The sequence below is a fragment of the Panicum hallii genome, chromosome 3 (genome assembly GCF_002211085.1).
Source record: "Panicum hallii strain FIL2 chromosome 3, PHallii_v3.1, whole genome shotgun sequence".
Classification (NCBI taxonomy): Eukaryota; Viridiplantae; Streptophyta; class Magnoliopsida; order Poales; family Poaceae; genus Panicum; species Panicum hallii.
In genome coordinates, this window is record NC_038044.1 from 20095657 (window position 1) to 20167001 (window position 71345).

General features: G+C 45.9%; 3 protein-coding genes and 1 long non-coding RNA gene across 6 annotated transcripts in view; 2 read left to right on the top strand and 2 right to left on the bottom strand.

The window, feature by feature from the left end:
- LOC112886264 (probable membrane-associated kinase regulator 1) overlaps positions 1-1877 on the top strand; it is a 2113-nt gene extending 236 nt beyond the window's left edge. The window contains exon 1 of the mRNA XM_025952103.1: positions 1-1877. This exon is cut by the window's left edge and continues 236 nt beyond it. Coding sequence (XP_025807888.1) covers positions 1-1101 — 1101 coding nt within the window. The 3' untranslated portion in view covers positions 1102-1877.
- A 5747-nt stretch (positions 1878-7624) lies between these two features.
- Positions 7625-15811, top strand: LOC112887532. The gene is made up of 2 exons (XR_003227577.1): positions 7625-7836; positions 15381-15811. It is a non-coding gene; the product is annotated as an uncharacterized LOC112887532 (long non-coding RNA).
- Positions 10090-17131, bottom strand: LOC112887531 (RNA polymerase II C-terminal domain phosphatase-like 4). 2 transcript variants are annotated; one of them, XM_025953719.1, is made up of 9 exons: positions 16706-17131; positions 14010-14083; positions 13452-13579; positions 13058-13238; positions 11991-12280; positions 11399-11587; positions 11224-11262; positions 10461-10970; positions 10090-10388 (listed from the first exon to the last, which is right to left on the bottom strand). In XM_025953719.1, exons 1-9 carry the CDS (start codon positions 16915-16917, stop codon positions 10278-10280), a joined length of 1734 nt encoding a protein of 577 aa, XP_025809504.1. In that variant the 5' UTR covers positions 16918-17131; the 3' UTR covers positions 10090-10277. The 2 variants fall into 2 exon arrangements, with proteins under 2 accessions (XP_025809504.1, XP_025809505.1); XM_025953720.1 differs by having other exon boundaries at positions 14010-14130; positions 16706-16834.
- An 18562-nt stretch (positions 17132-35693) lies between these two features.
- LOC112884815 (probable transmembrane GTPase FZO-like, chloroplastic) lies at positions 35694-44787 on the bottom strand. Of its 2 annotated transcripts, XM_025950401.1 has the most exons (11): positions 44174-44787; positions 43004-43563; positions 42813-42881; positions 41744-41941; positions 40966-41097; positions 40467-40553; positions 39908-40351; positions 38922-39089; positions 37332-37562; positions 36278-36393; positions 35694-36164 (listed from the first exon to the last, which is right to left on the bottom strand). In XM_025950401.1, the coding sequence occupies exons 1-11, from the start codon at positions 44631-44633 to the stop codon at positions 35882-35884; spliced, it is 2748 nt and encodes a 915-aa protein (XP_025806186.1). In that variant the 5' UTR covers positions 44634-44787; the 3' UTR covers positions 35694-35881. The 2 variants fall into 2 exon arrangements, with proteins under 2 accessions (XP_025806186.1, XP_025806185.1); XM_025950400.1 differs by lacking the exons at positions 35694-36164; positions 36278-36393 and adding an exon at positions 36416-36857 and having other exon boundaries at positions 44174-44762.
- Between the last annotated feature and the right edge of the window lie 26558 nt (positions 44788-71345).

The following is a 71345-nucleotide window of genomic DNA, read 5'->3' on the forward strand; positions in this document are numbered from 1 at the left end:
GCGAAGTCGTCGTTCCCGTCGCCGGCGTCGTCCTCGGCGTCCTCGTCGGAGTTCGAGTTCACGGTCACGCTTTCGCCGGCGTCCAAGCAGCGCTCGGCGGCGCAGCTGTGCCCGGCCGACGAGCTCTTCTACAAGGGCCAGCTCCTGCCGCTGCAGCTGTCGCCGCGCATCTCCATGGTGCGCACGCTGCTGCTGTCCTCGGCGTCCACGTCCTCCGCCTCCGCCTCCGACTCCACCTCCACGTCCAACTCCTCCCGCGACTCCAACGGCAGCACCTCGTCCTCGTTCTCCGCCGACTGCGCCGCGCTCCTGCTCCCGGACTCCGCGGCCTCCTCGTCGCGCCCCAGCTCCGCCACCGAGGACGACCGCCACCTGCACCCGCTGCCGGCGGCCGCCTCGTTCGCCGGGCTGCCACCGGCCAAGCGCACCGGGAAGCAGTACCTCTCGTCCTTCGCCACCCGCTTCTCCTCCGTCTTCCACCGTGGCGGCGCGCCGGCCGCCAAGAAGCAGCCATCCAAGTCGCTCGCCAAGGAGGTGATCAAGAAGTACGCCAAGAAGGTGAAGCCGCTGTACGAGAAGCTCTCCCAGATCCCCAAGAACCAGAGCAACGTCAACGGCGGCGGCGTCGCCGCCAACAACCAACCGCAGCAGGGGTCCAAGAAGCCGTTCACCTTCTCCATCCGCAAGAAGCGGGCCGACGACGACCACGCCGTCCCTGCTGCGGCAGCGGTGGACGCTGACGTCGTCGTCGGCGGCAAGTACGCGCACTCCAACTCCTTCTCCGGGAACCTCCGGTTCCCGCGCCAGAAGCGGTGCGCGGCGAGCTGCCCGTCGTCGATGCGGTCGTCGCCGAGCCACTCAGGTTTGCTCACCTTCGGCGGGGCCGGTGGCGTAGGCTTCCCCGACGTGCCGGCCGCCGCGGCCGCGGCCGTGGCGAGCGGCATTGGCGTCGGGCCGGTGTCGCTGTCCACGGCGTCGTCGATGGAGGAGCTCCAGAGCGCCATCGAGGGCGCCATCGCGCACTGCAAGAACACGATGGGTGGCGCCGTTCCGGCGTGCCCGCGCAAGGCAGCGGTCGCCGGCGAGATCTGCGCGTTCTGAGCGCGAGCGCGCTAGGATTCGGGCAGGGAGCTAAGTAACGCCGTTTAATCGTTAGCAGTACTTATCTGTTAATCTTAATTTCATTCGTCTCCTTTTGGTAAGACTCTATGATAATGGTGGTAAATAAGGGTAGTTCGAAGGGTTAAATGATAATCGGAGCCTTTGAATCTCTCCTTTCTCTTGGTTTGGAATTTGCATTGGTGCCCTCCAGATTTTTGCTCTAGTTGCATCTACCCCACCCAACTAAAGAAAATGGTTAATTTCTATGGTCAACTTTATAATAGTTCTATATAAAGTCACAAAAGAACCCTCAAACTTGATGCTTTCAATGGAAACATTCAGTTGATGTGCATGCAAACTTCTTTTATGAAATGAGTGCATTTGAAAGATTATGGATGGTGTTGTGGCCTGCATTTTCTAGTTAGAACCCTCAAAAGCAGTTGGTGTGAGTATATTTCACTCCAATTTTTTTTTAAAAAAACAAATGGAGTACAGAGTTCCCAACGTGATGATGGAGGGTGTTGATGCAAATTTCAGTTCCATAGAGAAGGGTTGCCAAAGCTCCTTAGTTCATTAGGTTGAGGTTTTGGACTCTGATGTGGCTGTACGTCTGAGCTAGTGGTGTCAATTTTTGTTTGCGATTTTGTCCCGAGACAAGTGTTTAATATTAAGCTGATCCTAATATAGTTTGGCATTTAATCCGTACTTGCATGATTGCTTCAAAAAGTTCTTGTTGTCTGCTCCCCGCCGCTCAATGTACTATTTGTGTTGTTTGATTGTCATTTGTCAAGCGGCATCTTTTATTCCTATACTGCCAGTGATGAAAGAGCATTGGTTCGCTTGCATATGGCTCTGGTTTCGGTAACTTTTGCTGATGCAGAAAATTAGATAAACACATGTTTGAAAAATAGAAATTTAAATAATTCAATCAGGTTTGTTGGTTTCTTGGAGCTCGTCGTAACTTCATTTTCTGCAAGAGCTGGCAAAGCTACTAAAAATTCTGCACATCCTTCTCCATTATCTTCACTTTATTTTCTTTCGTCTAAAACTATGAAGTTTAGGGCATGTCTGGTTTAGAACATGGATTTTTATCGAAATGTAGTTACATTTCCAAATAAGAATTCGAATCAGGAAAAGGAAGAAAAATTGTCACATCCTGATTCCTGAATGTGGCCTTGTGTGTGATCCGTCCTCGAAAGTGGTGGTTCAACCCCACCGCATGCAAACACGCACAAGGGGTTAAAAGTGGTTGCAACGGCTTGGCCTTGGATAGATCTGGCTCACACAAGCATAGATGCTGTACTACGTCCCACTGACATGCCCATTTGCCCATTGAAAAGTGAACATTTTGGCTGAAACTTTTTAGGGATCTAGCCATGTCGCATCAAACAAAGAAAAATTTATCATTTAGAAGTATTAAATAAAATCTAATTATAAAATTAATTGCAGAACTTCTAAGCTAATTCACGAGATGAATGTAATAAGATATATTAATTCATATTTAGCGGATAATTACTGTAGCAAACTATTAATTAATTAGATTTATTAAATTCGTATCGTGAATCAGCAGACATATGTAAAAATTTTATTTAATACTTCTAAATAGCCAGATTTTCTAACCCGCCGATTGACCGACTGTTTTGAACAGGGGCAATTAAAATGGCGTCGAGCAGGTGGAATCCCTAGCTCATTCAGCATTCACAAACGCAGCCATAAGTTCCCCACCTACGTCGCCACCCCTCCCATCATGATTGCATACGCTTCCCGTACACGGAGAGGCCGAGATGTATGCGGTCGATCGGCACCGCGCGACATCGAGGCAACTGCTGCCGTGCTTGCATGGATCGTGTTCAGTGTTCGTGGACGATGGTTTGCTTCTTGCTTGCACGCACAGGTCATGTGCGAAGTGCAGGGCGATGTGCAATCCAATCGGCCAGTCCCGATCCCAACCCCCCGCGCTGTGGCCGTGACGAGACGCACGCGGCAGCTGTAGGTTAGGTTAGCTGGAGGCGCCGCCGGTCACCGGCGCCCGTTGAGGGTGGTCATGTGGGGTGTGGTTAGGGCGTCTGTTACCGGGGGGATTAAACTACGCGAACACCGGTAGACACGGCGCCCGGCCACGTGGCCGCGCGGCGGGGCGGAGAGATTCCTTCCCGCAGACGGAGACGACGGGGGCGCGCGCGCGCGGCTGCCGAGGCGGAGCCGCCACATGCTGCCGCGCCGGCTGCTGCTGCTGGTGGTGGCCGTTTCCATGCAGGAGCTCGTGGAGGACAGGAGGAGGGAGTAAGAAAAGGCCCAACAGTTAATGGGCTGTTCGGGTGGGTGCTGTGCTGACGCTGCAATAGTTCATGGAGGCGCGGCCGGGTGAGAACGACCGGTCGACATTGAATCCCCTCCCTCGATGGGGAATTGGAGACGGCGGAGTGGAAGCAACCTCCGGGGGTCTGAACTGAAAGCTTGCCTGCCATCCTTGCTTCCTCCTCCCTGGCAAATTGAAGTCGCCGGCGTCGGGAGGGATCTCGTCCTCAGCAGCAGCTGCATGTGTGGCAGGATCTTCTTCAGACATGGTTTATGCCGGGGCAGTGACCAGTGAGCACTGGGCAGAGGCTAGTTGATCGATTCACTTGGCACTGGTACTGGCAGCGTGCATGCATGCAGGAACGTGCTGCCGCAGCAAGTGATGGGCTGCTGGGCTGGGTGGCAAAATGGGCGCAGGCGACCAGCGAATCAGTTGGCGGTGCGTGCCAGCTTCGTAAAGCGCAGCTGCTTTGCTTGCTACGCTGGCCATGGCCGTTCTTGCATTGAAACCAGTTTCCTTTCGCGAAAGGTGTGGCAGCAGCCCCGTTTTGCACTCGATCATCCATGCATCACAACAAAAGTTGCGAGGGGAAAAAAGGGCGAGCTTTATTCTTGTCTCTTTTCCAGGAGAAAGCGAAGCTCGTGGATAACATGGATGCTAATTTGATCTCGCATTTGACTAATAACCTACGGATCGAGTAAAGTCGCTGCCCATGGAAGCGATCAATTTGCCACTGACCCAGGCGCAAAAGCTCAGTGCTTTTTACTACGAAGTTTGCAAGCGTGACCGAGATCGAGATTAAAAAAGCGAGGTGATGCTGATGTGCGATCTCTGCCCCTTGTCTCTTTGTTGCCAGAAAGACGTACGCGGCCCGATGAACGTTCACGAAGCACTGAGCCGGCCAAACAGCTCCAAAAGCCGGCGATCGGCAGTGTGCCCCCTTGTAGACTTTGAAATGAAGGAGCGTTCCTTTTGTTTTTCTCTTGTTTACGTACCCTCGGCGCGCGTCGTTACCGAGGAATGCTGCCTGGCTCGCTAAACAAGTCGGTTCTAGGCTTTGACGGTGGCGAGCTGGCGAGGCTCTGGTCTGCGAGAGGGAGTTGCCGTGGCTTGGAAGCCGATGGAGAGGAGGATAACCCCGTCCTCGTAGTGCATTCTCGTGTTTTGGAACTTGTACGTACTACGACGGGATGGGGCGGGCGCTCGATGCGCTCTGTTTGTTGGATGGGCATGGGCACGTAGGTATTTCCAGCGCACCGTGTATGGGAGTTTGGGTACGCATATTCTGCTCTGATGACTGGTACTGAGTAGTATACACTAGTATTGTCATGGTTTTTTTTTTCAGGTATACAAGTGCTTGCACCCTCCTCGATCGTCTCGCTCTCAATCGGTCGAGGCATTAACAATGAGTGTAGTACTAGCTAGTGGCTAGCGCCGTAGCGGCGTCTCTTGCCATCCTTCCCTTCTCGGCCGTGCCCATCATGGGCTCTACAATACATGCGGCCGGAACAATAAAGAACAAACGCCACCGCTCTGTTCTCTCTGTTGATGAGATCTCGGACCGGACGACGCCCATGCCTGCCTGACTGCATGCCTCCCGGAGCTAGCGCTAGCAGCAGGTAGCGAGAAGGGAGCGGTGCCTAGATCGTGGCGTGGGCCCTGGCTGGCGCCGCTCGTGAGGAACTGGAACCCAGCAACTGGGCAGGCAAGCAACAAGGCCACAGCCCACAGGGCAGGACCGTGATCAAGCAGGTCCATCGCCGGCGGGCCTCCCTCGTGCGCCACACTATAGTACAGAAACCTCGATAGTCGGTTAAGAAAACCACGATAGTTCCGGTTTTTCAAGAACCGCCAATTCAGAATAAAAAATAGGACCTTTAGTTCTAACTATAGCAAACGGGATCAAAAAGCCCTTTAGCGGCTGTAAACGTAAAAAAGTCGTAAACGTAAAATTTTTAAAGGAATCTTGCTTATTTGAAGTACTAAATGAAGTCTATTTATAAAACTTTTTGTATGGATCGGCTGTAAATCGCGAGACGAATCTAATGAGCCTACTTAATCCATGATTTGCAACAGTGATGCTACAGTAACCATCCGCTAATTATTGCTTAATCATGGATTAATTAGCATCATTAGATTCGTCTCGCGATTTACAACCCATCCATGCAAAAAGTTTTATAAATAGATTTCATTTAGTACTTCAAATTGGTAAGATTACTTTGAATTTTTTTTTTACATTTACAGCCTGTGGAACTAAACAGGGCTTTACTTCCGGTGAGTGGCTACAACTGGATCAAACATTGAAAAAAATAAAAAAAAAAGCTCTATGCCCGCTCTAGCTCCGCTTGCGGCCGGCCCCCACGCGCCGCGGCCCCGAGCTGCCCCGCGCCGCTGCTACCCGGGGGCTCGACCGCCGCCGTGCGCTGCGGACACCGCTCGCCGGGCCCTGCGCTGTCGCCGCGCGCTGCGGGCGCAACTCACCAGGGCCCCGCCGCCGCCGCACGCCGCTCGTCGCGGCCCCGCGCCATCGCCGTTCGCCTCGGGTCCAGCCTGCCGCCGCGCGTTGCTTGCCGCGGCCCCACGCCGCCGCCGCTAGCCTCGGGTCCGGCCCGCCGCCGCACGTCGCTTGCCACGGGTCTGGCCCGCCCGCCGTGCCTTGCTCGCCCCGGGTCCGGCCCACCGCCGCACACCGATCGCCGCGGCCCCGCGCCGCCCCTATCCGGGCCCCTCCATGCATGCTCCGCCGCTCCTGGTGGCTTTACCAGCCGAAGAGGAGAGGGAAGAGGAGAAGGGAGAGAGGAGAAGACGGGAGAGATCAAGAGATGAGGAGAGATAGATGGGAGGTGTGCACTGAAAAAGAAAAAAATACTGCTCAGCATTTAGTTTCAGTGGCCTTCATTCGGAACTAATATGCTCATTTTAATTTTGGTTGGAGCCACCAACTAAAACTAATTGGTGGATCTAACTGGAACAAAAAGGTCCCTCCCTACTCCTCCATAGCTTCTAGCAGTTGGATCTGAAACTAATATCTTTATTCATCTCGGTCCAACCTAGATAAGGAGGACGAAAAATGGTTTCTACGATAGTGTCTTCTACTAGCACAGCACCAAGCGGGCGGGGTGTGGCCGAGCTTGTGGAGAGCGTCGGCGGGGAAGGAAGCTAACGCGCCTGGCGTGGGGAACCGCGCACCGAACCGGGGCCGGGAGGCGGTGGTGGTGGACTGGTGGTGCGTGGCACGATTGGCTCGCGGCGGGCACCGGCGCACGGCACCCGCAGCTGGCGCGCCGGAACGACGACGGGTTCGCGCGCCAGGGCCGCCATGCCCGGCTGCTCGATCGCCTGAGGAGTCAGTCGTCAATCGCATCGGATCGCCAACCACGGCGCCGTACGTCTCGGTCTCAGCTCCATGGGTTGATCCAGGTACGATGACGTGTACGTGCATGATGGCACATTGGCACCTATACTATTAGCGACGCGTTCAGTCTTTTCTGCGCAGGAGCATGTTCTACCGGGGGATTGAAGCTGAAGCCCCTTTTGTTCCCCGCCCGTTTTTGGTTAGCGCGTGCAGAAGACGTGATTAGCCCATGATATCGTCGCAGGAGACGGCACGATGCCGTGAGTCCCGGCCAAAAAGGGCAGCAACGTATACAAAGAAAGCTCCCAGGATTCTCTCCACAAATCTCCTGACTGCTCCTACGCACCGATGTCTAATTGGTCTATCCTTGTAGCCGAGCCGAGTAGGATTTTTCCAAGACAACAGAAAACGAAAACATAGGTTCCAAGCAATAATTAAGGTCATTTGCTTGTAGCGCGCAACGTGACGCTCTCTCCCCCGATCGACCTCCATCTGTCGCCGCGCGGCATGGTCCAAGCATCCGAGGCGACGCCGACCACCATCCTCTACGTCGTACGAACCGACCGGCATCTCTCCTCGCCCGGATCACCCGTCGAGTCTCCACACCATCCCAGCCCAGCTCGAGAGGGAACAAAAAGGAGGACCCGGGTAACGTGGACGCAAGACGCATCAACCAAAATCCGCCTCGGATCCTTCCCCCCGCGGCGCCACCCGATCGAGCCGACTAGGTTCGCCGCGCCGCGAGGCCAAGCCGAGATGCTGGGCAGAGGCGGCAGCCGCGCATGTGCCGGCCGGGGCGGGCGGGCACATGACGTATGCGCGTGTGCGGGCGCGGCGAGCTCACGAGCGCGCACGCGGCGGGAGGGGAGGGGCATGGGGTGGCGTCCGGAGCCCGGAGGCCGCGGCGAGGCTGGGGTCGGACCGACGGGACGCGGCGGCGGTGCCGGATGCCGATCCATGTGCGATCATTTTGACCTCTCCTGTCCAAGAAGACCATTGTGGAGGGGACTCGCTCGGATTGGGTTGGACACGCACCGAGGGCAACTATCCATCAGGCACCAGGGGTTGTGTCGCCGTCTTGGTATGGGTTCTCAATTCTCATCACGTACTCGGGTACACAGAAAATCTGTTGATAATGAGCTACCGACCATGCTTTTTACTCTCTCTATTTTACCTACAAGTCACCGTTCAAGTGCTCGGACTCATCCAGCCCCTGCTTAGGACGACAATTGTGTGTGTGGAAGTTTATAAATCTGGCATTGCTCTTTAATGCGAGCAGAATTACTTGAACTGGAGCAATGTTACAAGGGCAATTTTGCTCCTGGACACTCTACAATGTTGTTTTTTGCCACAGGACATTACTCAATCTTGCCTTTGCTGCTGGACACCTTTTAAGTGTGCATATTTGCCAATGGACACCGCAGTGACTATAATATTCATTTCGAGAAAAATAGAGAGAGAGAAATTCGTAAATACCCAAATTACCCCACCGGCGCTTTCCACCCGCCACCGGCCACCCCCGCCCCCGCGAAGCAAGGCACCGCAACACCCCCCCCCCCCCGCCCCCCGGCGAGGCAAGCAGGGCGGCCGGCCCCCCGGCGTCGGCAGGGGTGCCCCCCCCCCCCCCCCCGCGCCAGGCAAGCAGGGGCTCCCCCCCCCCCCCCCCGCGACGACGCCCCCTCCCTCCGCGCGAGGCAAGCAGGGTGCCCCCCCCCCCCGGCGACGAGGCCGGCCCTCCCGGGCGACGCAAGGCAGGGGCGCCCCCCTCCCCCCCCCCCCCCCGCGACGACGCCCCCCCCCCCCCCCCCCCGCGCGAGGCAAGCAGGGTGCCCCCCCCCCCCCCGGCGACGAGGCCGGCCCTCCCGGGCGACGCAAGGCAGGGGCGCCCCCCTCCCCCCCTCCCCCCCCCCCCCCCCGCGAAGCAAGCAGGGGCTCCCCCCCCTCGCCGGCGAGGCAAGCAGGGGTCCCCCCGGGCGACGCAAGGCAGGGGCGCCCCCCCCCCCACGCCCGCCGGCGAGGCAAGCAGGCCCCCCCACCCCCGATGCAAGGCAGGGGCGCCGCCGGCCCCCCCCCCTCCCCGGGCGAAGCAAGGCAGGCGCGGAGCCGCCCCCCCTCCCCCCCTCGCCGGCGAGGCAAGCAGGGGCGCCCCCTCCCGCGCTCGGCGACGTGGCCGTGCAGCGCCGTGATGCCGCACGCTTGAAAGAGTGTCTAGCAGCAAAATTAGTTAGGCCCTACCGTTGCAAGGCTATTTTGGTCAGATTACCTATTTTCTCTGTCCTTCCAACCAGAAAATTAATATTATAATCGCTGTGGTGTCCATTGGCAAAGAGGCACACTTAAAAGGTGTCCAGCAGCAAAGACAAGATTGAGTAATGTTCCATGGCAAAAAACGATATTGTAAAGTGTCCGGTAGCAAAATTGCCCATGTTACAAGTACTACCTTTAGGCTTTAATGATGGGACGTCAGGTCTAGAAAAGTGTTCAGGATAATGCGTGTTTGACGACGTCACCATCACACAAGAATCACGGTAAAACGCAAGGGAGAATCTGAGGACAAGACGAAGTGCCTGAATTTAGTCTCATCATCGCTATCAGCCTATAATGAAACGACCTGCGAGTCTATTCGGATAGTAGCATTTCACATCATGTGTTGTGTATGACCACATCATAGCAACCTTCTCATCAACCTTTTCCGGTGCAGAATAATGGCAAAAGAGGTGTTTTAGTCCCTCAACTTTAACTTTAAGTAGAGGGTCAAGTTCATCTCTCAACTTTGAGATTAACCAATATAGTTCCTCAATTTTTATTTTGGTCAAACTCATCATTATGCTAATATTATACTCCATAATAATATGAGATTTATGCAAAAAATTCTCTTTATCCTTAGTTCATTCTCTTCTAAATTTATTTAAGAGCTGAACATTACAAGTGTTTAATTTAGAACACAGAATTTTATTTACCCATACATCGTATTATATTGCGGAAGCATGGAGAGTAAATTAAATCTACTTATTGCATAACTACATACCACCACGTAAAAATATTGCAAAAAGTTGAGCGAAATAGTGACACAAAACAATGAAAATTGAGGGGGAAATAAAAGGGTAAAAAGGACCTTTTGCATTTATCTCATATTATTATAGAATGTAATATCAGTACAATGATGAGTTTGACCTCAAAACAAAAGTTGAGGGAGTATATTGGTCAATTTGAAAGTTGCGGGGCAAATTTGACACTCAGGATAAAATTGAAGAACCAAAATACCTATTTTGCCCAGAATAATCATTCATTCATCTGGACCATTTGCAGCCTTAAAGTCAACGAGACCGTTTGCGATTACTAAAAGATAATGTAGTTCAATTGGGAGCCCAATACCTGCAGAAGCGTGTAAAGCTACAACCGTTTCCATACACAGTCGCATACCTCGACCTAGAATTGTGCCATAATAACCACACAAATTTGCTTAAACTTCTGTAGTGTCATCGTACAACAAGTCATATGGCCGGAGGCCCAATCAGCATCTCAGGTCAGCAGCGAAATTTCACGTGGACCAGATTTAAATTTAACATCCTGGACCTGCACGAGCGGGTAAAAAAAGCAATCCCCGCGGTCCGTCCCCACAAACCTGCACGCCTACACTGTATGTCAGACACCTTTCGAGTCCTACGGAGCTTACGAGCCAGCAGGGCCTGTAGCAGCAGTTACCACGGCGTTTTCTTTGGCGTCATCCTTCTTCTGGCCGTCTACATCATTTCCATCATGATCGTTGCTCGTTTCTTTCTGGCCAGCTACGTCATTTTCTTCTTTCCTATCGTTGCTCGTTTCCTTCTCGCCAGCTACAGCATTTTCTTCTTTATCTTTGCTCGTTTCCTTCTGGCCACACACAGCATTCACTTTATCTCTGCTCTTTTCCTTCGGGGGAATGACATGAAAATCTTCCTCCGGTTGTCGGTGCCATCGGAAATTGGCGGCTTCAATCCAGCGCGGGTGGACCAAAAACTTCTTGTTGCCTACAGCCCAGCGGGCCTTCTCTGTTCCCAGATCCACAGCCACCACGTGGGTCACTGTGGAATCCACGTCTGTAGAGCAAACGGCGCCCAGATGCTCGGCCATCTTCCACATCATCTGCTCCTGTGGGCGAGCGTTGTTCGGGAACACCCGACTGAAGACTAGTTTGCAGCCTTTCAGTACTTCTTTCCGTACCGTCTTGATCACCTGCATTCAGAACACAAACACAAGAAGCAACCAATTACAAATCAAATCTGTAAGACATGGTATGGTACACAATTTGTTAAAGAAGTTGTAGTTCTGTCATTTTAAAACTGATAACCACAACTGTATTTGTTAGTAAAAATAAGTTTAAATTATTTGCATTACCAATAACCCCTATCCATCAAAATTATTTTGGCAGATGAAAGTGATTATGTCCACAATCCACAAAATGGTGACTGTATGTTTAGTGGCCTACCTGTCTTACATCCTGTGAAGAAAGATCAGTTTCAGCAGCCTACAGGAGAGAAGTACAAGGACAAATGGTTAGGCATAAAACATACTTTTGTGCTAACAGATTCAGGTCTACAGTCAGGAAGAGACTAAAGAAAGAGGAATAAAATGTCATAAAACTATGTACTTAAGCCACAAACCGTGTCAAAGAAAATCGCATGTATGCGCTTCAAGACATCTAAAACTGTAGCCAAAGCACCATCACTCTCCCTTTCATCTTGCATAGACTCTGACAAAGATCTAACACCAAAACCAAACTGGCGGCAGCTTGAAGCAAAGTAATGATATCTCTCCATCAGAATTAGATTTTCTTTATGCTTCTGCCAGACCTGGGAAAAAAATCATTTTGAAGCTGGCTAAACATAAATGATAAATTACAGCACAAGCAAGATATTATCACTCCAACCAAGGAATAAAAGGCTCCTACCAGCTTCTAGACATTGAAAGGCGAAATCATTATGGTTTGACAAATGTGCACAGATGTTAATACTGTTAGGTTTATATGTTGGAAGAAAACAGGAAACACTGCAGTAGCTACCCAGGAAAACTAAACAGCAACCAGAGTATTTACAACGAGACATTAAGATGTAGCCTGACCAATGAGCTCATGAAAAATAAAATGAATTTATTTGAATTTTTATACATGAATTAAAGTTGTTCCAAATTAAGTTGTCCTGTTGTATAGAAAATGCACATAGTTGCTGAAAATAGCCATTTAACAATAGCACTTACATATTCAGTGTCATCAAGAATCACCGCAACACTTTCAGCCCCAAGAATCACATCAAGACCTTTCTGGTGTCGCTGAGTGCAATCCGAGTTCGAAATCACTTTTGAAGGAAAATAGACATTAGTAGGGTCAAGAAGCTTTGCTATTTCAATTGCATAAGCTTTGTCACCCATGGTGTATATATACATTTCAAACATAATGCTTGCTTCTTTCAAAAATTTATGGACAAATGGTCTCAACTTTGTCAGCATCTGCATTGAATCTATCGTGAAGATGCTTCTGTCCGGATCATCTGCATTTAGTACATGTACATGAGGGGTTCACTTGCTATGTTATGTATTCATGGATAAGCAACAACAGTTTCAGAAAAGGATCAAAGGCAATGAAACAAAGACTGGGATGATAGTGATCATTAACCATTAAAAAATCTAGCTTGCATTACAACTTAGTAATCATATAAAATCTGTTGATCATTATTATAGTCTGCTAAATGGGATCAAAGTTAGAAATAACTTACCAAATAATGCTAACTCACCAAGCCATAAAAATGTGCCTAATAACAAATAATTTAGGTACCAGAGGGGCGTAGAGTCCTTAATAACATCAATCTAACTAAAACCACATTGTGCAGGAGACAACAAAAGCATACAGACTGCCATGAGTAGTGGCATTTAAGATTTAACTTCTATTTTCTACAATGATGTGCTATGCCTATGCAAACGCACTGGCTCTGCATGAATACATAACATACATTCCAGTCCAAATTCAGACATGCATGCTATATTTTCCTTTTTATTGAACCCACATTGACCAGTATTTTCAAACACAATTATGTAAATAATAGAGATTGCAAATTTATAATTTCGTAGAAGTGTAAGAGAATATATTTACTCATGTCATTCCCCTATGGATTCTAATACTTTCAAGTAAATTAGTGTAAAATGAAGTTGACTAAATATATCATAACAGCGTACTAGCATATCTATAATTGGCATCAGAGGTGGTACCTTATGGTAACAAAATATACACTTACAAAAGAAACTACCTGTTCTTGAAACTAGTCTATTACCTTTTAGGGCAGCTGTCCGAATACCCAACTCATTTTCAGCAGAAGAAATATCTTGGAGTTTGGTCGAGTTGATCAGTGTATGATCCAGGTCTAAAATAAGCACTAACTTTCTTTCACGCAGCAGATTCTTCAAATCAGCGCCACGTAATCTGTCGATTTCTGAAGTACCTAGCCTCAAGCCCTGCATTTTTAGAATTCTCCTAAACTTGTAAGACTGTTTGGAGACAGGGCACTATGCAAGTACAACTGGAAATAAAAAATAAATGGGAATACAGTGCTAACAATAGTCCAAGAATGTGCATTATAAGCCAGGCGCAATAACGAAACACCACACTCCTGAAATCTATGTTAAAATACTCCTAAAATTATTTGTTGCATCTAGTTTGGACAGTACCTTGTGGATGTAACCAAAAGCAACTCCTGAAACATCTTCCTCATCTTGTGGCTTGCCACATCTAAAGCAAAGTCCACCAAAATATCCAGGATGTGGACATAACTCAACTTGAACATTTTTAGATGGACCTGATAAAATATATATTCAATAATTCAACATGCCATCTACGAAACATGGACAATTGGACATTCATAATTCAATAAATGATGAACTAAGCCTAAGGCAATTGTAACAGAAGAAAGAAAGAAAGATACTGAAAATTTGGGGATATCATGAAAACTATAATAGTCCCCGCGGTGGATAATTTGGTGTAAGAAAATCAGAAATATAAATGACCGATTGTGAGTTGTACTCTACAACTCTGAACAAAAATGTGAAATGGCAGCCATTTGTTCCATTAGTGCATTCAATGCAAAAGGATAGCCAGCCAATATGCAACACAATGCAGCCTAAAGTGAAAAGTATATCCTGAAACACCACATTTAAAGTACGTAAATATGTCCTCTTTAGCTGCTAAACTTTCAAACAGAATTGCAAAAGTGAAACTAACAAGCATACCTGTGGCAAATTTGTCAGGCGAAATTGACATTCCATGATCTTGGCGTTGTTCCTCCACTCTACGCCTTTTGGCACTGCATTTTGCATGCAGTTGACAGCAATCAGATACACATTACAAAATCTACAAAACAAGTCACGATTAGTTCTTACTTAACACAACTTCATCCCATGAACTTCTTCTCTTCCTTTTCCCCAAATACTAGGATGCTCTCCCCATCACCCATCACTATCCTCAATGATAACTTTACTACCCAGCATGGAAGGCCATCACACTTCATACAAGTTGTATTGCAGTTAAACATCTGACGCGGAATTTTTACAGATGCATGGTTTTTTACACCATAAATACTTCCATGATACTGTAACTGCTCATTTACGGTTCTGTTTCACATCACATTTGTCTCTAACATCAGAAATTTGAATTTCATGTGTTTCTTATTCTTGTTTTCTGTGGGTTTCATCTCTAGCCTACCCCAACTTGCTTGGGACAAAAGGCTAAGTTGTTGTTGTTGTTGTTGTTGTTGTTTCACATCACATTTGTCTCTAACATCAGAAATTTGAATTTCATGTGAACTAGTGATCTAACAAGTAACAACCATTTGGATGGATATTGAACATCGGAAAATAAAGCGCAAACCAGCAAAGGGCAGACTTCTAGAAAACTGACTAGAATTCAATGATTCTACCTGGGCCTATTTGGATTAGAAGGGATGGACAAGGACTTAGACTATTAAACTAAATCCTAATTCATAAGTAGGTGTCTTCCTACTCCAGCACATGCCAAATTTACAACTATCAGGCCCTAAACCAGAAACAAGGGAAGGGAGAGCAAAACCCAAGAAAATCATGCAGAGCTGACACTTGAAATTTAAGGAAAAGATGGACCAGACAGTGGCTAAGAACACCGGAAGGTATGTTTGCAAATGGAATTCAAATCGGCTAGGATTCACATTTCATACTGGGATTGTATTTCCTCCCCCCCCCCCCCCCCCCACCCCCTGAGGAGAAATTTTACTTTACGGTGCTTGGGAATTTTTAAGAACCGTTGAAGGGTCCAAGATCCAAGGGTTAAAAAGTGAGAGGAACCTGTTACGAAGAACCTAAGGTGTGGACCGGAACCTATAATTTTGTGGGCCAGGGACCACTTCAAAAAATAATGCTAAGGGTATTTTTGGTAGATTGATTTTGTGTTTCAGCCAAATCTATATCCCGAAATGTAGTTGTCGGTCATCTCGGCTCCCTCCGCTTCATCTCATCCTCTTGGAATGTCGTCCATCGTCAATCTCATCTTCTTCTTGAATGTCGTCGATCAGATCCCCTGAGCTATCTATATACTGATAACAGAAGCTAAAATTGACTTGATCTATGTAGGTTTGATGGATTAGGATTCAGGGACGCGGGTCGATGCTGCATTGGGGCACGCGGAGGGGGTATTCCATGGCTAGCGAAGGGTTGCAGCGTGCCGGCGAGCTCCTTGGCAGAGAAGGGCGACTGCGAACAGGCAATCCCCTAGGAGGAGGACGCCTGGGGGGCGAGCCCCTGCTACACGATGCTTGGTGCCTGAGGGGCGGTGGTAGGTTGCTAACGGATGGCAGGGAACTCCATTTTGCCGGATGGAAGGAATATGGCAGGTTTGTCTCATTCGTTCGTCCGCCGGACTGCAATGGTGGCAGCGCCCCTGATACGACGAGAGATACGGTAGCAGGATGTGTTTGTTACAGCGCTGGGAGGAATAGGTATTAGACTTGTGAACAATTACTAAACTGCCCACGTCTATTAATCGTCCTATTTTACAGTGCTAATTCTAAATCAATGGTCCACATTAGTTTAGAGAGGAGGAACCGACCATAACAAGTCTCCTCTTTGATTTAGAAGATTTTTTTTTTTGAAAACTAGAGATAGAAGATTAAACAGGTCTTGCAGCAACAAAGCACACGGGAGTTCTATGATTTACCTCATAGATAGGATGAAATTGTTGTCAGTAAACAGAACAAAGTTCAGTAAGCAGCTGAAATTTTTTGTTAGCTCGAAGTTTCTCCAAAAAATGATATCATAAAAGGCTTACCTAACAAACCCTCCCAAAAAGTCCCCAGGTTACATTTATTTGGAAGATTTCTGGTGGAAGGACTGCAGCACGTGGTTTCAGCTTGCGATGGCATAAGCTGAAGATGGAACCAGGACAAAACTAGTACATCAATCTTGCATACAACGAGAGGACAAATGCCTTTACAGTACCCGTACATGGGATTGTAAGACAGATCAATGCTATCAAATCAACTGGTTACACGAATTTCAGATTCCACATTTCACATAATCTAAAGTTCGACTGAGTAGTAAATATGATTCACTGCGCTTAGTACAGGAGCAATACGAATTCTAGTAAACCCTAGAGGTGGATAAAAAGCTCTCAGAATCACAATAGCTGATCCACCCAGTCTAACACACCACGATGCAAGTAATAAGGAAGCAAAAACCCTCAAGCATATGCTTACGCCTTTACCCAATCAAGCACGGAACCCTAATAAGCTCAAACGGAGGAAAATCTGCTCTTCCCTACTCCAGCAGAGAAGACGATCATCTGACTCTAAATGCGCGTGGAATCAAATGTTACAATCTCGTAGCGGGAGCTGCCAAACCCATGGGGCCGTCAAGTGGTGAAGTGAGCAGGGGGGGGGGAGCGGGTAGGAGGCGCGTACCCGTTCTGCTCTAGGACTTCAACTTCCACCTCCTCCTCTGAATCCTCCTCCTCGCCCTCGTCGTCGGTGGCGGGCGAGGGGGAGGAGGGGTCACCGGGGAAGGCGGAGTCGGCGCCGGAGGCGAGCTCGAGCTCGGCGTCGAGGAGGGCGGCGAAGTCTTCGCTTCCGCTCGACGACGATGGGGATGACGACGGCGCTTCAGCGAGGCTCATGGCGCGGCGCCGAGGGCACAAGGGATGGAGCTCGTTGGGAGGGTGGGTGGGGAACGGAGGAGCGCGAAGAGGCGACGAAACAACAGGGATGGGAAGCGAAAATGGAAAGGAAGCGAGGTGGGCTTTTCTTGTTCTGTCCAGAGGAAGTAGTAGTGTGGCGGCAAGTAAATTACTTGGGCTTCCCCCAAAACAAGCCCAACGGCCGCGGAGTCAAGGGAGATTCTTTTTCTTTTTTTTAAAAAAAGGAGGGATTTGCGACGGCGGGCCGCGGGCCGCGGGCCGCGGGCGGGGAGCGACGGCGCCTGGCCGGTCGCGCGCGCCGCCTGGCCGGCCACGGGCGGGGAGCCGCGGCGCTGGGCGGGGAGCGACGGTGCGGGGCCGGCCACGGGCGGGGATGGGGCCGGGGACCGGCGGCCGGGGTCAGGAAAAGGGGGCGCCGCGCCTACGCCTCGGCGGCGGCGGTCGGGGACGGGTACCGGCGGCGTTTGGGCGGCGGCGGGCGGGGACGCCTGGGAAGCCGCGCGACGGTGGATGGAACGCTGGCGTGCGGGATTTGGGAGCGGGGGTGTGAGGACAGGGGGGAGAGAGATGGAGGGCATCGAGTGGCAGATCGGTGTAATTTCTTTGGATTGATCATGGGCAAAAAGGTAATTCACAGTCGAGTAGCGGATGGAAACTGCCCCGCTGCCGCTTCCGGAATTTTGAGAATCCGCGAATCTGAATCCTAGAATCCGCTACTGAATCTGCTCTGTTTGGAAGCTCATCAGCTTCTAGCTGTCGGATTCTAGAAATCTTGCTGGATTCTAGTGGGACCTACTTGGAAAACACATGGCTCATTATTTTATTTTAAAAAAACACATTAAAGATATAGGCACTCGTATACACGCACGCAACCTTACCTCTATAACCATTTTCGAGAGACCAAGCCGACCAAGTCACCATATGCAGGCGCCTCGCTATCGACGTACATGTCGTCTACCACTGAAAGTAAGTGCCGGTAAAATTTTGGAATAAATCTAGAAAATTGTAAGAACCCTGCCAAGTGGAAGACTCGAACTTGGATCGGTAAATCACTCACAAGAAATTTTACTAGCTGAGCCTAAGATATCTAACAAGTTCTCAGAAGAAGAGGGCAGTATTACAAATGTACCCCTGAAGGGAGCCAGAACACAAAAGAACCTTGTTGTCGCAACAAAAGCGAGCCACAAGCACACACACTATAAAAAAAATAGGCACACGCACATGTCATCAGCATGAAGGTAGTTTGGATTAATGATCCAAATAAGAGAAAAATATTAAAGAGAATATATGAGATAACACAGTACACAGCTATCAAGTGTCTAAAAGAAAGTAGGTTATAAAACAACTGAATAGATTTTTTTAGATGAAGGAAAATCCCGACCTTGAACATTCACATGTGTTCTACAGCCAACGGTTATAAGAGTTCTTGACCTCTAAACCTCAAATGAGGATTTAAAAATACAAGAAGAAAAACTCTAAAACAAAGAAAAAAATCACGAAGACTAAGATTCAATCCTTCTCTTCGTCCATGTTTCATCCTTGCAAAACCTCTACGCAGCACCAAACCATCATATCTCTCATTTTCTTAGAAACTCGATGTCCGAACAGCTAAATAGATAGCACGAAACAAAGTCATCAGATGTAGTTTCTCACATGGTCGCCGTCAGAGCCAGCAGAGGGATCAGATCCGGAGCTAGCGCAAACGAGGACCTTGAGGCAGCCGCTCTCGGACTGCGCTGTAGAGACGGATTGCTCCTGCCGCGGCCGTGGCGCCGTCTTTAATCAAGAGTTCTACCTCCGGTGAGACGCTGCAGGGAATCTGAGGATGACGAACGATTGCCTATCGAGGGCTCCATGACCCTATCCTCCGTCCCTTCTTTCGCTCAGGCATTTGGTGCAGCAGTACCTTTATCGCTACCCATCGGGCCATGATTGTCTAAGGTCCACCGTTCAGCGAGGATGAGGAAGTAGAGGGATGGCACACACAGGAAATAGTTGTCGCGTGGCGCTCGTTCTAGCCTCTCCGCTCCCTTTTCTTTTAGCAAGCACATGGTCGAGCATTACCTTCATCGCTGCCTGTGGAGCCAGGATCGTCCGAGATTCACGATTCAGTGAGGATAAGGAAGCTGGCGGACGATGCGCACAGGAAAGCGGGCCGCTCGCGCCGGTCATGCAGAGTTGGCCCTCCCCACTTACCCAGCATTCCCGCTTATTGACCAATGACAGTGGAGCCAATAGAAATGTATGGTCCACCGGTCAGATACAACCAACACTGTCCGAGACCACCGCTCCTTTTCAACTGCTCCGGCGCTTGACCGGATGAGCGACCAAGCTGCGTTTCTGGCGTGCAATGTTTAACTTAGGGTCCACGCTGCAGCTAGAGCAACAGCTTTCCGTCCGCTGGAAGCGCCGGCGCGTGAGCCGAAGAGAATTCGGGAGACGTGGCTGCCAAAATAAGTGCCGTACATGCGTCGTACGCGGAAACGCTCTCGCGCGTCCAGGAGCTAGCTACCTGCTTTTAAGAAACCCGATAAGTCGGTTGACTGGCACGGGGGCAGGGGAGAAACGAATGGATCACACGAGGCCTGGAAAAAGAGTGCCGACGACGCGACGTGAAATCCAACATGCATGCGTTGGTTGGACTATGCCCGTCGTGTGTGGGCACGGAACGAAGCTCGGTCACCATTCGCCCGTTCGCGTGTTGGTGTTGGCAGTGCTGTGCAAAGCCGATAAGGACACGAGGTAGTCCCGTCCCGTATGCAAGATTGCAGGTCTTTTCTGCTGCGAGGAGGCGAAGTAGGATGGATGGACGGCGATACAAACATTTGGCGTCCATAGATCGTTAATTAGACTGGAGGTGACTGCACAAACACTATTGTCCTGCAGAGTGCAGGCATGATGTATCGTGCTGATGTCTTGCACTTTCAAACCTGCTCTGAGCACTTAATTGGGAAAAAGAGAGAGAGAAAGGAAAAGAGGAGGCTGCTCTAAGCATGTGGTAGAATAGAACAACCATTGGGAAGCAATAGGCTAGCTAGCCACAAAAACGCATGACGACTCGCTTGGATTTCGCCTTGCTTTTTTTTTGTCTAAGAAAGTGATCTGACCCAAAAGTTAATTCTCTTGGCCTCATTTCGTTGCACACTGTTCAAACTTTTTCACAGGCCAGGATTGTTAGGCCACGCTCTGGCACTTCGTATTTTGTCCACATATGTAGCTAGCTGCCCTCAAGAACTGGCCCCAGCCCCCAGGTGATAGCACCGGGATCATATTCGTGGCCACCATGAAATATTCTCATTCAATTCGGGCCAATACTGCATCTCGCTTATCCCACGGATTAAATTGTAGCCGCTTCACAGGAAAAGGTACAAATTCTGTCGCAAGTTGAAACGCCGGGTTCTGCTTTTTGTTCGGAATAGCATGGAAGAACATTTCTTAGTTGATTCTAGGAAAAAGGAATACAGATCAAGTTTGAAAAAACAATTAACTCGTCTGGGCACAACAAGGCTAGCTACTCCCAACGCATTGTATCCATGACTGCCACATCGTAAAAATATCATTAAACTGGTTTGCACAGACAGCACCTCTAGTTCATACTGTTAAGCCGAGGTCGACAATGAAGTTAAGTTGGAGGAGCTTGTGGTGGTTGAGTGGTGCCTAGCGTTGGAGCAACGTCTTGGTATTTATGAGGTGTTTGAGTGATGTGCTGCATGTTTGTTGAGTTGCTTGACGTTGATTTGTTATTTTCTCATTTGTTGTATTGCTCCATCCAAGCTTCCACTTCTTTTTAATATAATCGGCAGCTCTCCTGCCTAGTTTATTTTAAATAAAACACTTCTCGTTTATTATGAATGTGAGTCGTCCCGGACATACGATTTTACGCCAAAATAAAAGATATTATGCCACATCGAAAAAGAAAAACAAAATCATGTTCAGCACATAGCTATATATACTATTCATTGGGTAGCCTAAAAAGAGATAATATCAGTTTCTTTTCTGGTTATTTGGTCGGGGCACCCAGCGGAAAATGGTTCCTCTAACTTAAAGTTATGGAAGTCTCGCTGCACCAGCACTTGGTACTCGTACTCTAGGAAGCACTAGTTTTAACCTCAGATGGGATCAATGTATCTATTGTTGAATTTCCATGGCAAGAAGAAGCTGGTGACGCCACGGCGTAGTGCATGGTTCCCCGAGTTGAAGATCATTGGAGCCTGCTCATGGATTAGTCGCGGCAGTTTATCTACAACCAAACAAACCATGATCAAACTGTTGTCTTATTGGGAATAGAAGATGTTTGGATCCAAATACTAATGTACGAAAGTGCTAAATTTTAGCATAGCTTTTCCAAACAGAAATGCTAATGGAGTGTGCTAAATTTTAGTCAAAATTTAAAAATTTTAGCATAAAATATGGGTGTTAATAGGTGCTAGAGTTTAGCATTCAACTTTACCTCGTACATTGGAACCTGAGCAGCTGAATAAATTTTTAGGGCGTGCGCTCAAAAATCGTGACAATCGATGGATGGATGGACAGGGAGAAGATTAGGAAAATTGAAAAGGCAGGAGCCCCGACGTGGTAGCGCTCCGTTGCCTTGCACGCGCGCGTCCAAGCGTCTCGTGCCGCGACCGTCCCCGACCACTAGTCAACCCATGAAACACGAGCGCCGACCCCGCAGGCCAGCGCCGTTCCGTTTCGACGCCCCAGCACTCAGCCAGCAGAAGCCGCCGCTCAGCCTCTCACCCACCGAGCCGAGCAGCCGCGCGCGGAGACCGCACGGGGAAGGGAAGTCCACCAAGGGTTGACGCAATCTAGCCGAGCAGCCCGCGCCCGCCCCCGACACACGAGATAGCCGCGGGATCCTGCGCCACCCGAGCAGAAGCCGGGGAGTGGAGTTGGTTGGCGTGGGGGACAGGTGACGAACCGGCCCATCGCAAAAAGGATTGCGAAAATTACAATAACGCGACACGGAGCCCGCACGTGCATCTGCCTTGTGCTCGCCGAGATTGTGACCGTCTCTCTCTCGTTGGCTGCTGGTGGTTCCTGCCACAAAGTCAATCGGATTGCCCGTGTGTCACGCCCGACCGATTTTAATAATAAAATTGCATGTATAATTATATATATATATATGTTAGGATTATACATACAGTGATTTTATCGTTGAATATCAGTAACAGTATCACGAAAAGAGAATTAAATCATAAATTAATACTATCAGAGTTATACAGCTTATCTTGAAAATGAAGAATTTAAATTTTATAGGCAATCGACCGGAGGTTGCGTAGGCTTACAACTCAGCATTATCTTCAAGAGACTTCACATCAACTTTCTCTTCTGAGCAGCAATTATAACAAACGTGAGTACACTTATGTTTGATACTCAGCAAGTGTTGAGAATTATATGATATGAAGGCAAAAAGCAAGGAAAGACAGACTGACTTACCGCGATAAGCAATTTTAGTTGGTCATATTTTATTAGCACCTGATTACTAAGGTATAAACCAAAGTCCACATTAAAAGAAAGAGAACAGATATAACAGAAGTATAACCATAATAATAAATATGGTTCATGATTTAGTTCATCTTCAAGTTGATTAATTATGTGAGGATCCAAGTCGCTCTTAACCGTGAGCACGATTGATATATCAGTTTTCACTCTGCAGAGGTCGTACATTTTACCCACAACTCGTGTTTCCCTTGATGCCCAGGTTTGCAAGACCCTTAAACACTTCCGAGGTGAGTGACAGGGATTCACTACGAGGTCTTTACAAAGATTCTCTAACTTGCAATGATCCGCTAAGATTTCAGACCGCAGTGGTTATAACCCTCCATAACGAGAAAGACGCCTTAACTAGGATCATATCTAAACCTCGAGAGGATCGAGCTATACCCCATCAACACAATCCCCTCTTGCCCTTTCAATAAGACCATTACAAGCTAAAGTTTCTAATTAATTAACCAAGACTAGAGCCATATAGTATTGTAGTTGCACTATTTTTTTTGCTGGTTCTCCAAGTTCCGATTAAATAGATAATCTTAGATTAACAACGTAGAGTAATCGAGAACATGAAGTGTAGCAGGTATATCATTGTTTAGGGGTTAACCAACTATATTCCAAGAATATAAGCAACTAGAATAGCTACCCAACAAAAAGATAAAATGATAAAACCAGGCTAGTAAGAAATGATCATAAAGATTAGGCATATCCTTAATTAGAATCCATCAAATTTAATATACATGCATGCATAAAGAAAGTTGTATTTATTATGATTATTAGGACAAAAGAATGATCAACCTTTCTTTAAAAAAAATACTGCTTAGAATTTTCAATTCTTATTCTTGAAACTCTTAATCTTCAAAGGTCTTTGGACTGCGCTCCTTCTAATGTCACACGAGCATGAGGCCAAACACAACAACAAACAAACAAACAAGAACAACTAACAAGAGATACACCAAACAAAAGGAAAGCTTTAAAAGAGCGTATAAAAAACAAAAGAACTATAAACTTCCTTTATTTTATTTGTAAAGAATATTTGAAAAAAATATCCAAAATTATAATTAACTCATATTATATTTTGCATTTGTAAAAGCGGAGCAGAAGTTAGTCCAATTTTATTTATAGTTATATTTTGCATTTGTAAAAATGGAGCAGAAGTTAGTCCAATTTTATTTATAATTATCTATGTATAAATTACACTAATTAAAAAATTAATTAGCAAAGAACATGTGAGAACATATAAACACATAACTAAGTTGAACTAAACAAATTATAACTAAAAATATATTTAAGTTGGTACTAATCAAGTTAACATTAATTATGAAAATCGAGTAAAGACTTAATTAGATTTTAATTGAAAAAAATAGATGACAGAACATTAATCAAATTAAATTTATATTTAATTTTAAAATAGGAACTACGGTACAACAACACTTCTAAAATATAGCTTACGCTAAAAGAAAACTAACGCAACAAGAATGGATCGAAACGGATCTAAAACGCGGAAACTATGGCAAAAACAAGGATGCAGGGATCTAGCCGCGATAAACTGTAGACTTGAAGAGCTAGCAGAAAAGATTTGCAACACACAGAAAATTATGCTCGCAAAAAGGTGAAAGTTTAGGGTTAGATCTGTAAAATATTATAGTAGGGCTGGGTTGAAAAGATCTAATCTACCGGGAGGTTTTCGGTAGATTTAGCAAGATAGAAGAAAACAATAAAAATTGCTTCAGTGACTAATCTACAAATCCACGAGCACCGCCCTGGCTGGCAGAACGGAGCTCGCTACGGCCGAAATTCCAGCGATTTAGGGCACGAGAGAGAGCGGGTAGTGGGGGAAAAGAGCAAGGACGATGAGGGAGTTCCATTTTATATCTTACCCATGGCGGAGATGCACTGAGGCAATCAGATTCGAAGCCGGAAGTAGAGGCAACGGTTCTAGATCGTTGCCGAGTCGGTTCGGGGTCATGCAGCCGTGATGCAGGTTGCCACAATGAGGACTTACAACACCGAAGACATCATCGGAAGACATCAAAATCGATAGGGCCTGATGGCGGATTTGATCGGGAAAGATAGACTAGAGGATATGGAATTCGATAGGGCCTGATGGCGGATAAAGATTAGAGGAAAAAGAGCGGATGGTGATATAAAGGATTGGTCCAAGTATAACAAGAAATTAGGAATTACAGAATGAGAAAAAAAGAAAGAAATGGGAAACGGCCTTGGGAGTTTCATCATCTCACGGGAAAACTTCTGGATAACAGCATTTTGGTGAAGGAAGGCAATCAACGGTGAGTGTCGGTTAGCTAACTTCGATGAGCTATTAAGCTTTGGAAAGGAAAGGCAAAAGGCGAAAACAAGGGTATTTTCTTCGGTATCTCAACGAGAAGTTTTGGGTTTACTTTTTATCAATGGAAGTGCAACAAATAAGAGATCATGGCAATGGCCAAGCTCAATCTTGCACATGGCACGGTTCCAGGGTTTAGGGTGGATTGGGTCAAACATGGGTTGAATCCGGTACAAGAGGAAAAGGAAAAAAGATTCAATATTCTAGAATATATTTAGGCTTAAAATAAATCTAGAAAAGTCTAGATAATTTTTTAAACAAAAAAATATATGCTAAAGAATTTTAAAAATTTCGTGGAAAATTCTGGAGATAAATTGGACACGAGAAATCCAAATAAGATATTTGGAACTCATGAAAAGGATTTTAGATCTTTCCAAAAATGGATTTAGTTTTAAGGAAAATAAGAATAATTACCAGAAAAATCTGAAAAATTCTGAAAAAACGTTAAAGATGGATGAACACATTTGAAAAGATATTCACATCCTAAAATTAAATATTTTAAAATATGACACGGTGTAATCAGTATAGTACAACAGTTATATATAAGAATATATAAGAGTAAACGTATTCTCATAATCAATACGATAACACACCGGACTGGAGACATCTAAAAACTATTCCTTCCGTTTTAAATTATAAATTTATTTTAACTTATATAAATATATAATTTGTACAATATATTCATACATAACTTATATCTATATTCATATAAAAATTACGCACTACGACTTGTCTGCTCGATTGCTTTCTCGGAAATGGTGCCCCTGGCCTAAAGTCACTCACTTCTCTTGGCTCCCTTTGGTTCCTTCGCGGTCCAGACTTGTCGACACGCACAGGATACACATCAGCGAGTTGGGCCACCTCAGGCCAGGCTCTCTGGGAACCTCATGTTTTGCCCACACATCCTCCAGGCCAACACGCCCCCCCCCCCCCCCCCCCCCCCCCCCCCCAAGCCCCCAAGGCCCCGTATGACCACTGCAGGATCACATTCGTGGCCACCATAATGGAAGATTCTCATTCGGCCCGGCAACCTCACTGTCACCACACTGCATCTCCTCCCACAGATTAACTGCGTCTGTTTGAGTGCAAATTTTGAAGCAAGCTGGAGCTCGCGTCAGGTTTTGCTTTTGGTCAGAATAAAGCATCGAGGAATTCATTTTTCTAAAAAAAATAGCGTCGAAGAACAGATTCTTGGAACAACAACAGAGCCCAACGCAAGATGTTTGAAAGAATTAGACGGCTAGAGTTTGAGCACGGTTACAAAATAGGGTAGCTCATGACTTGGCTAGCCCGGCAATGCCTATTGGCTCGTCGACCTGGTTGCCCAAGAGACAGATTGTGTAGAGCACTCTAGGGTCGAAGATTTCAGTACTGCCCTCCAGTGATGATCAAGAGAATCCATCGTTTTTTGATGGCGTAAATGAAGTATTTTGAACACGTCGTCCAATTTGTGATGGTTCACGATCATATCGTGGGTGCGCATAGAGAAGGCACGTACATGCAAGGGCAAGCAAGATCAATAACGACTTACTTCTACTACGCCGTACTAGATACACCGCGTGCCACCTCAGTTGCCAGCAAATCCATTTACCAAAGCGTGTTCTTGATTGATCAAAGGTGGCAACAACCAAAATATCAAAGGCATGCTAGATAGGAAAGCAAAAGGCAAAAGAGGAAGTACTCCATCGCATGATCTGATCACCAATTCACCATCCATCTCCTAGGTGTAGAGATGGAAGGTGATCGAGTGATCACCTTAATTTACTCGCTAATAAAGAAATCATAATCAGCTGCCGGTTGATTTGATTGATTGGTGTCGTTGATTCAGGAGGTGGCGACCCAGAACGCGGCGGCCTGCTCCGGTTCCCACTGCTTGCCACCGCGCCGCGCCGCCGCGGCGGCGACCTCCGGCTCCACGCACCGGCCGCCGCGCACGTACTTGGCCACGCCGTACTCCTCCTCGCCGTCCTCTTTTACCAACTCCTCGTCGGTCTCTGCTTCTCGTGGTTCCTCTCGGGGGCACGCGGCGGCGGCATTGTCCGCGCTGCAGGGGAGAAGCGGGAGCGGGAGGAGGCGCATCCGGAGGCGGCCGTCGCTGCGCTCGGCCTCCACCCCGGGCGTGCGCACCGCGTAAACGGCCAGCCGGCCGTCGCGCCGCTCGTGGACCATCCGCACGCGGCTGGCGCCGTGCGCCAGCGTCGTCAGCGGCGGGGGCAGGGGCCGGCGCGCCCTCTCCTCCTCCTCCTCCTCCTCGCGGGCGCGCCGCTTCCTCTCCGCGCACTCCGCCGCCGCCTCCGCGTGGACCTTGTCGGCCGCGTTACCGGCCGGCGCGGTGTCGACGGCGCCGGTCTCGCACCCGAGCGCCTCGGTGCACATCTCGAGGTTCTTTCTCCTGAGGCCGCCGTACGCCGGCTTCTTGGCAGCCGCCGCGGGGGCGACCATCATCTGGTGACGAGGCTTCACGGGTTCCTGGATGGCGTACAGCGAGCCCCAGGCGCCGGCGGCCGGGACCTGCGGCGGCGAGTCGAGCAGCGACGGCATGGTGGATGCAAGCACCGGAGGCAGAGACTGAGACACCACGAGGGCGGAGGACGCCGCTGGTGTATATAAAGGTTTGGAGAGGCTGATCGAGGGGGTGGCAAGAGGATGTGATCGGAGGATGTGGCGGCGACGGCGACGGGAGGGGGACGCTCCGGCCACAAGAAGGGATCAAGCTGCACCGGCGTCGCGGGATGTACGCGGCGCTGGGCGCTGGCTCTCAGGCAGCTATGTGTTGTGGGGAAGAGCAGAGCCGACGCCACTCGTTTATATAGGGAGGGCAGGGGCAGGATGGTAAATTACATTCGAGTAGGTTAATTAGCCCCGAAAACGATTGTTTATCCCCCTAATGGCGCTCTGACTCCGATTCCATCCGGGTAGAAGAAGAAGAACAACAAAAGGCAGGGGCCAGATGCACTCGCGGCTGCTGTGGCCTGGAAAGCTAGGCCGCCCATGTGTTTGGACTCGCCAATACAGTGGCTGTAAAAGTAAAATTACCTTGTTAATGCTGAGCCTTTTCAAGAGCGACAAAGTATCCATGAGTGGTGGAGCTGGAGAAATTGCTTGGATGCCTACAAAGTTTCCAACCAGTGCGTGCGCCTTCTTTAGAAAAAAAAAGTGCGTGCGTAACCATTGAAACAATGTAGAAATTGGATAGTCACCGACCGTCCCATTTGCGTCATCAGTCACTTGTGTTAGCAGCCTCGCCTCTCTTCATTTTTTCAGGTATTAGCTACCTTCTCTTTTCTTAAACAAATTAGTAAAACCCGGTATGGAGGTGAAATAAGTAGAGAATGTATACATGTGAGTCTATGAGCTATGGTATCATCATGTTTATAACTGCGACATTATTTATAAGTTACTTGTTGGGTAACTCACGTTGATACTATATGAACAGAACCTGAATCCAAACCACACGGACCTAAACCAAACACTACTAAAAATGGGTTCAATCCATTCCAACCCAAATCAAACCAAACACATGCAACATATTGGTAAATCTCCATTTATGGTAATAAATTACGATTGATTGTAGCATGCGCTCCTTGGCCTCTAGCGACTTGAGCACTGCAACAATTAGCCACATTAAACCACTTCTAGTCTATTTTTCAAAAAAGAAAACACTTCTAGTCTCCTCAATAACTTTTGGTCACCCTGAAAAAATTGTTTCACGTGACATTCATGTATTCCAGACAATTAGGCGTGCAAAACGTAGTAACTGTTGAGAACAGTGAAGAGCAGAGAATGTTGAGAGAGAGAAAAAGGGCAGGAGATGTTTCCTCGGTGGTGGGCACTCGATCGGATGACTTAACGCCATCTTATAATCCCCAATATGTTTGATCTGCCATCCATGTCACCCCCAACCCACCTCACAAAATCGGGGCAATAATGGCGTCACCATCACCTCATCTGGCCAGCTGCGTCGCAAAGATGGGTGCCTCCAATCGGGTGCTTTTTGGAGGGCACGCTGCTCACACGTCCAAAGGTTTTTGTTGGACGAGGGACGACGACGCTGTGCAAAACGTGGACAGAGTTGCAAAGCTAGCTCATGCACTCGTGATGCTGTGGTGGGCTGCTGATTGTTACCATCTTAGACTGTCTGATAAAGCATTGTGTCTAAAACTTCATCGCAAATACACAATCACTCTTCCTAAAAAACATAATCACTTCATCAGCAACTGGATTATCGATCCCGATGAAATCGTGTAACTCTACAGTATCTCGAGGATTATTGACTTATTGTCGTCGTCCATTGTCGATGCTCTTAGCCTTTACCAAGCACCGGTCGCGCACTCGAGAATTGATGGTTCAGAATTTACTAACTAAATTCTTTTTAGTTAGAGTCCACATTCTTTTAGCAAATTCTCTAAGGAAAGAAGAACGTTGAGCAATTTACATGTACGGGAGAGTTTCTCCCAGCTTTGTCGATGGTGACATGAGGAAATCCATGCACCGGTTGGCGCTTGGTGGCCTCTTTCTGAAAGCAGAATTTTGCAACCGGTCGCTATCCGCTGATTTGGTGCTTTTGGTTGCGGATAAGATTAAATCAAGGTGAAATATTCTCTGCGATTTTACTCAATGTGCATTGGCGTAGTTTGGATTTTCAGTTTCTTTCTCGGATTATCCATAAGGACGATAAAAAAAAAGAAACGCTTGAAAGATGCAGCTCCATAGAGTTGATGTTGAGTATTTACTGCATGCACAGACTCTGAAGAAACCATGTTTTACTACCAGTCTACAATGGAGAAATGATTATTAATGCATCTGGAGGAGTTTTTCGTGAAGCCTATATATATATGTGTGCTCTAGTTGAGAAGCAATGTGCCGGGTTTATAGCTGAGTAATGAAAGAAAACTCCACCAATCAAGTCCTTCAAATTACTTCAGATTGCACAAATGTCCTTTTTAGAAAACCCAAATCAATCTTCTCCAAGCAAAAGTCTGTCCGAGAAGATGAATGTCACAATTTATTGTTTCATATTGCTTTGAGGTATGTGCACTATCCTCTGCCTTGAGTTCTTCCAATTCAATTTGACAGATTTTATTGAAGAATCTTAAACTTTTGACTCAAACTTTGTAGCTGTTAATTTGAATAAGAAACATTCGAATCAAAATTTGCCAAGCCATTTAAAACTCCAACAGTACACAAATATCAAACCAAGAAAATCGAAGACTTTCAACTTAGAAAAGTTAATGGATGTAATTAATGTGCGGCTAGCTACCCGTAGGCGACAAGATATTTCCATTATAGATATAAATAGCGGAATTTAATTTTGAGTGGCCCTTAGGTCAAACACTAAGCACATAAATCAATATGTTTATTAATAATTTGGACGGTTGAGGTAATTGCCTGTTTAATTTTCTTAACATAGGCCTATAACCCTAGATGACCTATAGGTTCCAACTTTTGCATGTTTTAGATTGGGGCATCTAGGGTTGGTTATGCGGTACCAACCTATATGTCGGCCTCCACATTAGTACCTGTCTTTTGCCTACTTAAGAACAAAGCATGTCTGACATATGACTCTCTCAATATATTATTGCTTGCCCTTTTCCTTCTTAAGTGAAAGCATGCTATAACCTGGGTCTTCTTGCAGGGCTGAAGAAATGGCTGGACAATGTTGCTCCAGGAGAGATGACATCAAGATGCCTTTTGCTTTCAGTAGCCCGGCCCCCTTTTGTGACCTCTGCAGCACTTCTGCTCTTTTGTGCTCCAAACGCGTACCATCAGATGAATCCTAGATGTTCATACTGAGTGTGACGAGTCTAGTACGTTTTTTCAGCGCTAGCTGTGCGAATCAAAATCTGCAATCTGATCGATGATCATGCCGTGGTCTCGCTACATTTGGAACTGGAGGGTGGTAGATTTCTTGTCTGGAGTTGTGATGTGTTCATCTCCATTTCAACACGCACCTGCCCCCGGCATCTTTTTCGCTAGATATAGTGTTGGTTTTCAGAAAATTTGGTAGGGCAAGGATAAAGTTGCAGATACAATGTTGGGATTTGGTCACTAGTGAATCAAAGAAAGTGATTGCGTTACTTCTGACTAGGCTGTCACTTTTGGTTTTCATGATGGTGACTGTCACATTGTAACTCAACTGCAAAACAGGTCTGGAGTAGAAAAAAAAAATGAAATCCAATGCAAGGGAGGCTTAGTGGCACAACGATGTCACAAGATGGATTTAGAGCAGAGAGGCTTAAATCATCATCTCACTGAAAGGAATTGTTTTTTTGCCTGACAGTGGCTACGACTGATATGCATAAATTCAGGTGAACCTCAAATGGCCATCTGACGATCCCAGATGCCCTCCAACATAGGCTACACCATATCATTCTAGAGCCTATGGGGACAACAAGGATAATTGTGTCGCGAACCAAGATATTTGGCAAAGATATGAATCTGTGCCGTCTGATTGGGCACCCTATTTTTGTCCCAAACGGTAGCAACTAACCTTTGCTGACATAAAAGTAATTGAAACCATAGGTTCATCTTCCATGGAAAAAAAACACATTTCTGATCAACTCTAGAGCCGGATTAATCACATAGAATTTTGAGACGCTTGTTTTAGGGCAATAACAAATGAACAAACAAACTAGTAAAAAGTTTGATTGCTTGACCTTACAAGCGCCCACCTCCTTTTTTAGTGAGAGAAGTTCCTTATATCGTTAAAACAATACTCCCTCTGTACTAAAATGTAAGACATTTTTGCTTTGTTCTAAGTCAAAGTAGTTTAAGTTTGATCAAATTTATAGAGAAAAATATTAACACCTAACAAATTAAATAAAAAATTATAAAAATATATCTCATAATGGATCTAATTATTCTTATTTGACATTCAAAATATTATTACTCTTTTCTATAAATTTGGTCAAATTAATAGTTTGACTTAGGACAAATTAGAATACCTTGCATTTCAGGACGAAGGACGGAAGGAGTAGCTTTACTAAACAAGTGAACATTCATGCATGCAATTGGTCACTGGTTCAGAGCTCAAACAGAGCTGAGAGACAAGCCGACAGCACTAGCAGAAAATGAACGGCTACAGCACGGTCATGCACGAGCAGGCCACTATCATCTCCCCTAACGGCATGTTACTCTTTCACAAGTTGTGAATAGTATGTCACTTGGCTAAGGAAAAAGGTCGCTTTGTCCCTCGCGAAACAAATTGAAGCCTATGCTCCCCTTGAACACACTGAAAGCGCAGTCCCCACAAAACCGACGGAAGAAACTAACAATGGCTAGCAGGTGGCCCCACATACTGAGTGTAGTCGTCATGGACCCACGTGTCAGTAACTATCTACAGCGACAATAATATCATCCTTTATCATCCTATTTAAACTATGCCCCAACAAGTTTAACTTTTAACACATCTACGCGTGAATGATGTCAACCTAATCACTTTTAACTTTTTTTTGTGCGAGGACTAATCACTTTTCACTCGAAGGATCAGCAAAAAGAAAACAATCGTGCTAACCTTTCGCTCCTATGCCTCTCATGTGTCTGATAAGTGAGCTGAATCCAGCACCACAAAGGCAATGATCCGATGGTGCACTCGCAGCTGCTCGTCAGCTCATGGTTTGTACCCTAAAAAAGGGAAAAAGTTTATGCTCTGCTGATGAAGGCAGTACAGGCAAAAGGGGCCTGGAGACAAACTTTTGCAACATATTGGTAAACAAGGACAGACAGTGGAACAGAAGTAGGCAACTAGGCACCCACTAGGTACTAGTTTTAGTAGCCTTGAAAAATCAAATGCTTGTTAATTATTAGGTCGTGCTAGAAAATAAACTTTGATCTCCAGTACATTGCTAACTGGAATGCATGTATGAACTTTAAGGAAACCTTTTTCCAATCCTAAATAGGGAATAAGTTCAGTTTGGCATCTGTTTCTGTAGGTTCATGGGAAATTTTCATATACTTCTGGAGAAGTCCTGGATCCCTTGCAAAGTCATTTACTGTATTGTTTGCCTATGGATAAATTGGCACATACAATTTGTTCAGTTGCTTCCCGTGGGTTTTCATAACCCTGCTGCGCAAAAATGGAATATGCGTTTGAAATAGATGTGCGAGTTATTACGTACATCATCATCGATACATAAATCAATCGAATTATCTATTCCTTTAACCAAGAAAAAATATTTCTATTTTCCATGTCCAATCGTGAATCCCTGAATTACTACAATAAATTAGGTAGGTAGCTAAGCTAATCTAGTTCCCTATACGCGAGTTTGTTGTCATTCTACGGCAATAGTTGTACTGCAATGATGAATATCTTGAGACAGGTAGAAGTAGAAAGCATTTTACTAAAAAAAGGAAAAAAGCTTTCTTTCTAAAGTAAGAAATATGCTAATTTGATTAATATTAGAAAAAATATTAGGAAATTAAATGAGTGAGTTTATGCTTCACTAATTGAATGATAAATGACTACAAGTGAAGGAGACAAACAGTTTAAACAAAAAAGACATATCAATTTGCTTATTGTCAATGTCTCAACAAGTTTTGATTTCTCATGATCATATGCCGACCAGAACTCATCTAATTGAATCATTGCGGATTTCAAAGCATGGAAAATGGAATGGAACTGAAATAATGTTGGTGTCCCCAGGTCTTCTGTGATTTGTTTTAATTGCTTTCAATATACGTTGATCTAAAGAAAAGTCTCCGCTAGATGTCCTCACTGCTCGCACAAATCTAGCATTGGCGAGTACGTGGAAATAATTTTTTGCTATGACAATAGGTTCAATACCTTGAAAAATCAACTGCTTGTTAAATTAGGTGCTAGAAAAAATTTAGATAAGAATAAGCTCAATCTATTTCTTATAAATAATTTTATTCATCATCTACGCACCATTCCTACGATGGTATCTATCTATAATCTACCTGAGACTTGGTAGTGAAAGGAAGAATAAACAGATTGTCAAAAGGCACTGTACTATTGTTATTGTAATCAGCTCCCCAATGAGAGGAGTTGCAAGAATTTGACTATACTATTTAAGTTCATGGGCATAATTTTTTATATGCTACTACAATGGTCCCAGAGATCCCTTGCAAAACTAATTCACCCTCCATTGTGCTGGTGTCCTAAGCTCGACTTCTGTTTAACACTTTCATTAAAAGCAGAGTGATCCTTCGCTTACTAAAAGAAAGATTCCAGTCCGTGAAATGCCACTCCCAAATCGACGTCCTTTTGTGTGCCACTACTTTTGCTAATGGTCGCATTAATTATTTTATTTCACTCACGTATTTGCAAGCAGTGGCATTTACATGAACATCGATTTTTGCAGGAAATTTCTTATGGTTATAGAAAAAAAATTTCGTTTATTCGTTCATCCACCATACCGCAGGTACTAATTTAATTCGTTAATCGCGCTGTGCTAGAAAAATCTGGATAGAGAATAAGTTCAGTTTGACGTCTATTTCCCCATGATGTCATTCTCATCCAACATACATGCCCAATTGCCCAGGTATCTATCTGTACCTGTACGCAAGGCTTGGTAATGGAAGGAAGAATAATCATAGTGTCAAAGGGCACGGCACTAGCGTAATCAGGCCTCCGGTGAGCGGGGAGTATTCCAAGAATTTGCATGGGTTTGACTATCCTACCTGCTTGTACTCAGCACTTGAGCTGCAATGCTAACCGAAAGGCTAGATGCTCAGGTGCAGGAAACTGGTTAACTTACAGCAGAAGCAGCTTAGAACAAAATAGTCCTACTCCTCTTTCGTACCCCTAAGAAATTTCTGCGTGCGAAAAGCATGATTCGGAATATGCAACTGGGAGAGAACCTTGCTCCAATGCCCTCTTGTATGAAAAAAATGATTATTAGCAAGATTTCGGTGATGCAGAGTACAAAAATGGACATGAATGAATTTATTTGAGGATATATACAGCTGGAACATATTGTAGGAAAAAATATGGCTATTAGCAGGAGTACGTAAGCAATCGTATAAAGTTCATTCCCAAAAATTTATTATGAAAAGCATTCATCAAATTGCATTTTAGTACAATTGTTTAAGCACTATGATGCATTGTTTAATAGGAAGAAATCAACCTGAAATCAGCGTATCATGGTACTTAAAGTCCAAGGTTGTTTAAGAAAGAATAGTTTAAATTGAACAAGTTGCTTGGGACTTCCCCAGGTTCAGAGATACGAAAGAGGACTACTTTTACGGTGTTACCTTAATTTTGTCTTCCAACATCTTGTATGTGCATCTGAAACTTTATGTGGCAGTCACACATTGCTCTTGAGGAACTCGAAGTTGATCGTGATGGAGGTGTCAAAACGTGTTTAGTAGTCATTAGCAGCATGGAAAAATAACTTGAAACAGGTCATAAACGTCATCCAGAAGACGAAGAATAAGCAGACCCCAATTGCGTTGAATGGTCTTTCTGGCGACGGGGGACAACCGCAGCTGGCCCTTTTGGTTTCAGAAGCTTTTGAAGACTACGGCAGGTACAGATTACAACAAAGACATGCATGGAAACAATTGGTCGCATCTGTTGGGACTGACTAGATTATTCAAAACCACAAGATGTTCAAGAATAATATTCCGACAACGCACTGGAAAAGCTTCAAGATTGATGGTTATCCATAGAGCAAACGAAAAATACAAACCAGCCATACAGCACTGGTTAGATATTCTCCTCTTGCACATTTTTTCTCTTTCTTTGTTTTCTTGTAAATCTATAATTAAGGACTCCTTTCACATTTTATATTATGAATATATAAATGCAGGATCCTTTCTACTGTTCCTGTTCCCACTAAAAACTTGAAAAGCAATTTTTTCTTTTCTACTTGGACCAGAAAAGGGAGTGCTTCATAAGTTCTAAAATTCTAGGACCACTACTGAACATTTGTGACGGCCTTTTCAGTTCTCAGGGTGACTGGTTATCACTTCAGTTTATTGCTTGTTCTGGATTTACAACATATATTACAGATCACCATATACCACACAGGCACTAGCTACTATGTTAACATCACAGTACAGTATGAATCAACAAAAAATTGATTAGTATATCCATCCAAAGAATTAATTGCAAATAAATAAGGTAGAAACAAAAGTGAAACCTCATGATCCATGAAGATTTTGAATTTCAACTTTCAAAGTTTGGAGCTCACGCTCAACAGATGACAATTCACCCTGAACGCCCTGCAACCAATCTACTTTTTGCTGACATGCTTCCTGGTACGGTTTGCTGATAACCTCAACAAAGCGGACTAGGTTATTAGCACTCTGTGAGATATCCTTTTGGATAGCTTCATCAACTTTCCGAGACAGTTCATCAGCAGCCTTGTTAACCTTTTGTATTGCCTGCTTCCGTCGACCAGGGAAACTTGATAAAACAAAAAATCTGAAAAGGATAATCAGTCCTTGGATCAATATCGATATGGTTACACATCACTCTTCCCATTTCATTGTCAATGAACATTAAAGAATAAATTCCAAACATCAATCAAGAATTACCCGCCAGCTGAGCAAAGTGCAAGAGCAAGAAGATCTTCAAGCGTAGTTGACAAAACAGATGTCAAAAGAGAAGCTGACAATCCAGCAACGCCTAGCGCTCCAAATGTTCCAAAAGCCTTCACGTGCAATAGCTAAGCTCAGAAATAAACATAATAATAACGAACAACAAATGGATAACAAAGTGACCTGAAGTCTTGCCATGCACTCAAATATAGACAAAGCTTATGAGTTGGTGGGTATCCAGTGAAACCTAACTTTTAAAAACCTGAATGCTGAACATATTCTTACGTATATTCTTTTTCAGATTTGTTGCAGAAAATAAGCATGATTGTACAATAGTTGATGTTTTTCATTCTTGGAACGTCTTTTAGAGTTCTTCACATCTGTTTATGACAGCTCACTCAGAAAACTTTCTTATTCCATGTGAAAATTAAGCACAAAGGGACACTTTGCCATCTCTTCTTGATGATCCCTAAATTTATAATCTCCATAATACGTGCACATAGTCAAAATAGGACATAGTTTAGAATGGGGTGAATAGGAAGTAGCTTTTCATCAAATAGATATAATCATATAGTTCCTAGCAAAAAAAAAAGATATAATCATTAGTTCGGATTAGTTAAGAGCAAAGTACATTATGCTCTCAAACTATTACTTCGCAGGTGCAACCACTCTGGTAAGTGGTGGTAACACGACTCATGATTTTTTCCATTTTCCATGTGCAGATAATCTTTAAAGGGATGTTTGATCTTCAAAAAAGTTCAAACATAATTAATTCATTGTCCAAGCTGCATCAGCATTAAGTTTTTTTGGTTTTACATGCATGTTACAAGAAACTGCAGAGTTCAGTATTTCACTAGGGCTTTCCAGTGGTTTGGCATGTTTTCTTAGCATTTGCAATTTAGTATCTATGCTGAAACTTCAGTGTTTGTTCCCCATAAGTCTCAGAAGTGTGCTGCACTTCTTGTAATTAGAGCCAAACAATAGGGGAGCCAAAGCATATATTTGAAACATATAAATTGGCATAAGGCGAACAAGTCCATAATAGGCATACCACTTCTCGGATTTCTTCTTCAAAAACCTTAGCAGTAGAACTGGCGTTGAAGCCATCCAGTGCTTTTACAGTGAGTTTCTCCCCTTCATTAATAAGTCCATTTGGATCTAGCAGGACCCTTTCTTCCTGAGCAACCAGTGCAGCCCATCTTTCGTGGAAACATTCCAAATACAAATTTGCTTCACGCGTATTGCTAGAACTTAGCCATGTTGAATATTCACCTAGTATATTCTAACAAAAGAAAAGGACTTTTGATGATAACATGAATATATAAGCACAACAACACAAATAATTCAAATATGAAGTGAATTTCAGATAACTAACAATTATGTGGTATAAATGCAAAATTACCCCCTATTAGGACCGATTTTGGAGAACTTCACATGTTTTGCCCAAATTATCACAAAACTACACTTTTTAGCTAAAGCTGTTAGCTTGGACATCGATTGTCATCCTTCTTAATATATTGATACGCAGATCTCCTGCGTGTTCGAAATAAAAATGATAAATGAGCTCTACTGGAGTACCAGCCTTACATTAGGTCCATGATGTCAATTAACACCCAAACTAACGCCGTTATTGAAAAAGTGTACCTTGTGATAATATAAACCATAAAAGCATAGGGCCGCACCCGGCTTCACCCTATAGGACCGCACCGTAACCTGGGCCGATCACGACCCACTGGGTTAGCGACCACTGCAACTACAGGTGACACATGCCGGCGCCCTGCCACTATTTTTTGGGTTGCCAGCGAGGGTTTTTTTTTTTGCTGCCACCAGGATTTGAACCCTGGTTGGTGTCTTCCTCAACTGGGAAGCTTACCACTACACTACAGGAGTGTTGGCGAAAAATACATTAACATCTACAATACCAAATAAATGCACTAACAAAGACATTTCGTGGTGGATTTAACAAGACTGATTTAATGCTGTAGATGTTGGTGCATTTTTTCTATAAAATTCATCAAAGTTAGAGAAGTTTGACTTAGGGCAAAACTAAAACAACCTACATTTTGGAAGAAGGGAGTAGTATACAGACTGCCTGGACAATGATACTCTTAGAACATTTGATGTTTCTGGAGGCAACCAGCAAATTGCAGAATTGGTCAAACAAGTCAGCGCACAAATGTCTAGTTTTACAAGGTTTGATATTAATGCAGAAGTTTAAAGTGCCCCCCCCCCCTTCTCTACACCAGCCAGTTTTGCCCTGTTGATATATTTATGGATAGTGCCAGTACAAGTTCCATAGGTTCATGCATCTTTCTGCAGTCCTAAAACATTCACTGCAAATCACGAAGTTGGTGAAGGGGTTGCTCTGCTGAGCATCCCGCTTAGCCCCGCCCCCAAAGGAGCAGAAGGTTTGACGTAGAGAACAGTTTGTCAGCAACAGTCATGCTGCACTAGTTGCCAGTGTATGGTTACTGTTACTGTTATGTGATAGTCAAAATTATTGGGGGGGGGGGGATGTGCAGGGAGTAAATTATCATTATCAGTGTACTCAGATTATGCATTCAAGCATGAATCATATGTTTGCAAGTATATGTTGATAAGAATATGACAAGACTATGAGTCAGTATAATATTAAACATACCACGGCATCATCAAATGCTGGAGTCAGAATATCATTCTGAACAAATGACGTAGCTCTGGGGGAACTGCCTGTTTTTCCTTTAATCGTGTACGTAAAAATAAGGTCAATGTTTGACAACTGAAGGATAGATTCCATGAGTGTTACTGCTCGACCTTTTGCTCTCTCAATCTGCACGAGAAAAAAAGAAAATATAAGCATGTTATCAATATCCAGGAATAAATAAATATTAAGCATATTGCACTCAAAGGTCTGACCAAATATCAACTCTAGGCTAGCAGTAGATAAATTTACGATAAGTTAAAGTATATTTAACCTCATGTGAACTAAGGAGGATGAAACTTGTTAGGAATGAGATGGAGAAAATGACTGAGTTATCCTTTTAAATGCACCTGAAATCGGACAGTGGGGGTACTAACTGTGTTCATTATAAAAGGAAAAACACACCTGCAACCCTTTAAATTGTCCTGCCATGTCATCTAGATCCCGACACATTTAAGATTTAGATCTGGGTCCCTAAACTTAAACTTGTTAAGCATGGCACTTGAACCACCAAATCAGCACGAATGAACAGGTACATGATGATTTCAGAATGCGTGCACACACGTGGCACTGTTCAGGTTGCCCTCGTGGCACTGTGTAAAGACGAGCCTTTTGTTTGGTTATCTCTAATCAATGACATGCACCTCTCCTGTGTGTTTGAGGAAAAAAAGGATCTATATTTGCATTTTTAGAGTTCAAGGACCTGGATGATATTGCAGTAAAAGTCAAGGACCCTAGTGCATTTAACTCTACTTATGAATGATGTTTAGGCAAGGAAATACAAGTACAGACTACAGAGCAGGAAAATCATCATTAGGTTTCATTTGGCCAATATTTTTGCAGCGAAGGCAGGAGGAAACATGCCTTATATTTCTGCAAATGAGGGAGTATATCAAACTGTAACTTAACTAAGATACAAAATAACTAGTAATCTTTGAAACACTTACAAGAGATGAAATCTGCTTCTGCCAAGAATTGCTATCAGCCTCAAGCTTAGCAGCATAATTATTTGCACCAGAAACTAGATCCTTGATGGATGTTAAGTCATCAACAGCTTTTTCATATTCTAGTTTCACAAGTCTTTGACATGACATTAGCAAACGATCAGCAATGCCTATTGGTGTTTCAAGTTTCAACCGGACCCTTTCCTTTCCATTTTCTGTTGAACTATCTAAGAAGCTCAGTAAGTAATCCTCAAGTTCACAGAACTTGCTGCTTCTCCATATAGGATCACTAAACATAGCTTCCATCAAATGCTTTCCACCACTGTTGTTGGAATATGAAAGCTTGGCTTCCAGAGCGAAGCGTGAAGATACAGGGAACAGTGTTACATCCTCTGTGTTAAGCAATTTCTTCGCATTTTCCTTGACAAAAGCAGTAGCTTCTTCAAGCTACAAATATCAGATCAAGAAGCAAAACAATAAATTAGAAACAAGAAAACAACCAATAAGCACGAAATTATCTTGCTGAGATTTTGAATGGTACAGAAATGGTATCATATCATACCTCATTGTTGTTCCGATAGAGGTCCAATTTGTTTAGAACAAATACAACTTTCTTTTTCCACTGCTGAATATACTGAAGAAACCCAACCTAAAAGTTACGAGAAACCTCGTTTAGCCCTATTAGAAAACAGGAAAAACAATACACCCTCCAAAGATAAATCAAAAGTCTTCAAAACTCTAGACTCTAAAGGCTTGACATAAAATATTCTATTCAGCAAGGAATCCATGCCAAAGAGGCCTTTTATTCATTTATTTAATAGTTATACCAAAATCCACTCCTAAACTGCCCTTCAGACTGGCCCTGACTGGAAATCCAAAATTTTGAAATGTTCTTGCTTATCCATTGAAGTTCAAATTCAACAATGTCATGCATATCACAATCGTAACAACCCACTCTTTAGATGGAATCAATGCTGTATCATTTGTCTTTCATGTGCTGATAAAAACCACAATATTAAATGGGTTATCATTTGGCATAATAAGATTAAATAAAGGCTTACCTCACTTTCAGTTAATGGTCTATCCGAAGATAGTACAAAGAGTATTAAATCAGCTCGTGGCACATATTCTTCAGTAAGTCGTTGTTGCCTCTGAAGAATAACATTGGTCCCAGGTGTATCGACTAGATTCATCTGTTAATTAGTAAATATGAAGCATCTTATGAGAAGCAACATGAAGTGAACCAAGAAAATGCACTGCTGAGTTGCCCTGTTACTGAGGCAATAATGATTGCAACTACAGAAAGTAAAAGAAATAAGGTGGAACAAGACTATCAATAATTGCATGGCACCTTCATTTACATAAAATAAATGCTGACTAATAGGCTAATAGCCAAGCAGTCAGGAAGCAAACGGACAGTACATAAAATGCTTTCATTGAATCAGTACAAATTTGAGTTCTATTCAGAAAGCAGACTTCAAATGGGTGAAAACAGAAATTATACCCATCTAGGTAGTATATTTAATTCAATGCAATTAAGTGAAGGAAAAAAAGGCATTCATTCCCGAGGAAAGGAAGGAAAATCAACATGATATGAAGTAATGAAACTGAGGTAAGGCATTCATTATTCAATATGTTAAGTTCAACATATGGAATAGCTCATTTAACTTAACGCATTGAACAATGAAACTGAATACACACATCCCTGAGGTAAGGAAGGAATATCAACATGACAGTCACTAACATTTAATACTTATTGAATAAATGAAACTGAATGCATACATCTCTTAGATTAGGAAAGAATATCAACATGAAAGTCACCAATAATTCAATACTTACTTCCTTTAAAATAGGAACAGATAAATAGCACATGAATTGACCATCTGGGTGCCTCTCACATCTTTCAAAGCTTTCAGAATCAATCTCAGAATATGATAGTAGCATGATTTCATTTGTCGTAGGTACAACTCCTTCCTGAAGATACTGCCTTCCAAGTAGAGCATTTATAAAAGTAGATTTTCCTGAGTTAAATTCACCCTGAGACAAATCGCAGGAGGATCCATTCAGAATGAGTTCTAAAAGGATTATTGAACAAACAAAATGAGTTGCGGAATGCGGAAAATATATAACATAATGGAGAACAAGCAGTCAAATTATTTCCAGGTGACTACGAAAATACTCTAGCTATCAGGTTCGTAACAAATAATTATGTGAGGAAAATGAATATGACCAAATATTTGTACAACTGTAGAACAGAAACCGTGCTCCTACTACAGGTTAGCTTACAATTTCATAGGGACCAAAGCCATAGTTTAACTTGAAAATTAACTAGCATTATGTTTGTTTATGCATATACAGAACCATTCAACATGTGGACACATATGCAGATAATATTTAAACTAAATGACGTGCAGAAGCATATTTTCTAGTAAAAGGTTAGAGTACAACAATACCAGAAATGAAGTTTCTCCACTCATAGAAAGGTGAATAGGAAAATAATAATTCAAATCATGTTTCATGAAAAAATGAACCAGAAAGAAGCACTAAATTCTACATATTAATTGGTAGTTCATAACATGTACAATACTGAAAACACATATTTATAGACTTAACAGATACATATAGGTCCACAAAAATAAAAAAGATATGCACAATGCAACATTCATAACATATTGGTACACCTTGTAAGAGAGAAAAATTAATATTAAGAGTGCTGATTGCATTCAAGGGAGATGCAACAATATATTCATATGGCTGTACTATAGCACCATTCCATGATTTATGTAAATAACACAAGAATCATGTTTAATACATCAATTGAGTCGGTGGCAGTATATATGCAGGTTAGCTAATATAAGGCATGTAATAGATGCTGTCAAAATCAATACTTAATTAAACCCAAAATTACCACAATAACCAACAAAAATGGCTCACTCAGGCGAGAAGCAGCATCAACTAGAAGGTCAACTTCCTCCATCTGCAACCAAATATCAGCAATTACATTCAAGTCAAAGATATGGTAGAGGTGTTGATATGAAGTACAGTTGAATTCATTACAGGGAATCTTCAACTACCAAATGTGTAACATTAGATGATCACCATTGGTGCTGCCTTGCGGATAACAGCAACAGCTTCACTTAGAATAGGCTTCTCCCTCTCTATCAACTGCAGCACTTTTTCATCCAATTTTGTAAATCCAGCAACTTTGGTCTTCTCACGAGTTAGGACTGTTGCATTATTTGCATTTTCCAATGTGCTAGCAGAAGAGTTACTGGCTTGTGGGACTTCCTCAATGTCATCCACTTTTGAGAAATCCCTTTCTATAAGATCATCAGTGAGGTGTTGGATACCAGCCAAGGATGTAACAACTCCAGATACACCAGATTGGATCAACCTGGACGTGATGTCAGAATAAGTTGATCCACTGTGCACATTTAACGTGAAGAAAATCGGAATCTTCACCTGTTGACCAACACCACCATTCATAACATCAGCAAAATCATCATTGCCAGTATTTACAATCAGAAAATCAGCCCCTTCAGAACTTGAAGCGCTTATTGCAGAGTTTGCTGAGCGTATCGCTCTAGCGACGATAGGGAGATATATGGAGTCAGCATTTGATTTCATCATCATACTCCTTGCAACAATAGCAGGAATACCTGCATCAAAATAAACAAAGGACCATGTTAAGAATACATAATCTACTCTCGATGTTATAAAATGTAGGACCAATCTTGTCCTGAGTCGAACTTTCGTAACGTTGAACAATTTTATGGAAAAATATATTTATATCTACAACACCAAATAAATACACTTTCAAGATATATTTCATAGTGGTTTTAACTAGACTAATTTGATGGTGTAGATGTTGGTACATATTTCTACAAACTTAGTCAAAGTTAGAAAAGTTGACTTCAGATAAAACTAAAACGTCTTGCATTTTGGAAGGTAGTGAGAATAGCAAGTTAGCATGATTTCCTAATAAACTAGAAAGTGAAGCATATATTACGAGTCTACCACAGAGAACATATCTGATTTAATACTTGTAGAAAGGACGAAAGGAACTCTACCAAAGTTGGTAGCTGGTACAGCACACTACAGAAGTGATAGCCTGATAGGTGCCCAGGACCGATCAGCAATGAAGCATAAACCCGGTTGTGGCCAAATGTAAGTAAGTTCGAGGACAGTATACTCCGCATTCTCAGTAACCGCAACCTACCCAAACAAGCCAATACAAACCGGAAGCTGAGGAGAATTTCAGTCACCAACCGTCGTCCGCGAGCACGACGCCGCTGGCCCCGACCGCTGAGGCGACGTCGACGCGCTCCGCGATCAGCAGGTACGCGCGGTCCCCGACGGCGGCCCTGAGCGCGACCGCGGCCTCGTACGCGCGCCCGCCGCCCTCCTCCCCGGCCTCGAGCACGACGATCCCCACGCCCCGGGCCACGGCGGCGGCCACCTCATCCCCGGACCGCAGCGCCTCCTCGGCGCCGACGCGGAGGACGAGCGCGGGCACCTGGATCTCCGGCCGCTTGAAGCCGCCCGGGAACAGCGTCCGCGGCGGCTCCTTCGCGGCGCCCCCGCCTCCGCCAGTGCCGCTGGAGATGCCACCGCCTCCAGCGGCGACGGCGCTGGCGCGGACCGCGCGGCGGCGGGAGAGGAGGAGGGAGCGGAAGGGGGCGGCTGGGCGCGGGAGGAGGAGGCGGGTGGCGGTGGAAGCGGCGGACATGGAGAGCGAGAAGCGAGGCAGCGCGCTCGAGTGTGGACAGGGGAGCGGCGGGGAGCGAGGCGAGGTGGTGGGGGTGGGAAGTGGGAGGCGGTGGAGCCGTGGAGGCTCGCGGATTTGGTTGGATAGGGCGCGGAGCACCGCCGTGATGGGATTCGCTGTGTGCGGGCGATTTCGTCCAGCTCGGATCGGCCGTTTAATCCGGAACTAGCGTTTCTATTCGGAGTAGTTGGAGAAAACAGTCACCATGTGGCCACTTTACTGATCATCCAGCTAATTCATATTAGCTGGCTAGTTAAAATTAGTTTGGTTAGAGCACCTCCCTCATATTACTAATCTCTCATAATCTATATATTTTCTCTCTCCATCACTAATATTATTTTTTATATTTTTGGTAGCCAATGCTATAGCAGATTACTCAATGAATAGGATGGAGGCAGAAATCCCCTACATATTTTGATGATCACCAAAAATATTTTGGTATTAGCGTTGGAATTGGCAATCTACTGAAGCACTATCCATTACGAAAAGGATAAGTTTTTAGCATTAGAAAGATGAGTAATCTGCCGTAGATGCTTTATAATCAGCTAATTGGATTAAAATAAAGATTTTTAATTGGATATTAGATCTTCTAACTAAAATTAAACTATTAGCTACCTTCTGATTAGGATTCAAGCATACGCTTACCCTCCAACTATGTTTTGATTCATCTTCTCCATTTGAAAAATTCAAACACAACTCATTTATTGCTGGAACCTAGTACGGTGGTGAGTAGCACCACGTAGGGACGGAAGGTGACGCTGGCCCTGAATATTTTTGTTGCGGTGCAGCCAAATAAATTTGACCTTAGTCTGAACCTTACCAAAAAGCTTAAGATGGTAATTGTTCACGGTTAGTATAAGTCATCATAAAAAAACTAAAATATACCAGTAAAAGATAACGAATAACAATGTAAAAATGTCAAATCATTCAAATGGAAAGTTGTCCATTGACATGTAGCAAATCCGATGTGAAGTAATAAATAGAATGCATGGTAGATCAATTTCAGTTCCTTATGGTAAAGGGCTTTTTCTTTCACCATTTAACCTTAGGTATAGTTTAGAAATTTACCTTGGTCAAAACTCAAAAGTGACAACAAGCCAAGCAAACTATTCTCGCACGTGCATAGCAGGTGAGCACAAGAACACTCTTGGGTTGGGTCTTAGGCTAATTACAACGGGGTTTCATAAATACTACATCAGCTCGAGGGATGAATGAAACACTATACCTCAATGGAGAGTTTCATTTCACAGTTTCCAAAGCTAACCAGAATAATTAAATACTAGTTGATCTAGTGTGGCATGTATATTTATAACCAGTGTGTTGTCGGTCAAAACCCACCGGCGAGCAGCGACAGGCAACACGAGGAGCCGGAAGGCTCCCGGGACTGCTGGTGGGCCTCGGTCCCTCGGTCAACGGCCCGAGATCCAGCACACGTCCTGGCTTCCGGATTGCTAGGCGTGCCACCTGACCTTGTACCTGATCAGGAACGTGTTATGCGTTAGTTTCCTGCATATACAGACACGTATAAACATTAGTCCGAGCCGTGATCGGCTCATCGGATGATTCCCGGTATCGGCTGTAAAGAGCCGATTGTGTTCAGTACCGGATCGGATCTATAAATATAGCAAATATATCCAGTGGCAATATGAATCTTGCTTCATAAGCATCGAGTTAATCCAATCTACGACTGTTAAAGCTCTCACAACATAATCGAAACATCCTGCACATAATCGAGCCTAACAGATATGGAAGGTGACAAAACAACAACCTAAGCAGAGGTTTAAAAACCAACTAAAAGCCGATTCCCGGAACAATCCCTTCTTACGCTATTATAAAGTACCCAGGACACTGTCGGAACATTCAATCCGTTTACAGGGCCTAATCATGCAGATATTGAACTAAATCCTCGATTGACGAAGACTAACCAAAATAGATTGGATCTATTAAACAGAAATGAAACAAGGCACTGCTCTTATACCCTAAGTTGGGTACAGGGGCAATCAGACGTTTACAAGCAACAAGCAAAGCACGATTAGCATATAGAAGAGCCGATGCTTACGCTATAAACGCTAAGGTAACTAGTGTCACTTGCCATCAACAACGCTTCAGAACGAGGAACACGAAAAGTTAATAAGTAAGAACGATGCTACCCCGATCACGCAGAACGTGATCGGGGCCGCACGGCGCTTACCCGAGAAACCCTAGAACAGGGGTGGCGATGCGCCGAGAGTTGTTGGTGAATGATTCTATCTCCTTATTATTTACCCAAGGTACATATTAATAGTCCGTAGACTTGCCTCTGCTAACCAATCCTAACTAAACATGACACAAATCTTAACTATCTCTATCTAAACTGTTTAAACATACATGCCTATCTAGATACACGGCCAACCTTGGCCCCAAACACCTGCATAGGGTCCGATTCGCAAGCCCATTATGACTATCCTTCAAGCCCATCTTGCTCCACGGCCCACCTTTCTGGCCCGCCTAAATTATGGCGATAACACATGCCCCCTAGTTTCGGCAATAATTATTCCGAAACCATTTCCCTTTTAATCGCCTCGTCTCTTCGACTTCCGAAATCCATACAGGCGTGCCTCTTCAACTTCCAGGGGATGTGACTGCTCTACATCAGGCTCCTTGGAAACCGTTGTGGTGCCGATTCACTTTCCACTTCGTCTTTATAAATCTACCCCAGTAACTTTCTCTTAATCGTCTTCTCTCTTCAGCCATTAGCAACCACACCTAACCCGATTTTTCTTCCTCTCGTAATGGCCTCTTCTTCTTCATCTGCCTCTTCCGTCATATCCTTTGAATCTGAATCCTCCCTAGAGCCTACTCCAGAATATGATCCTATAGCCGCCTACGAAATACTTGCCCCCCTGCATTGGGATGCAGGGGAATGGGACTTCCGATCTTGGTCAGAGGACGACGAGTCCCTGACCGACGGTGAAGATCTCTTGCTACTCCTTGGTGAAGAGCTGGAGGAAGATGATGAAGACGACGCATCCTGGGAAGAAGACCTCTCCTCCTCTTCAGAAGAAGAAGCCGATTCCTCCTCAACCGAGGAAGATTCGGTGATAGGAAACTTCCTCCTTAGCGGATCATCAGAAGATGCCGCTGAAGACGATAAAGAAACCGAAGAAGACGGCAGCTTCACCAGCAGCAGCAGCGGAGATGATGATAGCGACGATAACAGCAGCGGCGACGATAACGACGTTAGCACGGCTCCACCAACCAAGCGCCGCAAGACCTCCGCTGTCTACTGGTGGTAGGCTGTAGCACCAAGCCGATAGATCGGGTATAGGAGCAATCGGCTCCTCTTTTGTACTTACTCCCTTATCGTAAATAAGATCTTCTTTTCCAACCGCGATTTCTTTAAAAGCCGATCTGTTAAAAGCCGATGGCAACGCATCGGTCCCTTCCCTCAAAATATGCCGATCCGGATTCGAACCGGTTCTTCAATTCATTTCATTTTCCGTCAGAATCCAAATCCTTCTCCAAAATAGATCACTGAAGATTCCCCAAATCCAAGCTATTTTTCAAAACCTGTTTGCTCATAAACCCTAGCCACAAAATCCACACCTGAACCTCAGAACACGCACTCAATCTTGCGCCGCCAACCCTAGATCTATTCCCCAAGTCCTCGACCTTCATCAAGGTTTCCGATGGCGGAGTCTTCGAACCCCAATGTGAATGTCTTTGGTTTGAAGGTAAAACTTTAATCTTTGTTAATTTAATGCAGTAATCACGAGATTCCCTGCGCTATTAAATGACCTTTCTTCGATTATTTTGGCTTTCGTGGATTTCTTCAGGCTTCCGATATCCTCTTGCCGCATCCTTCTTCCACCAATTCTTTCTGTCTTGGGTCTCGTTCTTACGAGAGGCCTGTAGATCTAATTTCTTACGAGGCTAATCGAATCCCATTCGTGAGCCAAAACATAGATCTAGACTCCTGGTCCGACAGCCTTCGTGCCTGGCCGAACCCTCCCGAGGGCGGGGTAACTTGGTATAACAGAGTGGCGAACACCTACTAGCCTACATGGGAATCCATAGGGATAGCCGATGCTCTGTCTCTATCTCTCTCCCCTCTCGAAAAGGATGAGAACCTTCTAAAGACCATCGGCTACTTTTGGTCCGATGCCTTGAACTATTTTCTCTTTGGACATAGTCCGATGACTCCAACCCTTCTGGACGTAATGATGATCACTGGTCTGGACATATCATCAACCTGTCTCTTTGCTTATAGACTATCTAAAATTCCTTTCAAATTGTCTTCCAAAGCAGAGTGCACGAACTGGGGCGTATATCTGAATCAACACCTGAAATCCAAAGGCCCTGTGACAGAGCAGGAACACACAGCCTTCTTGAATCTTTGGCTAGAACACTTTCTCTTCTGTGGTCCTTCCCTTGCTCCAACCAAGAATTATCTTCCTCTGGTGTATGAGCTGGCCAAAGATCATACTATTGGTCTTGGTAAATTATTCCTTGGAGAAATCTACAGATACCTTCATCTGATGTCCTTGAGCCTTCTTTCCGAAAAAAACTTAGGACTGGTGGTCCCTGGTGGTTCATCCAGTTGTGGGCTCACCTTTACTTTCAAGATTTCATCCCGAACTTCCCCCTTTTGGCCAACAATTCTTTTCCGGACCAAAGTGGGAGGCAGATCCGATGCACCAGCTTTGGCCAGGCCTTGTACAGTCTCCCTGGCGGCAAGTTGAATCCTTCAGATGCTTCACAATGGTTTAGGATCTTCTACAAGGGCCTGGACAACCCAATCTTCCTCCCTTATGCTGAGTCTGAAATTTTTAAGAGCCTGACCACGTTTCGGTTGGCTGACTTCGCTGATGATGTCGACACCTGGCGCCTGTATTCTATCATGATTCACCCTTGCCTCCTCCCAGTCGGAATGAGCTCTTCCAACCGGATCATCAAACCTGGATACGAGTTTTATCAGCCGGTTGTAGCAGCCCGGCAATTTGGTCTCGGGCAAGTTCCTCCACACTTTCTCCTTCATCATTTGACATCAAACAGGGTAGACCTACCTGACGCCGTCACCACCCAAAGATGCTACAGCCTGTTTTCAGATTTTTTCATCCCAATTCCTGTTGACCTCGAATTCATTTCTTCAGCTGTCTGCTTCGAGGACAGGTGATCGATGATGGAAGACCCATGTCTTCCGGAGAGCCCTAGGGCCGATGCCGCAGTAGATTCATGCTGAGTATGAAGTCCCTGAAGAAGAGGTATTAGCATCCGCTCATCATTCCTCCTTTTGACTTCGCTGAATCCCTTTTCTGATTCCATTCGCTCTTCTTGCAGCAGGAAGATAGTCCGGAGCTCAATATGATGATGGATCTAACTTCCAGTTCTCGCCAGTTGCCCCTGTGGTTCTGTTTGGCAAAAACGCACCTCCCCCTTCAAAAAGCATCATACAGATCCAGCCCAGCACCGCAAAGTTGACCCCCAAGCAGAAACGGTCTTCTGACGTTGTTGCCCCCCGTGCCCACACTAAGGCGAAGAAGATGCTTGTGCGGAAAATCTGGAAGGCAACTAGGCCATCTTCTGCCAGTCAAGAAGCTCCGGTTGCTGGCCCGGTTTGGATCACTCCTTTCGTAGTTGACCTTCTGCATATGTACATTTTATCTTGATTACGCTCCACTTTCTTGCAGTCCATCGTTGTGGACATTTCCAGCGGGGAAGAACCCACATGCCAAAAAGACTCAGCTCCAGAAGCTCCAGAAGATTTTCTGGTGCCGGTCAGTGCTCTGGGTTCCCTTCGGTATCGTGAACCAAAAGCTCTGGAAGGACCTACGGTGCTGGTTGATGCTTCGGTCGCCCCTCAAGGTCTGCAGGAGCCAGTTGTTGCTGCGTCGGTCGTTAGTTCCTCTCTAGAGAGGCCAGCTGTCGCTTTGTCGACTGCCAGTCTTCCTTCGAAAGGGGCGCGCCTGCAAGAGCCGACCGCTGCTTCATCGGCTGTCATTCCTCCTTCTGAAAGGGTGAACCCCCAAGAGCCGACCATCGCTTCTCTCGCTGTCACCGCTCCTCTTCCAAAAAAGACGCGTCCTCAGAAGCTGATCATTACTTCATCGGCTGTCGCTACTCCCCCCCAGGATAGGTATGTTTTACCACCAGATCATTTTCATCCTTCTCTGTGCCCCCCTACTCACATGCCTCCTTTCAGGGCCTGAACCTCTCGGAGTTGCTTGCATTTGATCCTACATCTGTTGGCTCGGCCATATTAGAAGTCGATGATCCTCAACCGGATTCGACCAGAGTTGCCAGTCAGCTTCTCTGTGTGAAGGACCTTCTATCAGCTCCGATCGACGCCTTGGTTCAGGACTCCAGTGCAGTAAGGCAGATTCTCGAGGGGATCAACTCTCAACTTTCCGTAGCTCTTCAGATCAAGCTCTGGCCGACCGGAAACCCCCCTTCTTTCAGGAAAGAGTAGCACAGGCTCGTCACAGGATTGAGACCCGCTGCTCTCAAACCCCCTTGAAGGCCAACATTGTGGAGAGGTGCCGGTCGCTTAACGAGAAGAAGGCGGTTCTGGACACCAAGGCTGATACATCTGTGCATTCTCAACGGCTTCTTCTTCTGGAGAAGGAATTAGAAGACCTCAAGACTAGAGTCCGGGCCACCGAGCAGCCCATCCAAGAAGAGAAAGACCTTATTGCAAGCTCCAAATAGGAAGCAGAAGCCCTGACCGCTCAACTGAAGATGGATCTGGCCGAGCTGAGTGCTTTGAGTAAGCAGGTGATGCTAGGAGTGGATGAAGAGGATGAAGCAGTGATTGCTGAAGCTGATCGTGTCCGTCTCGAGGCCATTGCTGCCATCGACGAGTTCTTTCAGTAGGCTTACTTCCTAACAGATAAACCTGTATGTGTATATTTTAAACTCTAAAGTCGATGGTCATACATCGGCTGTTCGATCGACCCAATGTGTGAGGCACTTTAAGACTCTAAAGTCAATGGTCACACATCGGCTATTTGATCAACTTAATATGTTGGGTACGAAGTACTTTTCTTTCTCTTTTATATATGTGGGCCGATTGCACGCATCAGCCTTCTTTCCTTGTTCCTATCTTGGCACATATCACCAGCTTCATATGTATGGGTCATCGGGTTCTGTCGGTTCATACCCTTCCGCACAGCCTCGGCTCTCTCTTATTCGGGCCCGTTGATCATATCGGCTTACAGCCTGATGTATGGCATCGGCTTTACTGCTCACCATCCCACATGCTCGGGAAGTATTTCTTGAGATGTTGACCGTTGACCGCCACCGGGAACTTGACGCCATCTAATTCTTCAAGCATATATGCATTACCAGATAGGACTTGGTCAACCCTGTAAGACCCATGCCAGTTTGGAGACCACTTGCCATACGCTGCATCTTTGGTCCCCAATGGTAGCACCGCTTCCCAAACCAAATCTCCAACCCGGAATTCCTTTAGCTTGACTTTCTTGTTGTACGCGCGGGCTACTTTGGATTTATTTTCCTTGATCTTTTCAAGTGACCAAAGCCTGAACTCTGTGAGGTCCTCCACATTATCATTCATTAGAGCAGCGTACTCTTTAGCTGTTAAGTCATTCTGGAACTCTATACGCCTTGAACCGACTGTAGTTTCCCACAGTAAAACAGCCTCCTGTCCATACACTAGGTGGTAAGGAGAGGTTTTTGTTGCTCCATGGCAAGAGATACGGTATGCCCATAATGCCTCTGACAAGACCTCGTGCCAGTGCCTACGGTATTCATCAATCTTTCTCTTGATCAACTTGATGAGGCTCTAGTTGGATGCTTCAGGTTGCCCATTTGCTTGGGCATAATATGGAGATGACCTGATCAACTTGATGCCCATGTCAGCGGCGAATTTCTTGAATTCTCCTAAAATAAAAACCGAGTCTCCATCTGTTGTAATGGTCTGAGGGATCCCAAACCTATGAATGACATGGTACTTGACAAAATTGGTAATATCTTTGGATGCCACTGACTTCATGGGGAACCGCCTCTACCCACTTGGTAAAGTAGTCCGTGATGGCTAAAATAAATTGGTGGCCTTTGCTGGATGGAGGATTGATTTTTCCAATCATGTCCATCCCCCAGCCTCTGAACGGCCACGGTTTGATAATGGGGTTCATCGCTGACGCTGGTACCATCTGAATCTTTCGGGACCTCTGACACGCTTGACATCCTTTATAATATTTGAAGCAATCTTCAAGCATGGTGGGCCAGTAATACCCTGATCGTCTAATCAGCCACTTCATCTTGTGAGCCGATTAGTGAGTCCCACAGGTTCCTTCGTGGACTTCATGTAAGAGCCGATTGGACCCGATCGGCCCTAGGCACTTGAGCAGCAGTCCTTCCAAAGTCCTGTAGAACATATCATCTCCTGTCAAGTACTTGTAAGCTAGGCACATTATTTGTTAGTGTGAAGTATGTGCTTGTTAGTGTAAAACTTGTGTGTGTTTATGTGAAGCTTTTAAAAAATTAAATGCAAGAAAAAGGGGTATTTTTATAATTACGGAAAAACTAGGGTTGTTTTTGCAAAATGTATTTGGATGGGAGGTAACTTCAAAATAGGTGAAGGGTTGTTTTGCAAACATATTTTTCTTACTGTAACCCCTGTAGAAAAATGTATTTACCCAAAAGTTTCATTTCAAATGTATGTGTTGAACTATTGTTATCGCCGTATTTTGACCGGGCCAGAAGTGGGCCATGGAGCAAGATGGGCTTAGAAGGCAGTCGTGACAAAGCTTGCAAATTGGGCCCCGTGCGGAAGATGGAGGTCATAAGACCGTGTAAATTAGGAATAAGCAGTTAAGATTCGTGTCGTGTTAGGTTAGGGTTAGTTAAAGAGAACAAGTCCGCGGACTATAAATATGTACCATGAATAAACAAGAAAAGGAATCATTCATCATCAACTCTCGGCGTATCGCTTCCCCTGTTCTAGGGTTTTCATCGGGTAAGTGCCATGCGACCCCGATCACGCTCTGCGTGAGCGGGGTAGCGTCACCCTTGCTCGTTCGTTTATGCGTTGCTCGTGCTGAAGCCTTGTAGATGGCGAGTAGCGTTGTTTATCCTGGCATGCGTTGAGTAATCTTTTCCTTTTATGCTTTAATCGTGCTTTATATGTTGCTCTCGCATGTTTGATCGTCGTGTCCGTTCATGGATACGATGGTTTTGTCTTGTTTCGTAGTTATCAGTAGATCCAATCTGTTATGGCTGGTTTCTATTTATTTAGAAGTTTGGTTCGATATGTGCATGATTAGGCCTTGCAAACGAGTTGAATGATCCGATGGTATGCTTTGTATCGGCTTATCGCTTGGATAGAGGTTGTTTCGGGGATTGGCTTTCAGTTGTTCCCTTGCTCTCTGTTTAGATCGTTTTGTCGATGCTTTTGTATATTTGTTAGGCTCAATTACGTGTAAGATGTTCCGGTCATGCAGTGAGAGCTTAGTCGTCGTAGATTGGATTAGATTGTTATTTATGAAGCAAGTTTTTATTTGGACATATATATATGTATATATCCCTATGTTGCCCGTTCCAAAGATCCGATCCGGTATTAACACAATCGGCTCTTCATAGCCGATACCGGGGAGGAGGTGATGAGCCGATCACGGCTCGGACTAATCTTTACACATGTCTGTGCACGCAGGAGTTTGACACGTCACACCTTCCTGATCGGGTGTAGGATCAGGTGGCACGCCTAGCGACTCTCAACCAGGGCGCGCGCCAGATCACTGGGCCGTTGACCGAGGGACCGGGGCCCACCAGCCGTCCCGGAAGCCTCCCGGCTCCTCGTGTTGCCTGTCGTTGCCCGCCGGCGGGTTTTGACCGACAACACATTCTGGCACGCCCGGTGGGACCTTCTTCATCGACTTCGTCATCGTCATCGGCATCATCTTCATCGACTCCGTCGTCTTCATCGACTCCGTTAGTGGTGATCAACAAGATGGCAAGGGAAGATCCGATCACTTACGACGAGCTCTCTGCTGAACACAAGCAGAGGTACGACGAAATCAGGACTCAGTTTGAAGCCGATCTCATCGGCTCTTTCGAAAGGACTCGCAACCACGGTATCAGGTGGAGGGGTTTTTCACCTGAAGGTGCTCTTGATGGAGTGGATCTGTCTACCCCGTCTGAGGACCGTACCAGAGCTTTGCGGCAGGAGGTGAACTATGCAGTGGCTCATTCGTTGCACCGGCATTCTGAAAGCTTGGTTAATGCTTTTGAGCGTGTAGCTTTACGAGTGGTCCAAGAAATCATGAAGCATCAACATTCTCCGACTGGGCCTGCTCTGGGAAGCCATAAGGGAGAGTTGCCATTCCAGACCAGACCTCCTTTTCCTTATGCGCTTGCAGCGGCGGAATCACATGGTGCTCCAGCTTACGTGGTTTACAAAGTAGGAGGTGATCCCACAGACCACCAGTTCTTCAATGAGCCACCCAAGGAAATCCCACATGGTTATATGTGTGCATACATTCCGGATAGCAATAACCCAATGCATCTCTCACAGAAAGTAGCTGGAGGGGTTTCTGGAGCTGACGCGGATAAACAAGCTTGGCTAGCAACTTATGCCACAGGGCCGAGTCATGACAGTGTGCACTCGGCCCCCGGGTTACAAACGGCGGAGCAAATTGGTGCCATCCTAAGGGATCAGTTTGGCATTTTGCCGAAAAGGAGAGCGATCGGCTATACAAAGCCGTATCCAAGCGATTATGACCTAATTCCATTGCCACCCAAGTATCGGCTCCCTGAGTTTACCAAATTCAGTGGGGCAGAAGGTTCTAGTTCTATCGAACATGTGAGCCGATATTTGGCACAGTTAGGCATGATTTCTGTATCGGATCCGTTACGAGTAAGGTTCTTCTCACAATCGCTTACGGGATCGGCCTTCGGGTGGTATACGTCATTGGGTCCTGACTCCATCCGTACATGGAAGCAGTTGAAAGAACAATTTCATATTCAGTATCATTCAGAAGCTGCAGAAGCAGGTATTGCCGATCTGGCGCAGATGCGACAGAAGCGTGGAGAAACCGTGGCAGAATTTATTCGACGCTTCAGGGAAATGAAGAACAGGTGTTATTCAACGCGGATCTCAGAAAAGGAAGCTGTGGAATTGGCGTCTCTAGGGTTATTGAAGCCGATTAGAGATCTGGCTTTTCAATTGGAATTCACTTCGTTGACACATCTCGTCCAGAAGTTGACGACGCACGAGCAGCGTCACCCTGAGCTGTATCAAGAAAAGTTCAAGCGACAAGTAGCGCTAGCTGATACTAAAGAAGCCGATGACTCCGGAGAAGAAGCGGAAGTATCGGCTGCAGAGTGGGCTCGTGGTGCAAATCCTGTATCATGCAAGTGGGTAAAACCAACAGGACCGGCAAAGGGGTTTGATTTTGATGTGAGCAAAGTGGAACAAATTTTTGACTTATTGTTAAAAGAAAAGCAGTTGAAGTTTCCAGAAGGATACAAACCCCCTACGGCGCAGGAATTGAAAGGAAGATCATATTGCAAATGGCATGATTCTTTTACCCACCGCACAAGCGATTGTAAGGAACTCCGTCGGCAGATCCAATCGGCTATTGAATAGGGCCGATTGATTCTGGGCCAGACCGCCATGAAAGTCGACACTCACCCATTCCCTGGTGTCAATATGGTGGAAAGTAACGATCGGACGGCAAGGCGACAGCTGGACTTCGCACTGGGTATCAACATGGCGGGGGTGGCATCACGCCGCCAGACCAAAGATGGAGAGGCTGATTCGAGCAATCGGCCCCAAAATGAAAAGGATGATTATGTTACAGAAAGGCAAGTAAGGTACGTAAGGAATCAACGGCCAACTTCTTCTGATCTTCTCAGGAAGTACGAGTACCAGTACCAGCAGCGCCTCCATCGGGAATCTGAGGAAGAGGAGTATGAGCGCCGGACCGGGAAGCGTTTGAGGAAGCACGAAGAAGCCCGCGATCATTGGCACTGCCCGTTCTTCAGGTACTGTTGGGATTCAGGTATGAGCCGATTGCCTACAATCAGGGATTGCCCAGAGTGTGGACCAGGGAGACCAGAAGCAAGGGATTCGGTTTTCCAGCGGATAGGACCTGCCCCAATCCGGCAAGTGCGGGTTCGGTCACCACGAAAGGAAGACGAAGAAGAAGACAGGTATCATCGTCCTCGTTGGTGCCCCGATGGACTTAGTCGTTCCCAGAAGCGAAGGGTTCAGCGGCTGCGTAGCTTGGAGGAGGCCGAAGCCAAGTACATCGAAACTTTAAGGAAGGCGCGACCGGATTTGGCAGAACAAGTTCATTATGTGCAGGAAAAGGAGTCGCGCCCGCCCAGAAAGGAATGGCGGCCCAAGTCAACAAAAGCCGACAAGAAGGTATCGGCTGATGCACATATGGTTTTTGTGCTTCCTGCAGAGTTCCACGCGAGGCCCCAGGAGGAGCCGTCGGTAGCCCAACTCGATTTGGGACCTCGGCCGGTGATATTCGAGAAGCCGCAAGCTAAGAATTACAAACACTTGAAGGCCTTATATCTTAAGGGGTTTATCAATGGTCAGCCCATGAATAAGATGTTGGTGGATACGGGAGCAGCGGTCAACATTATGCCGTACTCAGTCCTGCGCCGTTTGGGGCGATCCACTGCAGACTTGATCAAGACCAATGTCACCCTAAGTGATTTTAATGGGCAGACTTCAGAAGCCCAAGGTGTCCTCAGTGTGGATCTCACCATTGGAAACAAAACCGTCCCGACTTCATTCTTCGTCGTCAACAGCAAGAGCACCTACAATGTTTTACTTGGCAGGGATTGGATCCACACCAACTGTTGCATCCCTTCCACGATGCATCAATGTTTGATCCAATGGGATGGAGACGAGGTGGAAGTGGTCTAGGCAGACGACTCGATCGAAATTTCACATGCTGCCATGAGCATTTGGGATGCGAAAGACCAAGAGCCGATTTCAGGAATAAGCCTAGAAGGGTGTGATCGCATCGAGGCTACAAAAAATGGAGTAAGGCTGGTCTTATCCACCGGCCTCACAGAGTAAAAGAGCAGGGAGCGACATGTTGTAGCAGAGCCATAAAGGCCGATTCTTGCAATCGGCCTCGAAAAATCGAAGTTGTAAAAACAAATGTGTTACGAAGTCGTTATGAAATGGCCAGCATTGGCAGCCGGCCTTGTTCTTTTTACAAAAACTTGGAAAATAATGGGATGTGTGGAACGGCCGACCTTAACGATCGGCCGAGTTTTTTTATGCTGTGTCCTTTCTTCATCTGCAATGTTGATCTAACGGAAGAAGAAGGGAAGTTAGGATATGGTTTCACATCGGCTGATGAACTTGAGGAAGTAGATATCGGTCCTGGGGATAAGCCACGACCAACCTTCATAAGTAGGAAGTTACACCCGTCACTACGAGAGCCGATGATAGCTTTGCTGAAGGGGTATGCCGATTGCTTCGCCTGGGATTACACAGAGATGCCTGGACTAGATAGGAGTATAGTAGAGCATCGGCTTCCCCTAAAAGTGGTTTTCGACCGTTCCAGCAGCGGGCACGGCAGATGAAAGCCGAAGTCCTGGTCGAAGTAAAGAAAGAAGTAGAAAAGATGCTGGAAGCCGGATTTATCAGGACTTGCAGGTACGCTGAATGGATCTCGAGTGTCGTGCCCGTATAAAAGAAAGATGGCCGATGGAGGGTGTGCGTGGACTTCAGGGATCTTAATAGGGCCACTCCAAAGGATGAATACCCGATGCCCATTGCAGAGACATTGATCAATGCTGCCGCCGGTCACAAGATTTTGAGTTTCATGGATGGTAATGCAGGATATAATCAAATCTTCATGGCCCTTGAAGATATACATAAAACTGCGTTCAGAGTGCCTGGAGCGGTGGGTTTGTTCGAGTACGTGGTTATGACTTTCGGCCTGCAGAATGCTGGCGCTACGTATCAGCGGGCTATGAACCATATCTTCCATGATCTGATCGGCAATCTAGTAGAAATTTATATCGACGACGTTGTGGTAAAGTCAGCATCGGTCGAGGGACATCTAGACGACCTGCAGCGGGTTCTGGAACGAACTAGAAAGTTCGGGCTCAGGATGAAGCCGAAGAAATGCGCTTTTGGTGTGTCGGCTGGGCAGTTCCTGGGATTTCTGGTTCATGAAAGAGGTATAGAAATTGGCCTAAAAAGTCAGGAAGCCGTACGCACCATGGTGCCACCCACCACCAAGAAAGAGCTCCAGCAGCTCATTGGTAAGATTAACTTTGTCAGGAGGTTTATCTCTAATTTGTCTGGACGAATTGAGCCTTTTATGGAGTTAGTCAAGACTAGAACCACTGACGAGTTCCGCTGGGGGGCAGAACAGCAACGGGCATTTGAAGAAATCAAAGAATATTTGTCGAAACCGCCTGTGCTGGTGCCACCACAACAGGATAGACCATTCTATATATACTTATCAATGGGCGACACTTCTATTGCTTCAGTAGTGGTACAATTATATGATGGCAAAGAGAAGGTGGTCTTTTATATCAGCAGAAGGTTGTTGGATGCAGAAACAAGGTACCCCGACATGGAAAAACTTTGCTTATGTTTATTTTTTACGTGCACCAAGCTTCGCCATATCCTGCTATCGGCTGAAGTAGTCGTCATCTGCAAATCGGATGTCATAAAACACATGCTGTCGGCTCCTGTTTTGAAAGGCCGATTGGGGAAGTGGATGTTCGCGTTATCAGAATTTGATATCCGATATCAACCTGCAAAAGCGGTTAAAGGGCAGGCGTTAGCGGATCTCATTGCTGAGAGGGTTAACACCAGCATTGCAGCACTTTCTATACGAGGCTGGGCTATGTACTTCGACGGATCAGTTTGTGGAGATGGATGCGGCATCGGCGTCTTACTGGTATCGCCTCGGGGGGCAACGTATTCTTTCTCGATCAGGTTACCTGTCGCCTGTACCAACAATCTTGCAGAATATGAGGCGGTGCGAAAAGGTATGAAATTGCTTCTAGAGGCCGGAGCCGAAGCAGTGGAAGTTTTCGGGGATTCAAAATTGGTGATTTCCCAGCTTACAGAAGAATACAGGTGCGAAAGCGAGCTGCTGTTCCCAATGTGGGTCCAATGCCAGGAATTAATAGCGCAGTTCAGGTACATTAATTTTTATTGGATACCTAGAGCTCAGAATGCCGAAACCAATGATCTAGCACAGCTGGCTTCAGGGTACAAAGCCGATGGGTCAGTTCATCAGGCGTATTTCCTGGACCAGGGAGATTGGAGAGCTGATATCTTCAATTATTTGAAGGATTCGGCTCGGGGGCACCCAAGAGGATACGATACAAAGCTATGAAATATGTTCTCATAGGGGATGATATGTTCTACAGGACCTTGGAGGGCTACTGCTTAAGTGTTTGGGGCCAGTTGAATCCAATCGGCTCCTGCATGAAGTTCATGAAGGAATGTGTGGGACCCATCAGTCGGCCCACAAGATAAAATGGCTAATTAGGCGATCAGGATACTACTGGCCCACCATGCTTGAAGATTGTTTTAAATATTATAAAGGATGTCAGGCATGTCAGAGGTTCGGAAAGATCCAGATGGTGCCAGCGTCCGTTATGAATCCCTTTATTAAACCATGGACGTTCAGAGGCTGGGGTATGGACATGATCGGCAAAATTAATCCTCCATCTAGCAAGGGTCATCAGTTCATTCTAGCTATCACAGATTATTTTACCAAATGGGTGGAAGCGGTTCCGATGAAGTCAGTGGCATCCAGGGATGTTATTCAGTTTGTCAAAGAGCACGTCATTCACAGATTCGGAATTCCATAGACTATTACAACAGATGGTGGCTCGGTTTTCATTTCAGAAGAATTCAAGCAGTTTGCTGCTGATATGGGAATCAAGCTAATTAGATCGTCTCCATATTATGCTCAGGCAAATGGACAGGCCGAAGCGTCCAACCAGAGTCTTATCAAGTTGATCAAAAGGAAGATTGATGAATACCCTAGACGTTGGCACGAGGTCTTGTCAGAAGCACTTTGGGCATACCGCATATCATGTCACGGGGCGACAAAAACTTCTCCTTACCACTTGGTTTACGGGCAGGAGGCCGTGTTACCATGGGAGGTTACGGCCGGATCGAGGCGTGTGGAATTCCAGAATGACTTATCCGCTGAAGAATATGCTACTCTGATGAGCGATAATGTGGAAGATCTCACGGAACTCAGGCTATGGTCACTAGAGAAGATCAAGGAGAATAAGGCTAAAGTGGCCCGTGCATATAATAAAAAGGTTAAGCCAAAGGAGTTTCAAGTGGGAGACTTGGTTCGGGAAGCAGTATTACCATTGGGAACTAAAGACGCGGCCTATGGCAAGTGGTCTCCAAATTGGCACGGGCCGTACAGGGTTGACCAGATCCTACCTGGGAACGCGTACATGCTTGAAGAATTGGACGGCGTTAAGTTCCCAGTAGCAGTCAATGGCCAACACCTTAAGAAGTACTTCCCAAGTATGTGGGCTAATGAACAATGAAGCCGATGATACCCATCAGGCCACAAGCCGATGCAACCAGCAAGCTAAGTAGGGGGGGGCAGAGGCTGAGTCGACGACGATCGGCGTTGGCAATACAGGAAACGGAGAAAGACCAATAAGTATTGATCGGCTCGATCAGATTAGAACAGCCGATGCGGTGCCATCGACTTTAGAAGTGTGCTTATGGCAATCAAGCATCGCAGGTTATCAAACAGCCGATGTGCCACTATCGACTTTAGGTTCGCTACATAAAAACACCACAGGTTTACCACACAAACGCAAAGTTTATCTCGGACAGGGCTGCAGAAGGAAGGCGTCGATAGCAGCGATAGCATCAAGACGGATGCAGTCAACCTCAGCAAGCACTGCTTCGTCCTCTTCGTCTACCCCCGGCACCACCTGTTTGTTCAAGCTGTTCAGCTCGGCCAAGTCTGTCTTCAGCTCAGTGGTCAGGACTTCTGCCTCCTGCTTGGAACCCGCGATGAGATTCTTCTCCTCCTGGATGCGCTGCTTGGTGGCCTGGACCTTAGCTTCAAGGTCTTCCAGTTCTTTCTCCAAGAGGTGAAGCCGATGGGCAGAAGCAGATGTGTCGATCTTGGTGTCGAGTGCGGCCTTCTTCTTGTTGATCGACTGACACATCTCGGCGATAATGGTCCTTAAGAGCGATTGGGAACGCCGGGTCTCGATCCTACGGCGAGCCTCTGCCACTTTCGTTTGAAAGGAAGAAAGATGCCCTGCTGGCAAGAGCTTGACCTGGAGGCTTACAGGGAGCTGGGAGCTAACCTCGTCGAGGATCTGCTTGATTGCACTGGAATCCTGAATCAAGGCGGAGATGGAACCCGACAGAAGATCCTTCACATGGAGAAGTTGATCGGCAGCGCTGGTTAGGCCTGAGGGAGAATCATCGGCCTCCAATATGGCTGACCCAATCGTGGCAGGGTCAAACGCAAGAAGCTCCGAAAGATCCAGGTTCTGAAGGAGAAGAGAGTGAGACAGGCATTACGAAAAAGACCAAATGGCTACAAAGAGAAGAATGTACCTGTCTCGAGAAGGAAGCGGCGATGGCCAATGAAGGGGCGATCGGCTCCCGGGAGGGCGTCCCTTCCGAGGAATGAGCGGTGGCGGCAGAGGCCATATGGATTGCACCTCCAGAGGGAGGAGTGGCAGCCGATGGGGCAGCAGTCGGCTTCACAGAAGCAACAGCAGATGAAATGGCGATCGGCTCCGCTGAGCGTACCTCTCGGGCAGGGGAATCAGCAATAGCTGAGGCAGGAGAGGGTCCTTCCAGACAGGAGCCGACGACCTGCAGACCTGGCGAAGCAGCTGGGGCAGCAGCCGATGCAGAAGGGCCTTCCAAGTTTGACGCACCAGGATCACGGAGGGTGATCAGGGCCATGATGGATGCATCCACGTCCTCTGGCACCTCCGAAGACGAACCTTTCTGACACGGGGTTCCTCCCCGCTGGAGACTTCTACAACGGCAGGCTACAAGAAAAGAGAGTGTCATTAAAAGGGATATGAACAAAAACCCGATCGCAAAGCGAGAAGAGGGGCTGAACCTGGTTGGTGACTGGAGATGGTGAATTAGGGGAAGACGGCGTGGCTTCCTTCCGGATCTTTCTGACGAGAGTCTTCCTCGTCTTAGCGCAGGCCCGGGGGGCAGCAGCTTAAGAAAACCGTTTTCGCTTGGGAGTCAACTTGGCGGTGCTCGGCTGAATCTGCATCACACTCTTTGATGGAGGGGGTGCGTTCCTGCCAAAAAGGACCACAGGAGCGACCGCCCGGAAGCAAAAGGGGATCCATCCTCGTCCGTCGGCTCTGGGCCATCTTCTTGCTGCAGAAATAAGGCGAATTCAGGAGGGATCTAGCAAAAGTTTAAAGAGGGAATGTTAATCCGAAAAGGCGGTACCTCTCCATCGGGGATGTCATATTCAGGGTCGATCTGCTGTAGCATCGGACCCAGAGCCCTTCGGAAAACATGAGTTTTCCACATCGTCCACCATCCATCAAAGTCGACAGCCGAGGAGGTGAAGGTAAAGTTGGCAGGGACAGACAAGGAAAGGTCTGTGAACAGGCTATAGCACCTCTGGGCGGTCAGAGCATCAGGGAGATCCACCCTGCTGGATGTTAGCAGGTGGAGAAGGAAGTGGGGAGGCACTTGCGCAAGGCCAAATTGCCGGGCTGCTACGACCGGCTGGTAAAACTCATAACCGGGTTTAAGGATCCGGTTAGAGGTGCTCATGCCGACTGGGAGAAGGCAGGGCCGGACCATGATGGAATAAAGATGCCTGGTGTCAGCATCATCGGCAATATCAGCCAAACGGAAGGTAGCCGGGTTCTCAAAGAGCTCAGAGTCGGCATAAGGAAGGAAATCTAGATTATCAAGGCCTTTATAGAAAATCTTGAACCAACGGGAAGCATCTGGAGGATTCAATTTCCCACCAGGGAGACTGTATAGGGCCTGCCCGAAACTAGTGCATCTAATCTGTCTCCCACTCAGATCAGGGAAGGAATTGCCGACCAAGGAAGGAAAATCAGGGTCAGAATTGTGGAAATAAAGACGAGCCCACAACTGAATGAACCACCATGGGCCACCAGTTCTAATTTTCTTCTGGGTAAGAAGGCTGGAAGTCATCAGATGGAGATAACGGTAGAGTTCCCCCAGAAATAGTCTGCCGAGGCCAACGGGTTGACCCTTGGCCAGTTCATAAGCCAAGGAAAGATAGTTCCTGGTCGGGGCAAGGGAAGGACCACAGAAGAGGAAGTGTTCAAGCCATAGGTTCAGAAAGGCCGTATGCTCTTTTTCCGATACAGGGCCTTTACTTTTCTGGTGTTGGCTCAGGTATGTGCTCCAGTTGGTGCATTCAGTTTTTGAAGATAGTTTGTAAGGGACCACATGGAGGCTGTAAGCAGAAGGGCAGGCTGAAGATATGTTTAGGCCGGTAATCATCACAAATCTAACAGTGTTGGTGTCAATGGCTATGCCCGAAGAGGAAACAATTCAAGGCATCAGACCAGAAATAGCCGATGGTCTTCAGAAGGTTCTCATCTTTCTCAAGAGGGGAGAGGGACAAGGACAGGGCATCGGCTATCCCAATTGATTCCCATAAGGGCTAGTAGGTGTTCGCTACCCTATTATACCAAGCCGTCCAGCCTTCAGGGGGGTTTGGCCAGGCGCGGAGGCTATCCGACCAAGATTCTAGGTCTACATCCTGGCTCACAAAGGGGATCCGGTTGGCCTCACACGAGATCAGATCTACGGGTTTCTCGTAGGAGCGAAGTCCAAGGCAAAAGGAATTGGGGGAAGAAGGATGTGGCAAGAAGATATCGGAAGCCTGAAAAACCCCAAGAAATCAAGATTGCCGAGGGAAAAGTCATTTAACTGCGCGGTAAAAAATGTGCGGTCGCTGCATTAAATTAATGGGGTCGGAGTTTACCTTCAGACCAAAAGCGGCGGCGGCGGTACGCGAGGATCCTGCCATCGGAAAGCTTGGATCGAAACCCCGGAGAGTGGATCTAGGGTTGGCGGCGCAAGATCGAATGTGTGTCCAAGGACTAGGGGAGATCTTGCGGCTAGGGTTTGCGAGCGAAAAGGAGATCGGAATTGATCTTTAGAGGTTTGCACTGGATCGACCGCAGAAGGTAAAGTAAATTGAAGAGCGGTTTCAGATCCGGAGTGGTATACCCTAAGGCCGATGCGTTGCCATCGGCTCTTGAATAAATTATTGTGCACCATAAGAGGGGTTAATACAAAAGTAGATCCCATTCATAGCAAGGCAGTAAGAACAAAAGAGGAGCTAACTACTCCTAGAATAACCTAGCAGAGATGCTACGATCTACCACCAGTACACATCAGAGGCCTTGCGGCGCTTGGACGGTGGAGCAAATGCTGGTGCCGCTGCTGCTGCTACCGTCGCGGCTACCGTCGTCGTCCCCGCCACTGCTGCTGGTGAAGCCGTCATCATCGTCGGCTCCTTCGCGGCCGTCGGAAGTGTCGTCCGATGACCTGTCGAAGAAAAAGTACCTGCCATCGGATCTTCCTCGGAGGAGATGGATCGGATTCTTCCTCTGAGAGAGAAAGGTCTTCTCCCCAAAGGGTATCGTCTTCCTCTTCTTCCAGCTCGGCTCCGAGGAGGAGTGCGAGATCCTCGCCATCAGTCAAAGATTCGTCGTCCTCGGACTGGTAATGGAAGTCCCACTCCACCGCGTCCCCAATGCAGGGGAGCACGGTCCTCATAAGCGGCGATTGGGTCATATTCTGGAGTTGGTTTCTCGTGTTGTTTCGGATTCGTAAGAGATAACAGAGGAGGCAGAGGAGGAAGAGGCCATGGTAAAGGAAGGGAGGAGGAGTCGGCGATGGACGTGAGAGAAAGTGGTTAAGGAAGGTGCTGGAAACAAGTTTATAAAGCCAGCGAGTGGGTGAAATGAATCGGCACCGTAACGGTTCCCTAGGAGGCCGACGCAGAGCAGTCACGTCCATCGGAAGCCGAAAGGGCACGGTTGTACGGATCGGAAGATGAAGGGTCAAGGCGGTGATGATTTCGGAATTACCATTACCGAAACCAGGGGGGCATGTGTTATCGCCGTATTTTGACCGGGCCAGAAGTGGGCCATGGAGCAAGATGGGCTTAGAAGGCAGTCGTGACAAAGCTTGCAAATTGGGCCCCGTGCGGAAGATGGAGGCATAAGACCGTGTAAATTAGGAATAAGCAGTTAAGATTCGTGTCGTGTTAGGTTAGGGTTAGTTAAAGAGAACAAGTCCGGACTATAAATATGTACCATGAATAAACAAGAAAAGGAATCATTCATCATCAACTCTCGGCGTATCGCTTCCCCTGTTCTAGGGTTTTCATCGGGTAAGTGCCATGCGACCCCGATCACGCTCTGCGTGATCGGGTAGCGTCACCCTTGCTCGTTCGTTTATGCGTTGCTCGTGCTGAAGCCTTGTAGATGGCGAGTAGCGTTGTTTATCCTGGCATGCGTTGAGTAATCTTTTCCTTTTATGCTTTAATCGTGCTTTATATGTTGCTCTCGCATGTTTGATCGTCGTGTCCGTTCATGGATACGATGGTTTTGTCTTGTTTCGTAGTTATCAGTAGATCCAATCTGTTATGGCTGGTTTCTATTTATTTAGAAGTTTGGTTCGATATGTGCATGATTAGGCCTTGCAAACGAGTTGAATGATCCGATGGTATGCTTTGTATCGGCTTATCGCTTGGATAGAGGTTGTTCAGGGATTGGCTTTCAGTTGTTCCTTGCTCTCTGTTTAGATCGTTTTGTCGATGCTTTTGTATATTTGTTAGGCTCAATTACGTGTAAGATGTTCCGGTCATGCAGTGAGAGCTTAGTCGTCGTAGATTGGATTAGATTGTTATTTATGAAGCAAGTTTTTATTTGGACATATATATATGTATATATCCCTATGTTACCCGTTCCAAAGATCCGATCCGGTATTAACACAATCGGCTCTCATAGCCGATACCGGGGAGGAGGTGATGAGCCGATCACGGCTCGGACTAATCTTTACACATGTCTGTGCACGCAGGAGTTTGACACGTCACACCTTCCTGATCGGGTGTAGGATCAGGTGGCACGCCTAGCGACTCTCAGCCAGGGCGCGCGCCAGATCACTAGGCCGTTGACCGAGGGACCGGGGCCCACCAGCCGTCCCGGAAGCCTCCCGGCTCCTCGTGTTGCCTGTCGTTGCCCGCCGGCGGGTTTTGACCGACAATAACTGTGTGAAATTGAGTGAAGTTTGTGAAAATAAGGACCTATGTGTAATTATTCAAAAGTATGAGTCCTTTTATGCAAGTATTTGAATTACAAAAGTAACTTTCAAAGTTACTAGGGTTAAAGTGTAAGAATGCAAGTAATCATGATATTACATGAAAACTTGCAAATAGGTCCTAAACTTTATGAATTTTACACTCATGAGGACAAAACTTTATTAAGTTTGAAATTAACTCCAAGTTTAAAATTAAAGCGCTGTAATTTGGGTTTTTGAACTTGAACCCTAAAGCAATATTGTAGGTTTTGAAGAGTCCTACAAATTTACTTTTGACTACTTTTTCATTTGAGCTTTTGTTTGGAGGGAAATTTTAGTTTACAGTGAGATCCTTGGACTTTTCTATTTTTGCAAACAAGTCCCGCGGAACCCCCCTCTCTTCTTCTTCCTCTGGCGCCCCTCTGTTCCACTACTCCCCTGCTCTGCCGCCGGCTGTCAGCGCCGCCCGCCGTTTCCGGCCGCTCCTCGCCACCTCCTGCTGTACTTCACCTCCACGCGTCGCCCCCAGCTCGAGCACCGCCTTAGCCCCCTCTTTTCTGGCCCTCCCCGCGCTCGCCACGCCATTTCCCCCTTCTGCTCGCGCCCTACGCCGTGATGCTCGGACCTCCACGTCGAGCCCTAATCTCCGGCCATCCTCCGCCGCCCCGCTGCGATTCTTTGCGTTCCAGGCCGCCTCGCCTCGCCCCGCACCTACTCCGCTTCCCCTAGAGCCAGGCCGAGCCCCTGCCCGCGCGCCAGAGGCGCCACCGCATGCCATGGCCGCCGCCGCCCCCCTGCTCGCTGTGGAGCACCCCTCCCCGACCTTCCTCGGCTCCAATCAACCCCGCATCTAGCTTCCCCACGATGCACTGAAGCTTCCCGACCCCCTTCCCCGCCGCTCACGACCGCCGGAGCGCCACCGCCGCCACCCGCCATCACCGCCTGGAGCAGAGCTCCGTGGCCGGCCCGCCTCCGACCACCCCAGCTCTACCCGAACGCCGCCCGACGTCCCTCTCCACTTCCTTGTGCTCCTCCACCCCTGGCCCCTCGCCGCCGGCGACCGCCATCGCCGAAAACACGGCCGCCGCCGCCTCCTCTGTTCCCAATTCCAACCAAGGGCCAAATTGCGAGCCCCCAATTCTTTCCAGGGTCCCCGGTGCAAGTTTCCAGGGGCCTGTCTGCAAAGTTCTTTTTCCTTCTCATTTTCAACAACAGCGAATTTGTAAATTCAATTATACATCATTGAAAAATAAAAAAAATTCAAACAACAATTTTTTGGATTCCTTGTTCTAAGATCTATTACTTTCCTTACAGGTTGACCTTCAATTTCTAAATAGTTTTTGCTCTAATTTAAATGTTAGCTTAAGTGGTTGCAAACTTTGAAAATGCTTAATAAATTGTAGAAAATTTATAAAAATATCAAACCAGTTGGGTTTGAATCCTTGTGTTAAATACTACAACTTTGGTATTGTGATCATGAGATGAATATATGTATTGTGTGCTGCAATGTAACTAGTAATGGGTTCTTTAATTAGATCTTTTGATCCATAGCAGTGCTGAGGTTCAAATTTGAAACATAAGATGCATGTGCCATAAGTAGAAGTGTGTAAATTTTGGAGGCCCAGCACAACCTTCTAGCTATCATGTTTAGATAACTTTTCTTTATGTTGGTAAAAGTTTCATAATTTAATTCCAGATGCATCCCTTCATGTTTATAGCTAAAAATTTTACCTTAGCTTTATTTCAGCATGTATAATTCAAGATAAAAGTTTGAGAGTCAGAAAACTAGTGTAACTTTGGTAATAAATTTAAGCTTAGGTTCAAAGGAAATCTATGAACAATAGTTCTAGCTCATGAAAAATTATGAAAATAAAGTAGAGTGATGCCTTTGAGTAGTATGGCATGTCCACAAATTTTCACCCTATGATCATGTGTAGAACAATCAGGATAAATAGAACTTGATATAGTAATGTTATATTCCTAACTTAGGGTTTGTTTAAATTAAGCATAGTAAGTCCATAATTAAGTAATAACCTAAGGTTATTAAAGATAATTAGGGAGTAAAATAAATAAAGTTGTTAAGTGTAATTAGTTTGATAGTTTAAGATAACCAAACATGCTACCTAATATGGTTAGTTTAGATGTTTAGGATAGGCAACTATGTTACTTAATGTAACTAGATAGTTTAGTTTATACTCGATAAATGACTGCCGAGTAAAGGAAAATTGTATTGTTTGTTAGTATGTAATGTTAGTTTCTTTGGATTGCGATTTTATTGTGAAGTGAAATGAAAGTGTATGCATCCATTGAGCCACATCTTTGCATATCATATAGACTCAACCACTCCCGCTGACGGAGACTACGAATTGATCCCGGAACCAGAAGGAGATTATTCTGGAGATCCCGGGAATGTCATCGAAAGTCTAACTGAAGCTCCGAACCAAAGTTTGGAAAACTTTGATACTCCTGCCCCCAGCCTCACTCAAGAAGGCAAGCTTCGGACATAAACCCGCTACTTTATTTACACTGCAATCTACATTTATATATATATATATATTTGTGCATTAAGTTCTTAGGAGCTGTCTGGAAATCCTAGTTGCATATTCCTAAGAACCAATGTATTGAGTATTAGAACTTGAGTCCGAATAGCTGCTATGCTAATAGGACCGGTAGAAGTCGAGTGATTGCCTGTCACTCGCGAGCTTTATAGGAATTGTAGTGCTTACATTTCTGTAATCACTATAAGCATGATGGACCGGATCTATGTGAAGTATCATGGTTGCGATGATACCCCATCTGTGTTGATGAAAAATTGATAAGGTCGCGGTGTGTGGTAGCGGTGGTTAAGCGTTTAAAAGTGCTAGCCACATACCGTGAAATATGGTAAGCGGTAAGTCTAGTAATCAATCGGCTCGGCAAGTGGACATACCTACCACCACTCGTATTTGGTTTTTCCGGTTACTCGCTTCGACGTGTGGGAATACGTGTTGCAGGGCAACCAGGAGTACGGTCATGTAGTTGCGCTACAGACGTACATCCTGCACATTGGATGTGTGTATGGTCCTGCAGTCGCTTGTGGTGGATCTGATCCACGACCCAGAATAAAAGGCAAACGGTTGCTTCGGAAAAATCGTTGGATGTTCCAAGCGTGTGAGTTAGGTTTGCCCTTGCAAGGTTGTGAAATTCGATTCAGAATCGTCCGTTTTTCGTGGAGATTGAGACTGCTTGATCCCTTTGCCACATAGAGTAACAAGAGCAACCTTATGGTTATCCAAGATGATGTTTGTTTAAAAGATTCTACCATGCTTGAATAGTTATAATTGCTTACCTAGAATGGATAATCAACTAGAACCTGAAAGCTAAAATTTGAAAGTAAGGATCTACTCTTTGTTGCTTTTCAGCTGAAAATTATACCCAAAACCACTAAAAGCCTTCATAAGTCTAGTTACATGGCTAAGTATACCATAAAACAGGTAAGTCTTGCTGAGTACTAGAGTACTCAGCCTTGCGATATGACTTTATTTTAGGTAATGTCTCTGAAGAACCTACTCTTCCCATGCCTTGGCCCTATGCACTTCCCGATGGTTGGTCTGTGGAATGGGACCCGTTCCCGGCCAACACTGATCCTACCGAGTGATGTCATGCCAGGGCTTAGCATGATGTCCGTACTAGCGACGTGTATAATGGTCATATTTTTTTTAATTCCGCTGCCATAATCTTGAAAACTTTGAACTGGTTTGTAATAAATTCTATCAGTTTGAGAACTGATACTACTTTTGGAAATTCTTGTAATATAAATGCTTGTGATGTAAAATATGATGGCAATTGTGTCTCTGGACTCGCCTTTGTGCGAGGTACCTTGTTTGATCCTGCATTCGGTGGTTTATCGGGACATTACCCGACAGGCCAAGGGGTTACACCGTTTGAAGTACGTTGGAGCCCTTGAGAGTGGACTTACGTACCTGAGCCGGTGTAATTCAGGTTGGTTCTGCCACACCCCCCGAGCTGAATCCTTCAAATAATTGAAGATATCGGCTCTCCAATCTCCTTGGTCCAGTAGGTGCACCTGAAGATTGGTTCCATCTACCACAGCTTTGTACCCCGAAGCTATCTGTGCCAAATCATTGGCCTCAGAATTTCACGCCCTAAGTATCCAGTAAAAATTTATGTACCTGAACTGGATCATCAGCTCTTGACATTGTACCCATAACGGGAAAAGCGACTTGCTCTCATATCTGTAATCTTCTGTGAGCTGAGAGATTACCAATTTCGAGTCCCCAAAAATGTCCACTGCTTCAGCCCCAGCCTCCAGAAGCAATTCCTTACCTTTACGCACCGCTTCATATTCTGCGAGGTTATTGGTGCAAGCGGTAGACAATCTGACTGAAAAAGAA

What these genes read in the sequence shown, in the direction of transcription:
- LOC112887531 (XM_025953719.1), bottom strand. Translation starts at nt 16,917, where the DNA reads ATGAGCCTCGCTGAAGCGCCGTCGTCATCCCCATCGTCGTCGAGCGGA. An exon ending in CTTTTGGTTACATCCACAAG is followed by an intron (nt 13,239 to 13,451) that starts GTACTGTCCAAA and finishes CTAAAAATGCAG; the next exon opens with GGCTTGAGGCTAGGTACTTC. An exon ending in ACGCCAAAGAAAACGCCGTG is followed by an intron (nt 10,389 to 10,460) that starts GTAACTGCTGCT and finishes CATACAGTGTAG; the next exon opens with GCGTGCAGGTTTGTGGGGAC.
- LOC112884815 (XM_025950401.1), bottom strand. Translation starts at nt 44,633, where the DNA reads ATGTCCGCCGCTTCCACCGCCACCCGCCTCCTCCTCCCGCGCCCAGCC. An exon ending in CTGTTCCTATTTTAAAGGAA is followed by an intron (nt 41,098 to 41,743) that starts GTAAGTATTGAA and finishes ACTAATTAACAG; the next exon opens with ATGAATCTAGTCGATACACC. An exon ending in AAGAAGAAATCCGAGAAGTG is followed by an intron (nt 36,394 to 37,331) that starts GTATGCCTATTA and finishes TTGCACGTGAAG; the next exon opens with GCTTTTGGAACATTTGGAGC.